The 72,089-nt window shown below is 41.5% G+C and overlaps 2 protein-coding genes across 2 annotated transcripts; both read right to left on the minus strand.

Annotated features, from left to right (window-relative positions):
- Positions 1-11,063: 11,063 nt before the first annotated feature.
- CPZ (carboxypeptidase Z) lies at positions 11,064-45,748 on the minus strand. Its single transcript, XM_062638747.1, has 11 exons — positions 45,422-45,748; positions 33,365-33,388; positions 32,112-32,486; positions 30,546-30,758; positions 28,225-28,421; positions 27,114-27,275; positions 22,444-22,602; positions 18,769-18,904; positions 17,556-17,695; positions 14,779-14,878; positions 11,064-13,016 (listed from the first exon to the last, which is right to left on the minus strand). Exons 1-11 carry the CDS (start codon positions 45,507-45,509, stop codon positions 12,661-12,663), a joined length of 1,950 nt encoding a protein of 649 aa, XP_062494731.1. The 5' UTR covers positions 45,510-45,748; the 3' UTR covers positions 11,064-12,660.
- Positions 45,749-62,569: 16,821 nt separating this feature from the next.
- GPR78 (G protein-coupled receptor 78) lies at positions 62,570-69,484 on the minus strand. Its single transcript, XM_062638748.1, has 3 exons — positions 68,520-69,484; positions 67,970-68,083; positions 62,570-64,068 (listed from the first exon to the last, which is right to left on the minus strand). The coding sequence occupies exons 1-3, from the start codon at positions 69,185-69,187 to the stop codon at positions 63,831-63,833; spliced, it is 1,020 nt and encodes a 339-aa protein (XP_062494732.1). The 5' UTR covers positions 69,188-69,484; the 3' UTR covers positions 62,570-63,830.
- Positions 69,485-72,089: the final 2,605 nt, after the last annotated feature.

Consider the following 72,089-nt stretch of genomic DNA (forward strand, 5'->3'; position numbering starts at 1 on the left):
TCACAGTCATAACAAGATGTCCTGCTTCAGACCATATAGTCTTTAAAGGTTCTTGCCCTAAATTCAGTGAGTAGGAAACTCAGTATCAGGCCTTGCAAAGCTGCCTAATATCCAGTAGAAACAAAAAAAAATCCAAGTAGAAAAAAAAAGTTGTTTCCAGTAGAAAAAAATATTTATATTTATATATATGTATGTATGCATTTTTTTTTTTTTTGTTTTACTTCCATCTGCTTAGATTTCAGGTGCAGAATGTGAACCTTCCACTCATTTGAAATACTTCCTCATTTTATGATTCCAGCTTTGTGGGGCTATTTATGTATAACCAGCATTCAGTGGCATGGCAGAAAAAACCCTTGGTACTTGAATTGTTTTGTGATACCAGTAAATTTCAAAAGAACAATAGGATCACCTTATCTATTTTTAAATCAAACTGATCATATAGAAACAGGGCTACTCCTGGTCTTTCCAGTCTATCCCAAAGCTCACCTGGGCGGTAACTTCTTGTCCCGGTAAACCAGTCTTCAAGACTGCATTTCATTCTAGACTTTACTATTTCATTTCACTGCCTCAGCATTTCAAATAAAGATGCCACCTGGAAAGAGATGCAGTGGTAAGCTACTCTTTTCCCCAAAGATGAAACTGAATGCAGTGTTTGATGAAATACATCCACATAACTTCTCTTTTTTAAAGGCAGGTTTTCTAAGAAGTGAGCCCTATGGTGTTATTCTAAGCAAATATTAAAGTCAACCATTAAAGATTGACCATTTTTCTTTATAATTTAGTGGAAAAATTTAGTAAAGTTCATCAACTTGCAGTACTGATACAAACTTGCCAGGGGTAGGTTGGAAGAAATTCAGATTTTCTGAATTGTGGAAATAGGCGCTCATTATTAGAAAAAAGTTGTAAATTTACCTCTGCTGAGGAAACAGCTGTAATAAAAACTCTTCTACTTTTTAGACACCATAAAACCTACATGAAAGAAAAGCCTTAAGAAAGTTCTAAATGCATAAAATGAAGCATGGACTAGGGTAGAGCTTCCTCCTTCTTAGGTGTCAAAGCCAACAAACCTTTACACAAACAGCAGCAAGAAACCAGACTTCCTCAGTTCCAATGTTCATCAACCACCTCAAGATTCTTACCAGACATGAAAGAAAAAGAGAGGCCAAGAAGTCAGTGAAAGGAGTTACAAAACACTTGGTAGCATACAACCTAAATTCTTTAATGACATTTTTAGTAAATGCTCTTGCTGCCAAATGTGGTTTGCTTCACCATCAGATCTGTCTCCATTAATAATGTGCAACTCCATTTCAAAATTATTCCTGTAAAGCACTTTCTTAAAAGCAGACATCAGCTTTGTGCATTGCTACAGAAACCAGTAGAACCTGGGCTTTCTGAATGTAAGGAGTCCTTTCTCTGAACATTTGCAATTTAAAACATTGCTAAGAACGACAAGAATTCCCGACAGAAATCCATCCTGAGAGAGGCTGAAGTCAAATCGCCGGAGACACATTTCTATGATCCTGACCTGGGGAGAATGTTTCCCAGTTTAGTCTATGACGAAAATATTTGAAACAGGGACAAATTTCTCTTTGACCTTCTCTTCCCTCACTAAGCTCACATTCTTCACCTCCACTTCATAACTTTTCATGGAAGCAGAAGAACAACACGTATTTTCTGCATATGTTTCTGCTCAAACTCTACTTGCATTTGCAGAGAGGTTAATCTTCCAAATAAGAAGGGGCAAAAGTATAAGCGTAGCATTTGTATAAGAAACAAGAAGGGGCAAGAAAATAAGCATTCATGTGCCTGCAGGAGTAGAAGGTCTAAAAAAATGGAAAGATTTCCAAGAAAACAGTTTTCATGAGATTTGCAGGAGACACTTTAACTGCTCCCTGAATAAAGGGAAATATTTTTGTCTATCTTAAGCATGTGTCACTTGATATCTACTTTCTGCTGAAATTTTGTGAAGTTCTGGAAATTAGTATCTGGGAGACAAAAAAAAAATAGTGTGAGTTAAAAATAGACAAAAGGATTTGCTTCATCCCCTCATTAACATTCCAGGAATGGTCTCTAAACCACCTATATGTAATCTAATATTAAATATTATATATAGATTATTATATATTATATTTAAAGTAGGAGCCTGCCTTAGGTATTATAATTATAGATTAAATGTCATAGAATAAAACTTGGCTCCTACTGGGGATTTTAGAATTTCTATTTAAACATCAGATATTTTTCTCTCTCTCTTTTTGCATCTTATTTATCTGCTAAACACTAAAAACATTAATTATGTGGTTATCATAACATCATTATGTAAAAGGAATCAAGCCAAGCACTAAACTCAATCATGTATAAACAAACCACAACCAGGCAGATGGCACATTTGGGACCTGACTCTGCCCTGTGAAGTCATTTACTGTTTTAAAACTGAAAGAGCAAGGTCTGCATGGTCTTAGCCACTGGTTTAGCAAAATCATTTTAAAACCTCCTTTTTGGCTCAAAGTGGTGCAACTCTGCTTTCACTGGCCATGCTTCACAGACTCTGTACATAAATTTATGAAGTACAGCTTTCAGATATACACTGATTTAACATTCAGGTAACTCCTTTACCTTTAATATGCTTCCTCCTAATTCCCACCTGCAACTCCGAGGGATAAGGAAGCCTATTGCACTCATTTAATATCTCATTAATTGCATTTTAAGTCCATGGTATAACCACACACTGCTACTGGGAGGATGAAAGGAAACACTGCATTAAGATAATATTGATTCATTTAACCAGCATAAAATGAAGAAAAGGTCAAACTGGGGCAAAGATGGTACAAGCAAATACAGTTAACTGTTGTGATTCAGATACCAGCAACTGCAAGAAAGGCACGGGAAGAGACTCTCCAGTGTTCACTAACATGTGCTGTTAGTTTGCTCTTCAGTCATCAGACTGCCTTGAGTTGGGTTTTGCCCCCTAGGCAATCATCACAATTAATTGGGCACGCAATTTATCATAGACTAATTAAGTGGATTCTACTGCATTTATCACTGCTTCTAAAGTGAAGGAGCTTTTTATTTGTATCACTGGAAGGCAGTTTAAAGTACATGGATTTGTCACTTCTAGATGGGTATTATATTCCCAGCAACTGAGCACCCTTGCATCCAGGAGGGAACAGTAGTGCACCCCAGTGGTCTGGGGCAGATGTGTTTATATTTGCAAGAGTGTTACAGTAGTTTCTACAGGAAAATTTCCTTTGAACCAGACTCCATATGTACAGTTATGTCACATTTAAAGACAAGGCAGATTAGTGGTACCTGCATAGAATTCTACCATGGTAGAATACAGTTGCTTCTGAAAGATGTTGTTTTTCATTAGAAAGGTTTGAGCAGAAGCTCTGCTGGTTTATTTGTACTGACGTTGCTAGTTAAGCGAGGATCATCCACATTTGGCTGCCTTTGCTGGTGCAACACATCCTACAACACTGAGCCAGTATAGACATCCCAGTCATGCCGACACTGTCTAAAGAAATCAGACCTGAGCCAATTCCTTGGCCCACCACTCCAAGATCAATGTTGATGTAGTCAGTCAGAGACTTGAAAGGCTCAAGGGAAGTGTGTACAATTATTATTCCAGAGTTTAGCTGTGTCTACAGGGGAATGAACTACATAAGATGACGAAGGATGGAAGAATTTGAATGTAAATTGTAAGAGGAAACAAGAAAATGTTCAGCATTATTTCTGTAATTGGCAAAAGAAAGCAATCTATTCTCCAGCGAGATAATTCAGCTGAGCTACTTTATTTGATTATTAGGGCATATTAGAAAATACTTCCAAGCCCTCATGACAACTTCCATATGTCCCAAAGGTTGTGTGGTTTCTTCTCCTAGTCTGTGCCCTGCAAAGTTGACTTTACATACAGAAAATCAAGAATGCAAAACATTTCTCAACAAGGAGACATTTCCCATTTGGTCCTCACTTCTCATTGTATTTCCTGCCCTCTTAACCACAACATTTATTTTTATTAATCAAACTGCCAGGAGCAGGCCTGCACCACCCTTTTGCATTTTTAACATGGACTAAAAAGAAAGAAACTGTCTTGTGTTATATCAGCTTCAAATCTCAGCATTTACTTCTGTGTTCAAACAGGTATTCAGTCATCTCTAAGGGTGGAGGATGCATTTAATGATACAGAAATACTGCACAGTACTGCATTGAGTGGTGATAAGTTACCCAAGTTATCTTTAAGCAAGTACACGTGGGCACTGGAAATTGTCTAACCATAACCACATTGAACTCTTTAAAGATGATCAGGGGACTGGAGCACCTCCCTTATGAAGACAGGCTGAGAAAGTTGGGGTTGTTCAGCCTGGAGAAGAGAAGGCTGCGTGGAGACCTCGTAGCAGCCTTTCAGTATCTGAAGGGGGCCTATAGGGATGCTGGAGAGGGACTCTTCATTAGGGACTGTAGTGATAGAACAAGGGGTAACGGGTTAAACCTTAAACAGGAAAAGTTTAGATTGGATATAAGGAAGAAGCTCTTTACTGTAGGGGTGGTGAGGCACTGGAATGTGTTGCCCAGGGAGGTTGTGAATGCTCCATCCCTGTAGGTATTCAAGTCCAGGATGGACAGAGCCTTGGGTGACATGGTTTAGTGTGAGGTGTCCATGCTCATGGCAGGGGGGTTGGAACTAGATGATCTTTAGGTTCTTTCCAACTGTTACTATTCTATGATCCCCCCCCCCCCCCTTTTTTGACATGCTACAAATTTCTCCCATTTGCAGGAGAACAGGAGTGGAAAGGATGCTAGCACCAACAGGAGGAAAGCAGAAGAGTCCATGACCTTTACTCCACCCCAAGATGTGTCCTTAATGAAATATAAGACAAAGTTATCACACAGGCTGGTGTAGCCTGAAAAAAATTCTCATAGTCTAGAGGGTCAATATACCGTATCTGTTCCTTGTCCACCGTTTGTCTAAATCCAATAGCCCATTCCTACTCAAGAAAGCATTCAAACTTATATTTAATGAGGGACAAATGGCCAGCTCCCACCAAAGGGCTTTTTACATCACAGTTTCTGAAAGTTGCTCCTAGTCTCAGCAACAGGGTGTAGCTTTATTTAGGTAGTAGGCTACAACATAACCTCAATGAAAGTAAGCATTAAAATGTCTGCAACCTGTAGAAATCACTGCCTCAGAGTAGACACGAAGTACTTGACAAGAGTTTAACAGAAGAGTTGACATTAAATAGCTCATGAAGACACACACTACTATATGTTAAGTGGCTATTTTAAAGGAGATACTATTTTTTTATATATCAGATCTATATGCCTTTATTTAAGCTCACAACTTAAGATTTCCACCACTATCCATTACCACGTTTCTTCCCATAAAGGAGAATTTCTAAAAAATCCCTGAGCAGACAGGTCTTTCAAATGAACTATTGCTGTGTATCATGTTGCTGTTGTTTGCCAGCAATGGATAGGCAGAGGTTGAATGAGAGGAGGGTGGAGGGAGAAGTGTGGACCTGCCTGGAAGCAAGCATATGTAATGCATGGGTGGTGTTATGAGACTGCAACCTATCCTACCTTATTGAAGCAGTAGCAAGGTAGACTTGATACTGGAATTCTCGTCTGGTTTATGTAGAAAATTACATAACTGTTAGTGACCATACCCACAGACTTAAAGGCTAAGAGTTGTGAAAAAGCAGACATTTTAGGCCCGATGATTGCCCCCGTCTCTAACAGATTTATTTATCTATCTGATGAATAAAATGAAATGGCCTTCTGGTCAGAAATGAATTTTCATATGTCTTTTACACAAGTAGGACAAATGTTTTCTTAGTGATTTCAACTGAATGTGGTGATTTATTTGCTAGAGACAGCATCCATTTTTTCGAGCAAGTTTCTCCTTTCTCCCTCTCTTAACATTAGTGAAAAAATAGAGTTTTTGTGAAAATAAACTGATTTCCAAATTACCTACTGGAGGGCAGAAGCATTGCCTTGAGCATTGCAATAGCCACACAAGAATGTCTGTTTTGCTGGCATGTCTCTCTGTTTTGTTTGCTTCCTAGTAGCCCTAACCACTAAGCATTACTGCTGCTTTAACCAGTTCAGATATCACTTTTAATTAGTTAATAATTCTGTTATTGAAGGCTTGCACCTTGTGAACTGCCTAAGTTTGGTGTTTTACATTAATAAAAGCAGCAGAACTAGCAAAATCACTTACACAGTGCTCATTTTTGGCAGAAAACTCACATATTCATATTCTGGCCACATCAGTTTCATTCAATTTAGGTGATAAAAAATTAATAAGCTAAAATACCCTACATTTCACGACCTACCTGCTTTTAAAGTGTTTATTATTTAAATTGAAACAAAACATATTTATCAAGTCTTCAAAAATCAGAACCAATTTAAACAAATAAAATATTATGTTTTTATTCCTATTGGCTCAAATATATTTTTGACAGCAGTACAGAATAATAAGTAATAGATTATGCAATTTATAATCTATTGCTGTTAATATATTCATTGTATAAAAATGAACCCCCATGTATGTGTGCGTGCATGTGTACTGTCAGCTTCAGGGAACACCATACAGAGGTGACCACTGGTCTGATGCAGACCAGTGTTTCCTATGTTCCTCTCTATTAATCTGGCTGTGTCAGGAGTAGGTTTGACTTCCAGTTAGTCCAGCAAGATTTTTCCTGTGGATGTTGGTCAAAATGAGCCAGCCCGGATAACAAGTCTGTGCCAGCTTGGTTCGTGTGGGACTCAGCTAGTGTTTCAGAGTGTGTTTCAAACTCAGAAACCAGCCTTACCCATGTCTGATAATCCTTACCATTAGATGGATTTAATCCACAGTAACTCCATGCAGTCCATTTTTTTTAATTTCTCCTTTAAGTCTGTAGTATGCTTATGAGTAGACTGGGTATTGCTTTCTCTGGACTACACGAAAGATAAAGTATTCTCCAAAGTTGAGTAGCAGTCATACCATCCTGTCCTCCAATACACAAACTATGTTTCTTAGAAGTCACCTTCTCCCTGGATTATTTTCATGTATAAAAATATGTTGCCTATATTCCTTTCTTCATACACATAGGTTATCTATCTTTGTGTATGCATGTTATCTATCTCACACATATTTACTCTTTCTACAGGGTAACAGCAGTTTGATTTTTTTGGTAGATTTATGGACTATTTTATAACTACATTTGTGACTGGCATTAAGGTTGACTGAGACATCCACGGTATGATTTAATGCTCTTTTGAATACTGGATTATATGGTTCAAACATATATTTAGCTGAAATATTATTAGAGACATAAAATGCTACTTAATGTCAATGTAAGAGCTATGCTGCTTTATTTTGGTTTAGTTAGCAGTACATTGCTTTCTACAAATATTGTTTCATACTTGTCTGTGATTTTTATCTATGAAACTTTATTTATACTATCTTTATTCCTATTAAAGATGAATAAAGCAGTGAATTCTGAAGTAATTTTTTATTAATCTAACTTACATGGGTTTCACTGGTCTACTCATCATTAATCATGTATTATTGCTATTATCTGCATTAGCTCTTATATGTGTAACTTTAATAGACACTCTTATTTTAAAATGGATCACTGCTGTTACACCCAAACTAATACCACTGTGCAGCTGGGGAAAGCAGGCTATAGTAAGCTGCTGTGATGTTGTGCTGCTCCCCTTCCAACCTTACCTTTATTTTCTGTAACCCTGCTCAAGTGATAACCACCAGTGATGGCTGTAATGAATGCATCTTGTTGTGATGGTTGCATCAAACTCAAAGATAGGGACACCAATTACTGTCATAGGCAAAACCAAACTAAAAACACCTTCCCCACAGCCTCCTTCCCAGGCTCAGCTTCACTCCTGACTCTTCTACACCCTTCCCCCTTGAGCAGTGCAGGGCAATGGGGAATGGGGGTTATGGTCAGTCCATAACACTTATCTCTGGTGGTCCTTCTCCTCACGCTGTTCCTTTGCTCTGGCATGGGGTCCCTCTCATGGGATACAGTCCTTCAGGAACACCTGAACTCATTTAAGCTGACCTGGACCCAGAAACAACGTGGTCACCAAAAAGTGCCTACAAAGAATCCCTTCTTCTGGTGTCCACTTATGTGTGATGGGTGGCAGGAAGCAGCACACGTCCTTGCAGAGGTCTGGCTGCTCCATCAAAGAAGCCAACGTGAAGCCATTTGCAGCTCAACTTGAGACTACACAACATCAGAAAAGATAAATGTCAAATGGGATCTCTCCTCTGACATGCTGTGAAGACAAAGACAGCAAGGGAAGTATACTACAACCTTCCCATCCACTCTTTTTACATTGTGGTAGCTTCAAAAGACAGATCTTGTACAGCAAAGGAAGACAGCAAAGAGTACCTCTGACATGAGCTTTGTAAGGAGGTGTATCAGCTTCAGCTCACATTTCCATCCAAGCCACATGGACAGCTCCATTATCTGTTGTACCTCATCTCCTGAAGGCTGAATCTTCAGTGTTTCGTTGCTGCAGGGGGGATGTCCAGCCATCACAGAGATCTCCCAGTCTGTCTGCAGGCATCACCACAGAGACAGAGACTTGTCTCACTTTGACAGCTGCTTTCATAATGGCTAAAGACATCTTGTCTTCCAATTGCACTGCAATACTAGAGTGATGCACAAAAAGAAATGGCACTGGCTTGGCAAACTCTGCTCGACAGCTGGTTCACAGGACTTCAAAACAGATTGCAATATTGTTTTAGGGTGTTTCCCTTTAGATGTTAAACTGAGGCATGAAAAGGAGAACAACTGTGTAAACACAATGGAAAATGATAGCAGGAGGAGCTGCTGCTAGCAACTGATTTTGACACATTAAAGTTTTATTTTCAGGCACTTAGCTTAAGATGCCTTTCTTTTCTACCTTTAGGGAAATAAGGATGCTCCTTCCTATATGTGGGTGGCCCAAGACTGGGGCATCATTTTGTTACAGGAGCTGAAGTTGTCAACAGCTGCAAACTTTTCTGCCTTGATTTATTATAGTTATTTTTGATCTGAAAAGTTTTTATAAACAAACAGACCCAAATCTTCTTTGGTATAATTCGTGCACACCAATTGTGACTGATCTCCTGATATTTGTTGTATGTGTTATTGACTTTTTTCTGCCATACGAATGAAAGGTGAATTGCATGCATGACATAAGCAGACCTTTCTCTTTGCTCTTTATGGTTGTAATGTTGTTAGATTTGCATGCTTTGACTGCTTGGTAAGATTCATTGCTGGCAGAGCGATGAGGTCTGGCCAGTTGGCAGGTCAGAACAGTTATTAATGAGATTGCTTTGTGCAGATGAAGTTTGGCTCCATGGTAGAGAAGCTCCCCTCTGAAACAAATGTGGAGACTAGGAAATCAATTATTAAGGAGGATGTTACAAAAACGTATATCAATATTGTTCAATATGTGGGTGGAAGGTAATTGAAAAAAATTATGTAGGCTCTGACTTAAAAGGAGAGGGAGTCTCATGAACATGCGCTATAATTCCTGACAGCACCGTCTGGCTGCTGAACCTGTCATGCTCCAAAGCAGCACTGGAAAAAGGCCAAACCCATTCTGTAAAGCATGGTTTGAGCATGATGGAGACTGCCAGGGAACTTTGGCAGTTGGTTTTCACTTCTTCCCTATGCTCCTATGATTCTATGATTCCTTCTATTTCAGCTGTAGGATTGCATGTTTCACTAAAGCATTTCAGCCCCTCTTCAGAAAGTATTTAATATGCTTCTAACTTTATGTTCTATTAAACTTTGCACACAATCGTCTTCCAGAGGGGTGCATGAGAGAGCTGATCGCTGTACTTATTTTCATGTAGTAATTACAGAGCTGCCTACAGCTGCTTAAATTTCCACCAGTTACAACCGTTTTAACCTTATTACAGTTATGGGGTGGGTTGTTTTAGGGGTTTGGGGTATTATTTTTTAAACAAAATTATATGATCTCAAACACATATTCCTTGATTGAAATAAATATTGAAGATGATTTATGTAATCCAGTCCAGTAAAAAAATTCAAGCCAATGTTTCCTTTCCTAGATAAATGTAGAACTGAATCTTTGTTAATCTCAAATTACAATGGAAGGGTGACACTAATTTTGATTATGTTGATATTTTACTGGTTACTACCAATCCTTCCTTCCTTCTTTTCATTTCTTTCTTTCTTGCTTGTTTTCTTTCCTTACAGCACCAATAAAGGTGTCCTGAAATCTAATGTTAACGCAGATTTTTGAGAGCTACCCAAGAAATTCTGTCACTTTTCCATCTTCAAGGAACTGAAAATTGGAGATTTTATCTTACAAAAAAAGGAGTAGTACCAGAAGACTGAAGCATACTTTTTCTCAAGAGCCTTATCATTGTTTCAATGCACTTTAATATGTCCCATTTCTACAGGCTGTGGCATGTGAACCAGTGGAAGTCTGATCTTAACTTTCTCTCTGCTGGACACCTGCTTTTGTGTATGAGATGGAGAGACACAGGGAAGCTACTGTTGCACTATCATACAGGTTTAACATTAATGGTATAGGAGCACAGAATACTAGCTTTTCACACCTTTATGAACTTCCCAGAGAATAATCTCTCCCAAATCTTGCTTGCCATAGGCTATTCCAATGTGAGAATCCAGGAAAGAAGTGGATTTTCTGCATTGTCATTCTGTTTTGCGTTTTAGCAGGCTTGGGTTTACTATGATTGCTTGAAAAAGAAGTCTAAATAACCCTATGAGAACCTAGGAAATACTTATGGAAAACATCTTTCTAAGTGTGTAAGGCATTATGTGCATAAAAAGAGCAGCTAAAAGCCAGCAATTTGGCATATTGTTCTGCTTTTCTTAGCTTTACCACTGGTTGGTGGCTTTGAAAAAATAATCACAGAAAGTAGTAATACCTATTACTGGAAATAGAGTCTGGAGGGGTATCACTTGTTCACTTATCTTTGGTATATTTAGGATTCAGAGTTTCTTTAACTTTGCAGGCCTGGCCAAGGAACACTTATCCATGTGCATGCAGTACATTCACTCCCACATAATTACTTTGTTAATGCTATGAAATCGTTCTTTAATTTTTACATAGTCTCCAGTCCTGGAGACAATCAAGCACATGAATAACAGACCCCTAACTTCAAATCAGATTACAACTGGGAATAAGGTATTTAGGCATATGCAGCATCTGGTCGTAGAATTAAGATCATTCATCTCTTGGGGCTTCTTAGGCAATTATAGTACGAGATATGGGCACATGGACTATGGGATTCATGCAGTTTGGGATTCTTTACCTAATATAAACAAAAAAGCTTTTAGAAATCAAAAGGCAATCCAGACAGCTAATCCAGCAGCTCCTGCAGTAAATACATCACTCCCAACAATCACATTCATATGCTGCATCATTTAGATCAGGAAATACTGTCAGTATATAGAGTTCATTAACAACTTCAGGCCAAAAGGAAGTCTAGGCCTTTTTTTTCATCAAAAATATGGATATTTTTTTGAATCACCCTAAAACCACGTTACATCTGATGTCTGAGAGAGGACAGCATCTTGTAAAACCACTATTCAGCTAGCTTTACCCAACTATCTTGAAGGAAGTTTATGATTTCCTTGGTGTCTACAAGTTTCACTAACAAGTATGTAGATTCAAAAAAGTGCATGATTTTAACAAATTTAATGTAATATGTCAGATTTTAACCTCAATTCATCACAAATACTGTCCTGTATTCTTCTACATCATAGGATATGAGTATTACCAGTAGTAAAAGTATTTGTCAGTACTGTGCTGAAATACATTTAAAATCTATTTGCTTAACAGATTAAAACCTGTTATTAACACTTAAACATCATAAAGACTGGATACTCTGACTCCCTGGAACAGAGTTTACTTCCCAAGCGTTTTTCTTGATTGAATGGGCCTACTCATGATTCAAGTTTCAAAGGAGGAAGCTTGTGAAGATTTAACACTTTTAATACATGACTCCAAATGATAATTTCTGAAAATTACCTGCAAAAATGCTGTTCTTAATACTGACCTGCCTATAAGCAGCCCATCCTACTGAACATATTACTTATTCAGATGCAGATTTATTTTCAAATTCCTAATTCCTAGTGTCTGAATCCACATAATGGATTAAAAAAGAAAATCAAAAAATCACAATGAGCTGTATTAGAAGAGTTAATGAACTGAATTAGAAGAGTTAATGAACTGAATATACCAAAATAAAGTAAAAAGAGGAAAGAAAAGAGTTTTCTGCATGTTTCTGAAAGTTGCTTTTAGTATATAGTCATTACTGTGTTAAGACATGTACAAAAATCCCAGGAAGAGTTTCCTACAGGTACTTAGAACCTAATAAATAATGAATGTGATGATTAACTATATAGGCAGAAGTACAGAGCATTACCAAGGAAAAAATTGCATAAAACCTGTCCTTTGAACGGATGTGCACCATTGTTTTTAATATATAAAACCACTTGAATATATCCAGTTGTGTGTAAAGAGAAAATGAAAGAAGTAAGCAACACTTGAGTTAGCAATGTATTTTCAAGTTAAACAGATTTAAATATTGCCAAGAGCAGTGAGGGCATCTGGAGTTGGGTGGAAGGGCAGCAGAGCTAGGTGAGCAGAGCACCATGATGCCCCTCAGCGTTGCTTGAGAAGCCACAGAGGTTTGTGTAGGTCTAGGGAGCTGAAGTAAGACCACCACCAGGGCTTCTCCCTGCCCAGCGATGACCCACCTCGAGCTTCAGGCTGCCCATGTTGGGCATGAGGGTCATATAGTTCCAGTGGGTCATATGGGTCGTATATGTCTTCCATTGAGCGGCGGAGGAGTTTGTTGGGCCAAGTATCAATAGGTCGCAACACAAAATCTACTCGTCCAGCCTGTTTCATCTTGGTAGGCAGGGTGACCCTCTTCATCACCCGGCTGTATCCTGGTGCTTGGGCGCTGATTACATATGTCCCCGGAGGCAGGAGTCTCCAGTAGTCCCCATCAGCAGCTTAGGAAAGCGGAAGGCACAACAAAACTGAGTTTAGCTTTCAGTCTTGCATCCCTTATAGTTACATACTCACATACGCCTGTATGCACAGAGAGCACAAGCATTTAGGGGGCAGGTTTTGAAAAGATTTCAGATTTTGATTTTGATTTTGAAAGAAGTTCAGATGAAAGCTCTTGAATAACAACAAGAGACTCAACCTGTGAAAATCTGGCCTTTGGGAGCTAACAGAGTAAAATTCACACACGAAATGTCAGTAACTGCTGTGCCTGTATCATAGAGAAGGGAAGCTTTTCTTTGTCTGCTTTCCCAGGGGTACAAGGAATAACTCCAAAGAGATCAAAGGAATTTAGAATTATGTGAAACTGAAGAAAGTGAAAGCAGAATCCAGGCTGCAAATGTATATATCACATGTAAAGGAGCTAAGAAATCTCTGCTTTTATTATATTACATTCAATTACTTTGCAGACATTATAGCACATAAGACTATGGAGTCAGAGCTGCAGCTGGTATAAATTGCCATTAGTGTAAAATGGGTGTAAATTTCCTCCAGATGAAGGTTAGAGCCTATAGCAAAAAACAAGGAGTCTTAAAATGGAATATTTACTCTTCATTTTATATTTCCTTTATTTTGAATGTTAAGTTTCTTAAATCAGTTAATGTTGCAATAATGTTATTTTCTCATGGAACTTCTCAGTCTTTTTTAACACTGAAATTAAAAGACATTTTGGTCATATGACATTCTTAACCCCATCTAACTCAAGACCAAATACTCCTTTTTCCTTCAATGTAAACACATTTTGTATTTACTTCTTAATTCTTTAAAGGTCCACTGCCAATGGAAAGCCATTGTCTGGGAAGAAGTTTGAAAAAGACCCTAATTCATGCCAGAGTCTCCCACCAGCCTCAAGAATCTGCATCATCTCCACTATTGTATCCCCTCTAATATTAGTTTTTTTGAAAGCTGGAAAGCATCCACTACATTATAAACCATTCTGCCTTTCCGAATTGATTCAGCAACTATCATTAGAGCTAAATGTTACCATTCATGTATTCTATTTTACATTCCTATGGCCTACCCTGTTCTCACTGAAATCAATAATAAAATGAGAGCATTGATTTCACTGACAGCCTAAAAGCTCAGAACTTTATGACTGTGAAAATTAACAGTTGCATATGTCTCAGTACATGTTTTCCAGCTGGCGACAGGTATAAAGTGAACATAATTCAACATTCTAGTTTTTTGCATTTGATATAACTGTTGTCCAAAATCTGCATATACTTATATTTTTCCTTATGAAAAAAAAGATTGCAGGCCTTCAATCACTGTGGTTATTCTTACTGTTAAAGTCCATGTGGGTCCTACTCTAATGACTCTATGTCATGCTTACAATATTTCAACTAACTTATTCTATCAGGGCTGTGCACCTCCGTATGCAGAGTTGCAGCCCCTGAGCAGGGTTATTGCCATATTTGCCCAAACATGAAACATAAATGTGGATTTCTGACTCTCAATGAAGACACATTGGCTTTGATGGACAACAGACAGTTCTAGGTGGAAGTTTTAATACAAGTACTATGTCATCACAGAGACACACCAGACTCAACAGCCAGTTTAACATGTCTTCTCTCTTGTTATTGTAGAAACAAACTCAAGTGAGCCTTCAGTTCTGCAGTAAGGTGCCACTTCTATCAGATATGACAAGGCTTTTGCTGGTTAAGCTCTCACCCTGTCCCATGATAAAGCTCAAACTAAAAATATTACCTGTTGTGACATCATGCTGGATGCCCCTGACTGAAATACGAGCATTTTTTATAGGGTTGCCAAACTTATCAGACACAATTCCTTTTATTCCCCGGTGAACCTGGCAAAACAAAGTGAAGTTAGATGGGAGTCATTTATGAAAGTACAACCTCCTCCACTTCTACAAGGAAATCCCTGCAGAAAGGAAACAACTTTCAAGAGGTTCAACTCATTATAGAGGCTGTCAGGTGCTAATGCCCCTTCAGATTGCATCTTCTATTTTGGGAGCCCAAGGGGGTGGAGGGAAAGGGATAATTGAACAAGTGCTTTTTGGGGCTAAGTGTGTGGCTCTGCATTGAGAGATCCTTCTCTGCACAGATCACTGGCACCTCATGATCTGCCCACAGTATTTAAAGACAGTTTAGGAATGTCCGCTCTAGACTCAGAACAACAAAGAAATTAAAAGTTAAGGCTTTAAAAAAATAATCCGATGCTCTATACACAATGAGAAGGCATCATGTTAGCTACTTGAGCTTGCGACTCATCACTCTGCTGCCTACACTTCACTACATGTCAGAATGTCATGATAGCAGTGTGTATAATATCCTTTTTCCCTTCTCTACAAGCACAGAACCGAGCTGCTTGAGCTGATGAGAAATGTGGTTGGTGACAAACAAAAGAGTGATGTGAATTCTGACATACAAGGAGGTGCACAAGCAGCTCACTATATTTGAAATTCAGTAAACCAAAACAAAACTGGAGAAAATCACAGTATTTAAACACTAAACCACTTAAGGTTTTTTTTTTTCAATCTTCTGAAATGAAAATGTTTTCTACTGGAAACTCTATATGACTTTTTTAAATGAAAAGTAATTTCATTCTAATTTTCCCCTGAACTGCTATGAACAACTTGAGTTGTTCTTCAATTTGTCCCTCTTTCGTTCTTTCTCTTCCTTTCATCTTTCCCTCCTTATTATCCTTTGACATAAAAGTAGAATAGAAAAAAGAACAAAGCATCAAAACAATGGAAAAATATATTTTCTTTTCTTGTAGGACTCTAGAGATGTTTAAAAATACACATTAAAATATCCAGCTTTACAGTCATTCTTCTTCTAGTGACAGCAGGTTTTTATTTAAGATGAGGTTGTGTTTACACTGGTCTTGTTGAACAGCCATACTGTGTGGCACTATTCACTAGAGGGTTTAGGAAGAAAGGTGTAAGGTGTAAGGTGGAAGGACTTGAAAACTGTCCCTTAAGAACTATTATGATGAAGCACTGTAATTTGCTTTTCAGCATGGACTTGAGGATTTATCATATGGATAGTGGATAAATCTGGTCATAAGAGTCATCTCAGACCCAAATTTAATTTACAGTGTAGACATACTCAAAGCAGTATGACCTCATCCAAGTTCAATAATAATTTTGCAATTACAACATGACGGGATGAAAATGACAAAATTGAAATTTCTTTAACAATATTGATCTGTTTTGTTGCAGTAAATACACTATTTTTCATTTTGTCTCAAGTCTGTGCCACATAAGTTTGGGAGAGTGCCCTGATATCACTTCTGACGGGGAGAAGACATCAGCGTTTATGAAAATGAATTCCACTTCTGTGTGTTAAGCCAAGTAGATTTGTACACACACCAAACAGCCTGGCATATATCAGAATAAGAAAAGTTTGAATTGGTTATGGCAGACTTAATCCTTATCAGGAGTAATTCAGTCATCCTTATCTACAAAGTCATTTTGCTTACTGTCCTGTGTTTACTCAAAAAGCTTTTCTGACATAGACTTCTACAGTATCTCACACTATAAAAATCTTTGCATCTTGAAGACTTCAATTGCAATATATATGGATTTAACCCAGCTCTATTTGGGTTCACTAAAACTCATTTTCATCAGACAGCTGTAAAACAAAATGAGTTTGGTGGTCTGTACTATAGACTTTATTGAATGATAATACTTACCACAAGTAGCAAGAGGTTGCTTAGAAAGGCCATAAAAACACTCCTAACAATTTTAGATTACTGAATACTCTATCAAAATAAGGCATGACAGAAACCTAATTTACTAATGGCTGAGAGAAAGATGAGCAACTTCTGTTTTTGAATTCACTTACTTATTGTCAATGAGGTATTCGTTTTCTGCTGAGCTTAAACTTATTATTAAAAATTACTTTTAAATGGCATGTTTTAATGCTCACGGAGAGTTGTTCCTTTAGAAGATCAGGCTTTAGATCTTTTTTAACTGCTTTCATACAGAAATCAAGCTGAAGAGTGTGGAAATGGAATTTATAACAACATACTTAGAATCTTCCCATTTTAGTCTTCCCATTTTAGCTAAATCTAAATCTGCTGCCATGCAGTAGGGTTTGGGCCATAAACATGGAATACGGAACAGAAAAAAAGCCAGGAAACTCTCTGGACAGCAGATCTTGCTGGTTTATTCTTCAAAAGAAAGGTTGGTTCATATTTTTCTGAATATGTGGGGTTTTCCCTAGCAATAAATTTTGGACAGTTGATTTATAATGTTGCACAAAGCATTTACAGACAGTTCCTCTTTACTCTTTTTTTCAAGGCTTTTACAGTCTTTGGTCTCCATCCTTACTGCAATATAGACAAAATATTATTCCTGTGTCCTGCTAGACAAACCAAGGCACTGGGGCCCCTGGTATAGTGTGATGATTGATTTGGTGCTAACTTATAACTAACTGGGGAAATAGGAAAGAAACCAGTATTGATGAAGAATGAAGAAGAAAAACTAAGCACAAAGGCCTATAAAAGCAGAGCCATACCATTTCCATGTAATTCAGAAGAGCATCTCTGTTTTCATGCCAGATTGTAAACAGTTCTTCCTCCAAAGGAAACTTTTCACATCCTACCTCCACAGTAACTTCAAAGCAATTTGTGTGAAGGTAATTAAAATCTGCCATACCTATATGTTTAAAAAGAAAAAGGAGAGATCATGAAAAAGCCCTGTCACCCTTAACTGGAGCTTTGCTGTTGCAGCCAGCTGAATGCGGTCCCTGTGGGTGTGGATTAATATATTGTAAAGAGTGTTTGCCAATATATGAAAACTATTCAACAAATTCAGAATCCTACAACGCATTTCAACTTGAAGTTAACTAATGACAATGATGCTTCTTTCAGGGCAAAACCCATAATTTTAAATTATTATTCACCTGACCACGAATCAGAGATAGAGAGATAAGGATTGGTTAATCATGGTAATTGGATAATCGGCTGTATCAGAGGTGATTGCCAAGGGTCATCAGCAGAGAGATGACCTTTTGTCATTATGATGTTCAAAACTGTTTCTGTACAAAAGACATTGGATATAATTTTCAGAAGAATGTAAGCCAAAGATATTTAAACCCAATTCTCACTCATGCCCTAAAGCTTTCTAAATGCCTGGTTTCAACATAATTATTTAGGGATCCAGCTGAGTCCTATTTGAAAATGGAACTGCTGGAAATTTATGAACACTGATATTTCATCCATGCCAGTATTTCAGAAATTCTGAAGAAAATGAATACTTTTATTGGGAAAATCAAATTAGCAACTTAAGCACAAATGAATGGGATGTTTGTCTCTGTTAGAGTTTTTCCTGAAAAAGAGTTATTTTAAACTGACTGGAAAAGCAGCACTTGCATAGTGTGTGAGATGGATTCAAATTCATGCCACTAAGGAATGAGAGCATAGCATTAAGCATTTATTTCTACATTTTGGATTTGAAAACTAGAATGGTATTATATGCATTAAATTTCACCCTTGTATAACTTGTTAGCTTTACTCAGGTTATATCAGAGCTGAACGCGCCCCATGATATTTGAATAAAAATGTTACCAACATACATTTTGCTACTTAAATGAATTGCAAGTTACATTTTGCATGGGTCTGACCTAAAGCAAGCTGAAATTAATGAGATTATTTCTTTCAAACCCTTGTGTCTCATAAAGGTCACATAGAGGTTTTACCTCACTCGATATGACGGTAAAGTGATTTTACCTCCAGTGAAGCTGTACCACTCAGCACCATTTATAATACCTCCGCGTCTGACAAAATTTCCACCGCAACGGAGTTCGGATCGGTCCGAGATGACTGGATGTGCATCTGCATAGGCTTTTGCCAGCATTTTAAATGTCTGTAACAAAAGGGATTGAAATACATTTGTTTTTACAAACTCTAAACACTGTCGTTGCTGTTGGTAACTAACTATTGCTGTTGCAAGCCCAGGCAATGAGCCACCCTGGGTCCTTGAGGTTGATGGAGGGGGTGAACCTCCATTGTAAGTATATGCTGCAAGGAAGTTTTCACTTGTCTTCTTCAAGGTCCTCCTCTGCAATTCAATACATTTAGCCAGAGACCACATTAAATACCAGTGGATTTTGTGGTATTTGGCTTTAACCTGTCATCTGGGGCAGGAGTAGAGGGCTTGTTTGGTTGTACTTGAAGTCCCAGGTTTTAAAGCAGAAATTGGCTCTCCCAATTACATTTAAGCTCTTGCTATTTTTACCTCTTCAAAAATACTTCCATCAGCCTCAACCCAATCAGATCTTCACATTGGCTGCTGCTGTTTTAAATAGACAGTGTCAATTTGCTTTGCACTTGTCACTCACACAGAACAACCTGCCAGTTTGATTTCAATGACAGTTGCTTCTTTGTGGGGGCAGGAACCACTCCTAAAAAGTGAAGGATAGGATGTGCTGATGGAGGATGTCACCATTGGTTTCCTAAGAGTGTTGATACTGATGAAGTGCAGAGGAGTCACCACCCAGAAAGGAAAAGTGACAGGTACATGTAGTGAAGACAGAAGAAGCAGCAGTGATCTGCAGAAAACATTTTTTTGAATCAGGCTCCTGCCAGTTTCCTCCAATGCTTATTCTAACCTTGTATGGAAATCCCCTCGTTTCCTTTTCGTTTATTTGAACCTCATCTACAAAAGCTATAATTTCAGGTTTCAATATTGAAATGACACCAATTATCAGATTCTACTACAGCCTGTTATTCAGCATCATGCGTTTCATTGCATATTGCTTAGGACAATGTGCACAAGAAATTGGGTGGCTACAAACCTAGTTTTAGGAGAGACCCTAAAACTTCATCCTTGATGTTGTTATCAAAGATGAGGGCCAAAATGACCAAGGACACAAATTTGATCTAATATTTAGAGCATGTTCCTCACTTTTCCTGAAGACATCTGCAGATGTTATATTTCCAGTAACCGAGTCTTCTTGTGTTTCACACCAAGAGGCATAAGACTTTTTCCTGGCTGCTAGTGCAAGTGAACAAAGATGGGTGGTAGTGAGAAGAGAAAGTGAGAGGTACAAAATCAAGTAAACTTGATTAAAAAAAGGAAATTAAAATGTCCTTGGATCGCAATACATTTATTATCACATAGCAACTAATGTATGACTACTCATGGATTTCAAAAAAATTAAACATTTAGGTGTCATACAGCAGACAAAAAGGGCAAAACCTCAGAGGAATTCTTGTGACTTTGGAAGCATGATGCTTCATTTGGTACAATGTGCTCAGTGGTGTTATTACCTTGGCCAGCACGTTCACCCCACTGACTGTCACAAGTTGGGTTCTTCAGGGGAGGGAAGGGAGTGTTTCTGTTCACCAGAGGGAGAGATCTTGAGTAGGTGTGCACCTTCCTGCTCGAGTGAGTGCAAGCACCAGTGCAGATTCTTGTGTAACACAAATCAACAAAAGTCTGCTAAAAGGCCCATCTCCACAAAAGCAAAAAACCTGGAAAGTTCTGGATCATGTGGGCTGAACCAGATGCAAGAATGTGAGCGTAAGAACATGGTCCAGGGTTGAGATTCATTGGCCTCAGCAGGCACCAGACCATACTAAAAATGCAGGCTAAAGAAGCTTGAAATCCGCAGTGTCATCGAGAAGGTGCCAAGAGGATCCTTGTGCTACACCATGAGGAACACAGGGACTTGGTAGCACCCAGGTGCATTTTCAAACAGGGCAACCTGGTTTGAATATACTTGCAGAACTTGACTCTTTAATTCCAAGCCATTATCTGCACTGCAGCATTTCACACTGCACTGCAGCCAAGGGTGCAAAAGGGTTATGGCTAATGTATGGCAGCTAAAATAAGCTGCTGTATTTCAGGATGCAGGTTCCCTGGCAGCAGCAGCTGCAGAGGACATTACTTAAGTGTGGGTCACTTCACAGGTACAAGTTTTATAACTTTCTGGGTAAAATCTAAAGTGGCTCTGATAACATTGCTAAGGTTCTTGTGATGACTCATTTGAAAAATTGGCTGTTATTGAGGACATCCCCAACCCTTCCCCATTGAATTAAACTTCCAGATTTGCACCTAACTTTCCAGGCTTTGCAGCCACTGACTACGCAGCAGTCACTGATATGAGGTCTTACACTGTCTTACACTGTCACAAACCAGGGATGTCATTAGGGCTTCCTCAGCTGTTGGCTGCACTGGGACAGAGTGCTTTGTCTGTGTAACTTCATCATTTCACCCAAAACACATGTGTTGTCCCTGGATGGAGACAATGGAGGGACTGCTGTCTCTCCATCCCACATGTGAACTGCTTGATAAGGCACATGTGGTTATATTCCTCCACCATCTACACATAAATCAGGATACCCTTAGCCCAGCCATGGGATATAGGTGCACAGGTTTATGATTTCCCCTAGTCCTCACCAGGAGCTTCTGTAGCATTCATTACCATTCACCAGGTATTTCTTACATGGGCTTTTTACTCTGCAGTGCCTGGTTTATTTCACTGCTAAGTCATTGTCATACATATGTAGTCAGTACCTTTTGCACAGCTCAGAAGAAATGGATTGATACAGAAAACATTTAACAGTCATAAATATTTAAATATTTAATATGTGCTGGTGAGAACTGTCACTCTGGGAGAAGTCAGCCCAGAGATGTGCTTAAAGATAACACACGCTTCAAGTGAAAGATCAACTTCAGGCTATTTTCAACTGCTGTTTGTTATATAAAGAACCACTTTTTCTTAAGAGGCCAGGGATACCTTTAACGTATGCTAGAAGGCTGAAAAACTAGCTGTTCTCCTAGTGGGCATGTCGGCAATGAATACTAGATTGAGGAAACCAAAGGGAAACAGGAAAGATGGCAAAAAATTTCACAGAAGATTTACAGTGAGTCCCAAATGGGGAACTTTCCAGGGACAAGAGGAGAAAACCATTCCTGTTATCTGACCTGGAATAAATGTTACAAGGCTGCCACCATATGGCAGCCAGACTTTTTTTCTCATACAGATTTCAACAGAAAGTAACTGCTGGTCAGGATTGTTCCGTTTTGTCTGGAAATCAGTGGTAAAAATATCACAGACTGCACCATTTAAATGATAAAAGGCTGGCTTTTTCTAACCTGTACCTTGTGAAATTATGTTTGGCCTCACAAAACATGGGTTGATCTTTACAAATCAAGCTGGTAGTATGTAAACGATCCTACATTTTAAAGCATGTTGATTAACTGTATAGATCATATTATATATGTGTATATATACGTGTATTATATATATGATTTATTACATATTTAATACATACATGCATGCATATACACACATATGTGCAATCTAAATAAGTAAAAATTTGTTACTTGTTAAAATTTTCCACATTTCCACATGTGGAAACCCCATTGATAAGGTCACCCTGCAAAACCAATATTACCTTCTCGTCAGGTGTAGGGGAGAACATTTTTTCTTCCATAGGATGCCTGGAATAGTCATAAGGATAGGTCACAACCAGCTCACCCCCATGGAGGCTGGCAGAAAGCACAAATGGGATAGACCTCAACCACTTCATCACTGCTTTTGTCTCAGGGGCCACCTGAAATCCAGAAGAAAACAAAACAGCTATGAGTAGTCATGCAGCTCCAACAGGATTTGATCCTGGGCAGGATGACACCCGGTGGAGAACGGGGTGTGTCAGAGAAGAGAGTGCTCTTTGGCTCTTCCATAGAGTCACAGAATGGTTTGAGTTGGAAGGGACCTTAAGGATCATCCAGTTCCACACCCCATGCCAAGGGCAGGGACACCTTCCACTAGACCAGGTTGCTCAAATCCCATCCCAAAGGTTAATGGAGGGAGAGCATCAGTTTGCTCCAGGGAACAGATGAGACACACTGCTCACTGTGGAAAAACCTGGGTGGGGGGAGAGAAACGGAGGGAAAGTGGAGGGATAAAGGAAGAGGAAATTTGACAGAGGAATAACTTTTCAGTACAGTGGCATTTTCAGCAGTTCAAAGTGACGATGGCAGCATTTTAGGCTTGAAAAATCGTGGTGTTGTACCACTACTTGCAAACCAGCTCCTTATCTAATTTCATTTCTGAATCAGCAGAACTGACTTTGGATAGATAGAGTGGAATATGAGGATCAGTTTGTAACTCTCGCACTCACTGGAATTGTCTCATTTGTTACCCTCTGGTCTGGGTTCATCTGCAGATAAATGAAAACTAATGTATGCAATGCACAGCAATGGCTGCAGTTTACCTGCAGAGAACTGCTGCAGATAAGACACAACATTTGTTTTTCCAACAGTCGATGCTCAGTAAGAGTAGCCAATGGAGTGGGCACCGGACTCCCAGAGATATCCGGGCACCCATGCTCCGCATGGCGTGCGGGAGGCTCCTCCATCCCCTTTTCCTGAGGAGTTATTTCACGGACCTGCTCTGGAGTTAGTTAATTCTTAAGGGTAACACTGTCATCTGGTGGCCAGTCCCTGCAAGCCAGGCCTGACGCACTCCACTCCCTCGGAGGCGGTGAGGTCCCGTTCCTTGCAGCTTGTGAAACTAACAGGGGAAACACTGCATACCGCCCCTTGCTTTGATTCTATCAGCTGTTAGAAAATCAGCCAGCCAGGATCACGGAGTGACTTATGACCAGTAACAGTGAATCAAGTGAGCAATGTGCAGGAAATAGTCACAAAGCAAACAAAAAACTCTCAACCAACAAACAAGAAAACCTAAACCCCTATACAACCCATATACATTAGGTTACAATAATATCTCTTGTACTGAAGGGCCCAGAACCGAATACAATATTCAAAGTGTGGCCTCACCAGTGCCAAGTACATAATAGTAATGCTTGTTTTCTTTGGAACAGTCCCTATTCTGCTATGGGTAAATCGCAGCAGGTAGGTAGCACAAACTTGGTTGTGGAGCAGAGGAAAATGCTGTGAAGTAGAGGTGCACCATGGATGTATTACAGCTCCCAGCAGTGAGGAAAAAGCCACCTCAAAATACAGTTTTGCCTGGATTTTTTTAAGAAGATATTACCCTACCTATTCCTGACCTAGGCAGGAGGCTACCTCCCTTCAGGTGCCATAGTTATTAAATGAATCTCCTAGTTTCCAGGTTTCCTTAAAATGCATTTCTTCAACTGAGCTGAACTAGTACCTCCAACCACTGCAGCTGTGCTATTTGGAAAGGCTGTATCTTGCACTTGGGAAAAAATAGGAACCTGAGGGTTCCCACTGCTGTTAAGGTAAATCATTAAATCAGTAGTCTGTGGTTAGCATATGGACATGTCAGATTGTGCTGCTTGTCCTCAGGAGAAACAGGTCAGGCCAATTTTGTCTATCAACCCTAATGGAAGCCTCTGAATCTCTGTGTCACAGCCCTTTCAACCTTGGCATTTTAAAGAAGCAACTAAAATGTAAGTTGAGATGTAACAGGTAAAGTCTGAGCAGCTCAGGAGCACACAAAATGCACTTTGTAAACCAGAGTTTTTAGCTCAGTGGGGAAGATTAGACACAGAGTTTCCATGAAGAGCATGACCCAAACATCTTTATAAAGGTAGGTAAAGGGCACTGAAAGGAAAGGACAAATGCTCTGCACTTTCTGCAGTCTCACACACCCTGTCACACAAGGGGTAGGAGAAGACAACAGCCCATCAGGCTCCATAATAAGAAACCTGGCAGTGTTTGAAGAATGCTACCTACAGCAGTCAAAGTATTTGCTTTTCTGGTTTTTGTACAGTGCCCTAGGATGGGCTGATAATGACCTTTATCCCAAAGTAATTTGGGACTGAATCAGCCACTCTCACCTGAACTCCTTTGAATCCATCTATTCGAAGAGCAGAAAACCTTACAAGGTGGCTTGTAAGGGGCTGTGAGCAGCACTGCCTGCCCCATGGATCCCTGTTAGGTGGTGAACAGGGTGGCTGAAGACCTGGCACCAAGCTCGCACTCTCTAAACCCCATAATACCAGCATTCCACAGGATGCTGCTGCCCTAGAGTCTCAGCAGCTCTCTGCCCTGCCTGTGCTTCCCCAGCTCCCACTGCCTGGTGCCAGAATCAGCTCTGCTTTCAAACAGTAGTCTCAGGCTGCAATTCAGAGGGCAAGGGAGATATACACAGTTTTACTTGAAGAGCTCCTAAATTCAGCCCCTCCTCCTGACTAGATACCTGCACAAGCCATGAAACTGCTGTGTCACAGAGGCAACATCCTACTGAAGTGGATGTCGTGGAAAATCAGGAGTTTCAACATCACTATTTTTATCCTAATAACACTTCAGTGACATCATGGATGGAGATTAAAGGTTTGCAATGTGCACATCCTGGTTCAGCTCCACTGGATGAGAGCAGATGCTATCTGTGTCACTCTGGCCTTTGACTATTCACAGGCTTTTCCTTTAATGTGGGGATGATTCGCTATTTTTTTCACCAGGGCTGTTGTTTTTTCAGTCAGAAGAGATCAATTCTAAAGTGTTCATTGCACAAGAACACTGGGACACAATTAGAAAACAGCTAAAATATTTCTGCATAAGCACAAGGAATGGTCAATATACTTTTAAACCTGAATCTCATTTCTGTCGATTATACTACAATTAGTCACTGTCTCCTTGGCTTTCAAAGATTTCTTTTTTCCCTTTTAGAAGCAACCAGACTCATTTTCCTCAAGACTATGCCAGCTGCCACTGGCACAGACTTCCAGATTCTGGTTGAATCAAGCCAGTCTAACACAATTTCAAATAAAGCCTGAAGTCTCTCAGTCTGAGCCCTCAGACCACTTATTACAATAATTCATAACTGTGGGGAGCAAAATGTGCTGTACAGCAAGGGTTACGGGCAAGCAAGAGGTCTCCTGAGTTTAAGGGATTGGCTGGGAGCTCGCTTTCATTTTCTGATCTTTATACAGTCCCCTGCAATACTTGGATAATTACTTTAATAAGGCAGATAATAAACACTATTAAGTAAATGAAAGCTCAGAGGCTGGTGCTGAAACATCTAATCTAATGTTTTTGCATGTGCAAAGATGACTACAGTAGGAGCCATGGGTTCATCTGCCTCACAAAGCTGAAGCTCATTAAGGGAGAGCTGATTTGGCTTTCTCATGGTATCACTGGCAGAGAAGAGAGATGTGGGGCTGTGAGACCATATACTGCCAAGTTTCTGATCCATGTGAAGTTGCAGTTAAGACTTTGTGGTGCCATTCAGGTCACAGGCAAATTGCTTCCTCGTCCAAGCATAAGGATTTGGAGACGCTTTGGGCTACATGCATAAAATAGAATAAACTTCTTGAATTAGTTATGTTGAAAAATAATGGTCTAATACAGTGAATGTTACCGAGTTTTCACAATCTTGCTTCTTCATGTGTACATTATCCTGAGGAAGTGAGGTGATTTTATCCAGATTTCACTACTGTAAAATGGAGTACCAAAACACTGGGGCAGCATCAGAGATGCCTGTGGGATTTAGACCTGGCCTCAGGTAGGATGGAGCTTTGCATTCCTGGACACCACATAACGTGAAGCTTAGTGATGATGCAAACAAGGCTCTGCAGAGCTGCCTGCATCCTGCTCCCTAGGACTGGAGGCAGCAGCAACTCTCCCTTCCAGCACCACTGCAGCTTCACAGGCTGTTGCATTTCTCCAACTGGTTACAGTCACTTTACAACCATCCTTTTTGTGGAAGGTGATGCCACACAACTTCGCATGAAACCTGTTTACATTTTCCAAGGCAGAAATCACTGTTGCATCAAACCTGTGCAGAGCTCAGTGCAAAGACAGCCAAAGCGATAAAGTCTTTAACATGCTCCCAGAGCTTATATCACTAATGATGAATCATTACACACTTGTGACCCTCTTCTAAAATTCATGATTCTTAATCTAAAATAGCAAAATCCAAATTATCCACAAATTTTCCGAATTATTTGTGACACCTGCCTCTTTGGCCTGACCTACACCATGATTTTTCATGCCAATTCTGAGCCTGTCCAGTTTAGTCCTACTTATAGAATCTGATTACCGGAGAATAATTTCAGACCAACCAATCTCAGGTTCTCAATTCATGAGTTGCTCTCTAGTATATGTGATTCATAAAATGTGTAATTCATACCTTACCCCACCAGTAGGACTGTGGAATGGGGATGTGATCTAGGCGGGCCCCACGAATCCCAGCTCTTCTGTAAGCCTCAGATGTCAAATCAGGGAAGTTTCTGTTCAGATCCAAGTTCTGAGCTGTCTGCCGTCCGACGACCCATCCATTGTAACCAGCTCCCTAATTTATAACGTAGAAACCAACCTCAGAATAACTTCTTGTCTCAAAATATCACTTTCTGGCAATTATGTAAAATGCCATTTTAATTAAGGGGAAGTTTTAAAAGAAGTAAACTGAAAATGTCCATACTGTTACAAAAACACACTTATTAATCTTTATTTTTTTATCCCCAAAGCAGTAACTAGAATGCAGGAAGCATTTCACTCACCAGTGATGTGACTCATGAGAGGAACACAGCAACTTCTTACTAAGCAGAGAGCAGCATGCGGAGCGGGTTAGAGGAGGAGAAAAATGGAAATACAGATGATAGTCCAAGACAGGATCATGCAGAATGCAATAACCCCAGTCTCATACAACAAACAGAACTCATCATATGAGCAGTGAAGAAAAAGAAAGGTCCTATTTTTCATGTTAATGGTGCTAGCCATAAAAGTGAGGTGAAAAGAAGAATGTCAGGTAACACATAATAAAACTTTTGCTTTTGCAGGTCTCCTTCAGACACCAGCTAATCTCTGAAAACTGCTATTCATTATGGAGGTGTGACAGTACAGAAAGTATTCGCATCTTATTATTAGACCGGCTCTCCTAAATGAGGAAGAACATCTATTCCACAGCGTTAAACTACATTTCCTTATAAAATAATTAACAGCGATTACAGTGAGTCAGTGGGCATTCTGTTATAGAACTGATAGCAGAGCATGCTAAATGCGTGAAAGAATAACAGTCATTCCCACGTCATTGCATGCAGGCAGCAAAAATGAAAAACATGGTTCTTAGGTCTATTCACATCATCTTTGGAAAGAAACCTACCAACAAACAAGCCTTGGATTCTGGCTGCTGATTATTAACACTCCCTCCCATACGTGTTACTCCCTTCCCACTTTGTCCTTTCCTATGGGGAATTTTAGAAACATGAAGCCCTAAACATTGCTTATAAAAAATCTGTTACCTCTTCTGCAGCCAGTTCATACCCATCAGGGTTCAGGGAAGGTAGGAGATGAATTCTTGTGTTATTAATCAAGGTCTGGATGCGAGGGTTCCCGAGAAGATACTCCGAACACAGATACTGTGCAAGGTATATTAGTAGTTCTTTCCCCACAACTTCATTTCCATGCATATTGCCAATGTACTTAAATTCTGGCTTGACTGTGGAATATGAAGTAATGAGATATACTTTAATTTGATTATATCTGGATGACTTCCAGAAGCAGAGTAACCCAGATAGCTTACTGATGAGTCAGAAAGCTTTATTTACACTAATTCAATGCATACGTTCCTGTAAATAGCACACCAGTTCCAGTCAGTTCAACAATTGAAATAGTGTGAAATAAAGTAAGTCCATACTTTCAGGATCCCAAACTGTATGAGGCATTCATTGCTCCGAGCGTCTGCTGAACTCATCATTAATTGTGAGCAAAGAATGCTGCAAACAAAAATACCAAGACATGGCTGGAAAGGAACAAAACACACTCCTGGCACACTTATTTTCCTTGGGTAATTGAATGCCTTATATTGTCACAGATCCTAGAAATGACCTGCAGGTGCATAATATATTACCCCTTTATTTGGAAAAGAAATTGGATCGTGCATAAAAAGTGGCTTTTAGGTTAAATAGCCTTGAAATAAGACTATTAGAAATATACAACTTCACTATTCCCCACAGCTATTCCCTCAATCACCATCCTTCCTTAAAGACTAATGGAAAGTGTAAAATAGATGCACTTTGGAGACACCTTCTCCTGCCTATCCCTTTATCTTCATCTTTGACCCTGGTCAGCCTCAAGCAATAGACACTGGACAAGGGCTGGCACAAAGCTATTATGGCAGCTTGCTCAGGCTGGCAAAACCTCCAGCTCTAAAGCTATTTCCAGCCTCTTTTATGCTGTCTTGAGCTGCATGAAGCAATAGATTTAGAAGGAAATGCTAGATAATGTGTTAAACTACCACTTTTTATCATGCTATATCACAGCTTTAATTTAAAAGTCTGATTCATAGGCTTTTTGTTTTGCTGGCAAATGGAGTATCAGCTTAAAAAGACACCTATAGCTTCTTTTCTTTACACAAGAGAGGAAGGATGATCAGACAGGAAATAGTTAATGTAGATTTTTGCTCTGTGTAAGATGTGTAAGACTGGGACCTTGATGAAGTTTAAAGGCACCTCAAAATACTTCTGCACCATGTAAGGCAACATGGACAAGAGTAAACAAAGCTAACACCAGTCTTCTCTGCCTCCCCTGCAGCATAGCACGCAGAGGACACAGTCACTTGACCTGAGATGATAATCATAGAATCATAGAACAGTTAGGGTTGGAAAGAACCTTAAGATCAGCTCTCAATAAAGTATTAAGTCAGATGTGGTTCCATTCTGCTACACTGCTGAGGTTGCTTTGGTGCTGGAGCTAGCCTGATGAGAAGCAGCCTGAGGCTTCTGGTATGCTGCAATAGCCATAGCAGTCACCAGATTCAGTTGGGTACTATTTTTTAGCTGGGAGCTCTTAACTGGAAAATACTATCTAACACTTCCTAAGAAAATGATTGGCATTTAAGGATTTAAAATATTTAAAAATCTGTCCCTTCCTGTCTCAATGATGAATATACAAAACAGAGATCAGCACTGGTCCCCACTGAAAAAAAGCTGTGAGGACTCGTATACCAAAGGTATTCAACTGCTATGAGAACATAAATTCCTGGTATCATTTACCCACTACACTGACAAGTATTGCACTGACCTGAATCTCTGTTCAGGAGGACTGTTTTCTGTGCTGCTCTTGCTCTTTTTTGACGTCAGTGTCCTCCTGTGTCTGAGGGCTTCTCACAAGTTTTACATATTTTAGGATGTGAAGGACTAGAGAAGAACAATACTTGTAGGAAGTGTGTAGGGTTTGATGGTACAGTGATAAATAAAAGGAGACTGAGGAAGTAGTAGATGATGGAGAGGGCAGGCGGGTCAGTAACAGAAACCAATTCCAGCTTCTTTGAATGCTGGTCACAAATAAATAATAGCCATATCACTGCAACCAAGTGCAGGGTCATACATCTAGAAACGAGGAATGTCATCCACAGCCATAAACGGAGGTCATAAAGATATGAAATTGCACCAGGACTGTAACTGCTACAATAAATCATCAGCTATCACTTCAATTCAAGAACGTAAATGAGGAGAAAAGTTTTTGAATCAATGTTTTTCAGAGTTTAAGTGATATCCCATTAAAAAGACCTGTTTTCACTCAGGACTCCCCTCAAGCAACGATCAACACTGATATAACTCACGCAGTTCATGGTGTCCAGGCTTGGTTGAAAACTCAATCACAAAAAGGTCCTTCCCTTCAAAACTGCGACCTATGCTGTAGGTTGTTGCAATATGGGAGCACTTAGAAGCAGTCTTCTTCAACATGCTCACCATTTGGGAATACGAATGGTGTTCAAACTGGATAAAAGTTCCTGGCAAGTCTGAAGGCAGATCTTCCTCAACAACTACTTCTCCTGTAAAGAAGAATTGTAACACAGTGGTTAAAACCATGATGCACAGAGGACTCTATGAATGTCTGCACTTTTCTGCAAAACACCTTTTTCATCACTAAAAGTATAAAAAAAACAGCTGCAATCAAAACCTTCAATCTATGCAGCACATCCCACACTGTTTATTGTGGCATACTTTGTTTGCAAAATCATACTAATGCATATGCATACTGACAAATAATTTGTGCAACCTCCAGTTATAATTTGGACTTCAGCATGCTTAGCACATTTTAGTAACAAAATGTACAGATTTCTCCCTTTGAATCTAGTGGATCAAATAAATTTTTTATGAGATTCAGCTGTCTTCAGTTATTTGGAACTTCATCGAAGAAAAATCTGTGACAATCATTAATGAGATGATTTTAATGAGCTTGTCAAGTAGTCGTGTATTCATGAGTGCATTAAAGTTCCAGTTTTTAAATAATATATTTCAAATATATAGATAGCTATCACACAGAGCAGGGCTTATTTAAATGCACATTGGCAGTCCAAATATCTAGCTCTTACCTGCCTGTCTTGATGTTCTTTTTATATGAGGGTCAGAAACAGCTGCTTCTTAAGCACAGTTTTAGTGTTTAAAATATATGGAGCAAAATGAATCACACCTTACAGCTGAGATGACAAGCGTAAAAGTTTTGTGACATAGTGTTACAGTTTAACCCCAGCCAGCAAATAAGTACCACACAGAAGCTTGCTCACCAACCCCAGCTCGCCACTGGGATGGAGAGGAGAATCAGAAAAAGGTGAAACCCATGGGCTGAGATATGAACAGTTTAATATTTGAAATAAAGTAAAATATACTACTAATAGTAATAATAACTTTAATGATAAGGTAGACAACAAAAAGAGAAAAGGGAATAAAACCCAGTAAACAACAGTGATGCACAATACAATTGCTCATCACCAATACTGACTGATACCCAGCCCATTCCTGAGCAATGGTCAGCCCCTTCCAGCCAGCTCCCACCACTTCATATACTGTGCATGACATGCTGTGGTATGGAATACCCCTTTGGCTAGTTTGGGTCAGGTGTCTTGTTTCTGCTCCCTCCTGGCTTCTTGTTCTTCTCGCTGGCAGAGCATGAGACTGAAAAGTCCTTGATCAGGGTAAGCACTGCTGAACAACAACTAAAACATTGGTGTGTTATCAGTGTTGTTCTCAGACTAAAGCTGAAGACACAGCACTGCACCAGATACTAGGAAGGGGATTAACTCTATCCCAGCCAAAACCAGGACACATAGACACATCAAGCTGAGTGAGATGAGACCCTTCCCATCTAGATGAGTAAGATGCATCAGCAGAGCTTCCTTCCTTACCTCTCAGCTTTGCCAATGGGTCAAAACAACCCTCTTCTTCTCCAGCAAAAAAACGATCACAGTCTAAGAAGTAGGGCCAAGCCATGTCTATTGCATCAAAGGCATGGAGGCAATTCTTTTTCAGTTTTTCACAGACATGCCTGCAAGGCTTTATTACTTTGTCCTTTTCGCACTGTGGGGCCAGCACCGAGCAGCCCAGGAGCCTCAGGTCTGGATTGCATTCTCCCTGCAGCAAGTTTTGCAGCACGCTGATGAGGATGTACTCAGAGCTGTACTCAATCACTTCTCGAGATTTCTGATCCAGAAAATTAGGATATGACATTTGAGTATAGGTAACATCAGTGCAAGAACTTAAGGCAATGTCCACACATTTGGCTATGAAAAGGAGACGAACATAAGAAAAGTCACTTCACTGATACTCTGCACAATTCAAAGGCAGCATAACAAATAACATTGCAGTGAACTTATTTTTTTTTTGTTCACAGATAAACTGGAGGCAGTTTGCAATACTCTCAAATGAATCTGTTGTCTAAAACCATTTATGGAAAGATGATGGAAAGTATGCTTGGTCTGGAGATTGATTGTGAACAGTCTGATGCAAGTAGATTTCATTCAGAATTCAGATGGTCTCTGATAATTTGATAGGGCATCAAAGTTTATCTGATTGATAAAGATGATTGTTTCTAAAATAAGATTTATGTTGTTAATTCAATGCCTGAACAGCAATGAAAGAATAAATACCTGACCAGAAAACACCGGAGTACCGGGCAACATGAGAGTTCATTTAACAAATATCTTGGAAAACATCAAAATCAATAAAGCGTGTTTTCTGGAAACAAAGGCTGTCTCATACGCATAGAATTATAGAACAGTTTGTGTTAGAAAGGACCTTAAAGCTCATCTAGTTCCAACCCCCCTGCCATGGGCAAGGGACAACGTCTTAAGAAGGATAAATGTTAGTAATATCTTCAACCCACTTGGAAGTGAAAAGGGAGTAGTAAGAGAGATGTCTCTTTGTAAAATGACTGGCTATTATGGTAATAGGCCTACATTTGAGACTCCTCTTGCTAATGTCTCTGGCTGGTAAAAAATGCCATTGTCACAGCAGCAAAATCCTGCTTTATGTGAAAGAGATCATCTCTCTAGGAACAAGACCTACTATAGCACCGACATTAGAACACTTGTCAGAAATAATTAAGAAATACTTAAGGTTTTGAGATTCTCCAAGGACAGCAGGTGAAGTCACATCATACCTTTCTGTACAGTTTGGCATTGACCTGCAAATAAAGAGTTAAAAAAAAAAACAAAACATTATGGGGCATGTGTCCATTGTGCTTCCTTATGTTAAGAATTGTCCAATCTGGTAGCCCCAAAAGGGTTGCTGCAGCAATATGCCCTGAGGTCCAGGCATATCAGGGACAAACATGTATTGCCAACAGGGACATATCACATAGATACACAAAGAGAAAACACAGTACAGGCAAGTACACCAGCTAGTCACGATGAAAGACCATTAATAGGAACGAAGTACAGGCGGATCCCTCCAGTAGTTCATCCTGGACACACTGAGACCCCAGTTGCTGTCCCCTCAGGCCATTGATCTCCCAGTTGCCTCATGCACTGACACGTATGCTGGTCTCTCTGACAGCTGGCCCAGATCCAGGGGTTTCACTGGTAGCCAAGCCCCAGGACTTGACAATATATCTAAAGTGTGGTTGTATAAGAAATCAGGCCTATATTTGAAAAAGACACTGAGCTGCCCAGCCCTGACAACTTGTTAATATTTCTAGGTGTGCTTAAAAACTGTAACTTGAGTGCCTAGGAAATGTCAGTAATGTAAATGTAGGTCTTTAGTAATCTGTTTTAATCTAACAGTGCATATGAGTCCTTCCATACATACTAAGATGCCTTATGGATCTTCCCCCCATAACACTGTGCATACCTTTTTTGTAAAGCAATTAAGCCTTTGGTGGATATGAGGGGATGTATTTCTTCCCCATCCCACTTCATCCTATCTCTAGCAACTGCATTTTTAATCCTTTTAATAACATCTTAAAACTAATTATTTTCCTGCCCAACTGCTCTCAAGGGAAAGCTTTTCCAAAAGCTCGCTCCTCTAATGGCTAGAAATTGCCTTTTAATTTCCTGCCTAAAAGTATTTGTGGCCAGTTTATAACCATCTGTTGTTGTGCCAGCATTGTCCTTTAGCTTAAATAGTTCTCTGCACTCCCTGGTGCATGCTTTCATTATGTGATTGCAGAGAGCAACCAGATCCCCTTCCTTAGCTTTCTATTTGCTAAGTCAAATAAATGATGCTCTCTGATTTTGACGGAACATGGTTTGATGGCCAAGGAGAGGTCTCTTTTGCTCATCTGGCCAATAATCCTATATTGCCCTTCTCTTATAACAGCAACTAAAGAAAAATATTGCTACCAAGGTATCAGAGCTCGTTTTCACCATTGCCTCACAGGAGCTAAGCCACTATGCACAAGTTTTTTAAACACCAACAGGTCTGCTTTTCTTGTGATGTACTGGGGATCTAGCTATGTTGCTCTTTCTTGTAGCTCTCACTGGGGGACAGGGACATAGCGTCTTGCTCAGTGAATTGAGCATTTGCCCTCGTAAGACCAAATTCATTATATATTTTTTTCTACCAAGTTTAAACTTCTATTCCTGGCATGTTTGTTTAAATATAATCATCTGCATATGTGTTGCTAACGAGCTGATCCTTCTTTAGCCAAAATAAAATCATTATAATGAGAACAAAATTAAACCTGGAATTTTATCTTGGAGGGAGACATTTAATTGGAAATTAGTCTGGTTCTATATTATGAATTGTCACTGATCCACATTACCTCATAAAACAAATGAGAGGTCAGACCTAGCAGAAACAGCCCATCTCTAACACCAGCAAGTTCTGGTAAGCAGCAAGCTGGAAAAAATTACATCGATTCAAAGTTCTTTCCTGACTTGGTACATTATGTTAACAGCAATAAACAATACCTGGTTCATCAACAGTGCCTTCTGTTATAGATTTCAGTGTTTCCCTTAGTTAGGCACAATCCCCTCAGTGAGTTAGTTATTAAGGTTAAGACATTTCTAAAAAAGCTTCATCTCAAATGGATACTGCAAGTACATATGGGGACAATCAAGGAATAGCCTTTTGTACAGTGCTAGCTGAGAAAGAGGAAGGAGTGATCTCTTGTTAGTAAGAGCTCCAGCAATTATCCTGCTGATAGAATTGTATGCCGCTACCTTTCTGAATTTGGGTAGTCTTATATCTTAATGCCATCATACCCACAACAGCTTGTGAAGCCTTGGACGCAAGTGTGGAGCCAGCCAAACATTCCATCAGAGGGGAAAACTTGGTGTGGATGGGATTGCCTTGAGTTCAGCCACGTCCCAACGAGATGAGTGACACTCTGGTTATCAGCAGGGTTGTCAGCAATGAATCGCCTTCCTTACATTGAAGGGTGGCTTAAGGAACAAAGGAACACTTGCTATTTTTTTTCTCCTCAGCAGAAAATGACTGTATTGTAGCTATTATTTTAGACTAAAGGCTCATGTATGCCAAGTATAGCTTTTCATGGGATTATTTGGGGAGTATGAATGGTCTTTCCACAGTTGCTCAGGTTTCCTCAAAGGTAAGAGTCATTTCCCTTCTGCTGGCTCCATGACCAAGCTACAAATGTCCTTTTTGTTTATCCCTCCAGCATGCACTGATCAAATCACAAAAGCAAAGCACACACCATATCCCAGACCACTGCTACTGTGGAGGAGTGCTATAGCCATCAGTCAGTCTGACACGTGGCACAAACCTGCTTTCAATGGTGTCTCAGTATTCTGCTAATTCAGCTGGAGCAAAAAAGGTATTTTAGCAACAAGCTGGAACAAGCAGAGGAAACCAAAGGGAAAATGCAGCAGGCAGGGTCTGGGCATGGTGTTGCTGCTTCGCCCTGCTCTGGCTCTCTGAGAAGCAGCAGCAACCTTACTGTGTTTAGCAGATGCCTATTTCTGCTCAGCTGGCCAGGAGAGGTTCCGGGAAGCAATGGATAGCCATTAGAAGAGATACATAAAATTTATCCAAGTCATACGCTGTAGCTGGGTTCATAAGAGGACTGGATCATTTTGTGAGCAGATGTTAGCACAGGAGAGGTAAAGGCAGCTCTGGTTTCAGACTGTCTGCTACCTGGCTTCTACACTTCATTATTTTGATCAAATTAGGGAGAGAGGCAATCTATAAAGCAACATGGCTATTATTAACAAAGATGCTGACTGAAGAGGACAGATTAATTTTTTCTGGATGAGGAACCCAAATCTGTATAAACCTTTCCCATGGCAACTAAAGTTGTTCATCTCAGTGTATGATAATCAGGGGTGGTTCTACTGCACAAGATAAAGCTTTTCATTACTTTTGGCCAAGGATGTCCCTCACAAACTCAGAGCTACGAAGACTCATTCATTAATTAGCATCAAAATTGACTCCTTCTTTCTGGGTCCTAAGCCTAGATCTAAGTTTAGGCTTAAATCTAAGCCTCATGGGTTTTTTTTTATCGCACTGTGCTGTTTTCCCTCTGTATTTCTCTGCTAGAGACTTCTTCACAGCTTCTTCTGCATTCAGAGGTCAGTTCTGCCCTAACTATAACACTTCTCCCCACCACAGTACAAGCTGCCATATGACCTATTTGTCAGCCACAGCTCTGTCTGTGAACACCCATGATTGAAAATGCTTATCAACAGATAATATGCATAAAAGCAAGAGAGAAAAGTTCTGTGTTTTCCAGACCTTGTTTTATAGCAAGTCTTAAATGTTGTGTGCTGATGTGGTGCTTGGACTTCTCCTATGTGTCCTATTGCCAATGCTTGCATATGTTTTGGAGGGTGCGGCTCTGTGAGGGCCAAAGATAACTGTCCAGTATGTGCACTTATGTAAATAAGTGTGGATGCACGTAGCTGGGCCAGAGCCTGGAGAGCAGGCAGCAGGAAACCCTCCGAGGCCAGCTCCAGAGCCACAGCTGCGTGCTCTATTCCTGAAGCTCTGCAACCATGGCTTTGTGTCTCTGCACATAGAAAGAACCAACAAATCCCTGTCCCTACCCATTATAGCTCATTTTGTAAGAGGTCTGGCAATGCCAGAAGAGTTCAGCCGCTCACTGTCTCTTTAAAATGGTATACAGAAGGTTTCTCAGGTCTCCAGATTAGCTTGGCAGGCTTCAGTTGCTGCTGCTTCTGTGTTTGAAGGAGCTTACATCTCCTCTTTTGAGCAGAGGCTTCCCTGGGCTTAGAAAGAGACAACACTGCCTCCTCTCACAGTCCCATCCACAGACAGGTTGGTACAAAGAGACCTTTTTCTTCCTGACCCAGAACAGCCTTTTCCATTTTTTTGTGTTTATTTCTGTACTCTGTCTATTCCACCAGGGCTACAGAAGTGCTTTCAGTAGTACAGCTTCTATTTAATATTATGGATAAAACACCTTATTGAAGGGGAGAAAAGCCATTTCAAGCTTTCTGAGCCCTCCCTTTAATATATGCTCCTGGTTTTAATTTGCAAAGGCAAGCTTGAAAATCTACAGTGCAGCACATACATATTTTACTGCCAAGCTTACATTTTTTCCCCTTGATGATTCAGCATTGAAAGAAGCAAGCCACTGTGATTAACCCTAACCCAGACAATAGAGCTGAACAGCTAATTCTACTGCACATGGCTTGGCCACTTGCCTTTTCAAGAGCAAAGCCAACAAGAGACTTATGTGCTTGAGCATATGGAACAAGCCCAAGGGCCAGTCTTAAACTCAAATATATAAATCATTCAGTGAGGCTACACAATTGCATTGTTATGACTGACAGATCTAACAAGATTAGATAATATATCTTGTACAGACCAGCACACCCCCTACCAGCTTTCTGGGTTTTTGTACAATACTGTTTTAAACTGGAAGACATTTGTAGTCATTTTAGAGTATTCGTAGCCAAACCTTCTACTTTTCTAAGCTAAGCATTTTGGTTTCTGATCATATTAGTGTTACTCTCCTTGTGGGTTCTACATGCTTCATTGAGTCAGCCTTTGCAACTACAAGCTGCCTTGTAACACTAAAAGGACAAAACTCAGTATCAGCAATAATATGCAAACACTGCTGGGCTGTACCATTTTGCACAACATCGCACATGACAAACCAAAGCCTGCCTTCGGAGCCAGCTCCCAACCACAGCATGAGGACAAGAGGAGATCCATTACAGAATACTGTAATAGAACTGGTAATGGAACTGGTGGCAGGGGAATGAGCCAGCCGAGTAGCTTGGCTAGGGGGAAAATGGTTAAGCAGAAAAAGCAGCAAAGATGACAGCTACGTATCTACATACATGCAGGGGCAGAAGTGGAGAAGGTCACAAGCCACAGAGAAGAATTCCAGGAAAACTGGAGGAGAAGAGGAATGATTGCAAAATGCAGACCATGTGGTTTCTTCTGTTTCTGGATACATCAAAGCTTTTGTGAGCAGAGGACTGAATTCCTGTTACTAATCACTCACTCCAGCAATTGCTGAAACTGTCCCAGGGGAGTGATGTGGTTGCAAAGGGGCAGAAGCAGTAGGCAGGGCCTCGATGTGCAGGAAGTGAGACAAGCCCTGCTTTAGCCCTGCTCCTTCACATGAAGAAGCCTGAAAGCACCTGAAAGAGATTAATGCCTAATCTGCCTTCACTTTGCAGCTCAAGATCACAGCAGGAAGACACAAACCAGTGTTTGCTATTAATCATCCTTCTTTCTGACCTTCCTTCTGCCTGGCATTTAGTCAAACACCCATTTTTACTGAATTACTGAAGGTGTTCCAGGAGCAATGACACTGCAGTTGGCTCTCCTGGACTGCTCCTTTCACGAGGCTGTCTGGAGACTGCAAGAAGATGTTGTAACTTTCGCATGGGTGATGGGAGTTCATGCAACCACAGGTCAAAATACCTGCAGATGCACACCAAGACATTGCCACTCAGCAATGGCTTAAAGCCTTCCTCAGTGGTGGCAAGTTATTCTCTCTTGTTTCTAATTGTCCAGATGCAATCCAAACAGGACTGCAATTGTAGGAGCCTAAAAGAACTGATGCAGAGCGTTTTTGTCTACCCATCTGTCATAGAATCACCAAATAGTTAGGGTTGGAAAGGACCTTAAGATCATCCGTTCTACCCCCATGACATGGGCAGGGACACCTCACACTAAACCATGTCATCCAAGGCTCTGTCCAACCTGGCCTTGAACACTGCCAGGGATGGAGCATTCACAACTTCCCTGGGCAACCCATTCCAGTGCCTCACCACCCTCACAGTCAAGAACTTCTTCCTTATATCCAATCTAAACTTCCCCTGTTTAAATTTGAACCCATTACCCCTTGTCCTATCACTACAGTCCCTAGTGAAGAGTCCCTCTCCAGCATCCTTGTAGGCCCCCTTCAGATACTGGAAGGCTGCTATGAGGTATCCATGCAGTCTGTCCCTACTGCATGTCTTGGTACCTCTAATGACAAGATCCCTGCTGTCACCACATAGAATACATCTGTGTCTCTGGCCAGTAAGTGCTGCTCCAGGGAGTCCTGTGTGCTGAAAATCTTGAGCAGAAACATGATTCCCCAAACAAAAACCACTAAATGCCCTTTTTTGGCCTCAGCTGAGATATTTTCCAAGTTGTGAGGGAAAAATCACAGATTAGGCAAATAAAACATGATGAAGACAATGACAACAAAATGGCCCAACAGTTTCCAAGTTGGCTGAAGGCTTGCTGGGCTGCACATGCAGCTGCTGCTGAACGTGCATTTGCTGTGTGACCTGGAGACATATTGAGACCATCTCCCAGTGTCTGGTCAGTGAAGGAAAGAGAAAGCTGCTCAGACCTGGACGATGTTGCTGTTAAACCAACAGCTGGGGAGAGAAGGTGGAATAGGTTGGGAAATCTCTACAACTGCCATCTAAGGGATCAATTTTTTATCAGGGTGACTAAAGAAGGGTGAAAACACTTATTAGGCCTGGAGCTGTGATGCCTTCATAGCTTACTTTGTGACTATATACTCTGTATAGACCAGTTCCTACTGCCTAAGGACACTGTACTCTCTGCTAAGTGCTGTGCTTTAGTCAGCAGTTTACCACAGAGTCAAAAGCTTACCTTTGAGTAATGTTGAATGCCATGGCACAGGGGATCATATCTGAAAAATTGTGGCTTTTATCTTGCATGCTACAATCCTTACAAAACGTTTGCCAAAACGTCATTCCGTCCTTTATAAACGCAGTCTGTGCAGCCCCCTAGCATAACAGTCTTTTCATTAGTTCAGATGTATGAGAACTATTGGAGTTAACATTGCATCTGATTCTTCTGCAGCTGGTTGAGTTTTAGCCAAATGTGGTATTTTTATGTTATGAAAGATTGACAGTTAATTCAACAGCCTTGACTTAAAAATGCGTGCTTCAGTCTCGTACTGTCTCCTGGATAAGGGTGTCCTGTTATAACCCTGTAAAACTGGGGTGACAAGTAAATCAATGGAATCACAACAGGATAAACAAAGGGATTGAAATTCCAGTTTTATTTCTGAAATAGGTTGAGCAACCCCAAGTCCTTGAACTCCATTCACCTATGACAGCTGTATCCAGCTAAGGGGGTGACTTTGTCCAAACAAGATTCAGTACTCATGAAAGCCCTGGGTCATAAAAGCCCAGCAAACAGACCAGGATGTGGCCCACCAGTTTCAAACACCATGTTCACAACATGATAGGCAACTTCTTCATGCTACCTCTGTGCTTACACCTCCTCAGACAATGGCATCTGTGACATTTATCCAACATTTGGTCCATTCTTGAGAAGGGGATGGCTCTTGTATGGCCTAGGCTACTCAAAAGGGACCACAGTAGCCATCAGCCAGCCAGCACCCCCAAACACCTCTTGACTGTGTGAAGGGAAAGGCAATGTCTACAAATGTTAAAGGGGAACAACCATCGGTGTTACTAGGTTTTGCTAAAAGTCTATGTGCCCCTTAGGGGTTTTGCTCAAGTTTTGACTTCTATGTATTTACATCTTAAAAATGTCTGAACAAGTACTCTGAAGAAAACTTTGCCTTCAGATTAAAATCATGCATAAACTGCTTCAGCAATAAAAGGATATACCTGTGTATTGTATTTTCAATATAAACTTCCCCACGTAAGTGGCTGTTTCTGATCCCATTTCCCATGTTAAATGTAGCAGAAGATCATTGCTAAAATAATAACCGTGTAGAAATACTAGAGTTAGTGGCAGGAATCCAGAGCAGCTCACATGACTGGGTGATGACAGCTGCGTTTACAAGAGCTGGAATTTCTCATCTTGTGATGATGTAGATGCTAGTTCTGCATGTTTTGCTTTGTTTTGAAGAGACTGGGAAAAACCCATCTTGGGTGCAGCAGCAGATATTCCTACAGCTTGGGCTTTCCCACATGTGGTGGCACAGCACTGTGGCCGTACTCGACATCTGTGCCTGCCCATGCTAGCCATAGCAGGATGAAGGACCCAGCTGGCAGTGATAGTCCTGGGGCAGAGGAGCACACCGCTGCCTGGGCACTCAGTGCAGTCACACACGTGAGAGCAGCAGTAGCTCTGTGCGCACACAGCCATGGCTTTCACCAGGAAACAAGCATTAGAAATGCCCGCAGCAGGTGAATTAACATGCTCAGGTCCCATCAAGTTGGGGCCAGTGTGAAGCTTGTAGAAGAAAATGACTCATTTAGCAAAAACCATGGCATGCTATTGAGTTAGGAATAGCAGAGAAGGGGGGGGGGGGAATGCATAGCATCTACAAGCAAAAGGCTTCACAGTTATATGTGAAGCCATTTTTCTGTCAGTGTCACAGCTTAGAGAGGAGCCAGTGCCACAAAATTTGGGCATTTTCTCTGGCATTATTTCTGGCAATCCAGAAGAAATACAGCACCTGTCCCCTGCTTCCACCCTGGTGGATTTTCCCTCCCCGTCTCTCTCCCTTATCACAGAATCAACTAGGTTGAAAAAGACCTTTAAGAGATCGAGTCCAGCTGTTACCCTAGATCTGCCAAGACCACCACTAAACCATGTCACTAAGGGCCTCATCTACATCCTTGAACACTTCCAGGGATGGTGAGTCCACCACTGCCCTGGGCAGCCTGTTCCAGTGCCTCACCACCCCCTCAGTGAAGATTTTCCTCATAGCCAATCTAAACCTTTCCCTAGCACAGCTTGAGGCGGTTTCCTCTTGTCCTATCACTTGTTACATCACTTGTTACTTGGGCAAAGTAACACCACCCCATTTCCTCCCATCTCCTCCCGGTTAAACTCAGGGACGGGCAAGCTCAGTAGCAGGGCGAGCCAAGAAGATGGGGAACACCAAGGTGCTTGGGTGAGGAGTAGACCCACAGGTGACAAGCGTGCTAGCCTGTGCTACCTCCCACCTCCACAGCCTCAGCTCCGACAGCTCCGCTCCTCACCAGCAGCATCCGACTGTCCACGTACCCGAAACACGCTTTAACTGCCCGCGCAGGGAGGACGAGAGGCTGGGGCACACCCTCGCTGCTCAGAGCCGGCCCAGCTCCGGTGGTCCCCCGCCGCCTGCTCGAGCCGAGGAGCCCACACGGTGGCACTACAGACGGTGGCCGCGCCGCGGCAGGGACCGTCGGGAGCGGCTTGTGCGGCGTCACCTCCCCGCTCACCCTGCGAGTCCCGGGGGCTCGCACACCAGCCTGAGCACAGCCCACCCCTGCGCCAGTGGTCGCCAGGAAAGCATTCTCTGCTCATGAGTGTGCAGGAGGGGTTTCATTGCTGTTACATTACAGCCTCAGACTGACCCCCGATAGCATCTCAGTGCTACAGCTGGCCCCGGCTGCAAGGGAGTCACCTGCTTTCAGCATTCTGAGGTGTGCGACTTCAGCCTGCTTCTACTTTATTTTTTGTTGTCAGTGCTGCATTTAACTCATTGCCGCTGGAATACATCAGTCTGCGGCAGAGACCAGCACCGCTCAGAACAAGAACCTGTGCTATTACCTCCCTCCACCAAAGGCTGCCCATCTCTCAGGAAAAAAGTGCTAAGCTGTACTTTTCTCTCCCAAACTAGAGGCTGAGAGGCCAGTAAAACTCATCAGGGTCTGGAAGTGCTGCCTCACAATGGGGCAATGTAGCATCTTATCTTGGGAAGGCAGTGGCTTACTGGCTCCCTGGGGATACAGGACACAGCTGGGGAGAAGGATTTGCCCTCTCTCAGTGGCATGGTTCCCAACCGCTGCTGTAAAAGCTCCCTGCAGCATGTGATGCCTGTGTCATATTGTGGACCTGGATGACAGTAATAATTTCCTTATTTTTCTAAACAGAAGAGCACAAAGCATTTTGTAAGGATGTTGATATTTCATTTTAGTTTCTTATTGAAAAAAAAGCAAAATGAGTCACAGCAGAATGAATATCACTGATAAGTCCAGGCAGCCTGCAGAAACCCGCTCCAGCCCTGCTGGGAGTCAGGCAGTGGCACTGGCTCCTGCCGCCCTTCTCTCTGGAGTGAGCAGCTCCAGGCTGGTCTCCTGCAGAGCACCACAGGTCTGCCCACTGAGATCTGCACAGGGGATCCCAAAACAGCAGAAAATCCCACTGCTACAGCTGAAGACATAACCTACTGCTCTGGATGCTGAGAGGAATTCTCTTCAAGATCTGTTTCTGAACACATGCAGCACCACAGTCCCCTTTCTTTTCATGTGGCCTGACATGACCTTATCTCCCCTTTAGAAAAGGAAGACCCTTAAGAAATCTTGCAAGTCTCTCAATGTCCAAGTTGCTAGTTAATCGCATGGTCCAACATCCCTCCAAGTGTAACGTGTGCCCCATCCTCATGCTACACACCGTGTAGTGACATTAACAGCTCACTTTCCCTACCACTAGACATCCCTTTAGGGACTATTCACTACAGATCCCTCTATTCAGCAGTCCAGTCCCATCACTTGCAAGGCGTTTCCATTGCCCGCCCTTCCTCAAGCTCTTCCCCAAAAACAGCACAGTTCCAAACACAAAACATTCTGCTACAGCAGTTACCACTCAATAATCCATATATTTGCGGTTGCTAGGTTTAATACCCCATGGTAAAACTTTGATCAGCTGGAACTGGAGCAGAATCATGCCTCACAGAGAAAGGGCATGTTGCAAACCACAACCTGTAATTGGCTGTAAATAGTCTACAACACTTCTTTTTGTACAGCTTTATCCAAAAATAAAATCCCTTTAGGCTGCGGTAGACCTCACTTTGATGTTCATGGGAACAGCACTCTCAAATTATATGCAGTATAAGGCACATGGACTGCACTGTGTAGCAGTTCAATGCCAGTACAGTCTACAGCTTATATTTAAGCACTGAAATAAAGCTAAATTTCCTGGAGTAACATTAAGGTCAGTTTCAGGTTAACTTATCCCTTCCTGTATTCCCATAAAATAAAGATTTTCTGAATCATTTTGAGTTTGAACTCTCTGAAAATAGTTTTCCTGGAATAGACCTTGTCACTACACAGGAATTCACCTCTCCAATATCCCCATATAAACGAAATGTGAATTAAGCCCATCCACTTGATAAAAAACACCATGTATTTTTAAAATATACTGTTAGTGTTTTTTATTAGTCAACTGGTTACTGAATCAAAAAAATTTCAATTCATTTGGCAGCATGTTCCTATCTAACCTTTATTTGAATGGGTAAATCTGCCTTTCCAGCCAATCAACTCATACAAATTCCATATTGCTTATAGCAAGCTAAAACACACCCTACTGCTGTCGGAGCCTAATAAATCTTCTCATACTTTGGACTTGAAATAAGTGACCTAAAGCTAAATGTAAGGAGAAGATGCTTTTCTTCAGCAGAAAAGCACATAGAAGGTCAAAAGTTCACCTTCCTGCAATCTGACTACCACATTCCTAGAAGGCAAGGCCAGAGATGGGAGAATCCTTTGCATTCCCCAAAACAGTGAGAGGGATCCTACCTACTAAGAACTCAATAAATTGACAGAAAGACACTTCTACACATGGCCTTAAGGGATAGTGATGGGGAAGCATTACATTCCCTTCCATCACAGACTTGCTTTTTTGTTGCAAGGCCATGTCACCTCTTATCTTCCCATCCACACTTCCCAAGCACAACCCTAGTTTCATCACAGGCACTCTGCAGAGTTCAAAAGAACTGATCCCCTTGTCTCCAGGGGAGAGTGACAATTCCCACCTCCCTCATCTTGGAGCTGGAGCCCTTTGCTCTGCTCACCTCCAAGAGAAGGAAGGAGAGAAGAACGGGTACTTTTGGGGTGGTTAGCCTTACCTAAGGTCTCCTGGCCGGTTTCACAGTGGGGCGCCGGCTTGGTGGCCCTAAGCAGCCCGCCGAGGAGGAGCAGGAGCTTCAGGACCATGCTGGAGCTGCTTTGCGCAGGCAGCACAGTGATGTGGCACCCGCTGCCTGATGGAGCGGCTCCTCGCTGGGAGCCTCAGCTCTGGCTATCCAAGCTGCAGAGGAAATCAGTGCACTGCAAGGGCATGCCCACGTCTCACAGTATAAGCAGTCCAGGCGTCAGATTTCAAATAACATTTGAGCTTGGAAAGCAAAAAGCTTTGAGGCAGAGAGGGAGGAGGAATGAGCTCCCCCTCCCCTCTGCCTCCCGACCTTCCCTCTCTTCCAGCCTGGTTTACAGTTTCATAAACAGTTTGAGCTAAGGGAGGTCCCGCAAGGATGCGCCTGCTCCTCCCCGGCGGGTCTGATGCCTCTGCTCTTCATGCAGTTTTCCTATGGGACACGGGAGCTTCTTTAAACTGTGTCTTGAGCAAGAGCAACTGTCAGGAAAGAGCAGGGGGGAAAGAGACAGAGAAAGCAAACAATCGAAAGCAGCTTTCCTCCCAAAGAATGGTATTTCATAACCTACTTAACTGCAAGTTTAAGAGACGACAGCAAAGGGGCTTTAAGCTGCATCCTCTCCAGCACAGACAGGATGGCAACCCACAAAATACTCACCAGGATCCCCCTTCCAAATGCTCCTCTTGTTCATATTACTTAAGACCCAGTTTACAGAACCAAACTTGGAGGCACACCAGTATTTTCATAAAAAAATCCCTTCACAAAAAAATAGATAAGATTCCAGAACATCGATGCAGGCTTTAACTGGATGGTAAACCTACATTAAGTTCATTTTAAATTGATATTTTTTTAGTTTTTTTATTTTTTTTCAGAGAAATGTGTGTTTTATGTTTTTATCACTATGCAACAGGTATGGTGAAGTTAGTCTTAGACTGGATGTGAACTCCTCGTTTCTTACCTACACATAAAAAAAATATCCTGTATGACAGAAAAATAGATTTTTCTTCAAAAATCTAGACCAAAACAGACTAAAGCATCCTATCTTTCCAGCCAGTGCATATTCCTTTGAGGACAGATACCTGCTTAGACAAGAGGGCAGAGAATCTGTCCTTGCAGTTGGAGCACATTGGCTCCTTCTGATCACTATCAGAGAGATAAGTAAAGAGTTATGTTCCTATATGATAACGTAAATAACCCCCCCTATTGGGAAACACACTGAAGAGGCTGACAGGACAGGATGTCTGAAAGCAGCAGGATGTCTAAAAGCGTGGCCTCCAAGGGCAGGGGTACTTCATCTTCTGCCTAGCCCCGTGCAGCCTGCAGTCAGATGTTCTGAATACCAGTCTGCCACATTCGTACCTGATGTGCTCAGGTACAGCTGAGGGCACATCTAAGACCAGTTCCTGCTGTGTGCCTGGGCTGTGCATTTTGTGTTAAAGGAAAAGAATGAGGCTGTCCAGATCTAACCAAGTGATGTGGCTGAATTCCTTACAGCAAAAAAGGCTGCAGAGGTTATACAAACAGAAGCTGACTCTGTCCTTGCAAAAGCTGATGTTTTACTGTAAGTTTCTGCAGCCTTTAAGAGTATGGAGTGACATTTTTCCCATACATCCCAATGCTTTTGAGGTGAGCTCTGCTGCAGAACAAATCCTTCACTAGTTGTAATCCCATCATTTTTCCCCTTTTCTGTCTTTTGGTTGTTGACTTTTTTTGTTTGTGCATGTGGTTTCTCACTTGATTTCCCACCCTTCAGCCTGTCCTATCCTCATGCATATCTCCTCCCTTCCTCCACATTTCAAGCCTCCATCCCCAGTTTAGGTTCTGCATCCTTTAAGGCCACACATTTTAAAATACCAGCAATCATAAGTTTTCTTTACCAGGATCCCACAAAACATTGCAAACCACTGACATGTGCTTTCAACAGTGCTATTTAGCATCACTGTAATACTCCAGATTCATATTGGGCTCTATACTTTGTCTCAAGAACTTAATTAATTAAATGATTGTGGTTCATATTCTATAATTTCTTGTTCTCAAGATTATTGTATCCATCTAATATTATTTGTAGCTTGTGTATGCATTGATTTCCATACACACACACACCCCCCCCCAGTTCAACCATCCTTTGGGCCGTTATATCTTACTCATCAGAATCAAATGGGGACAGTATTTTCTCTGCCTTGCACAAGGCAGTACAAACTAGTGATTAACTTGGATAAGCTGTGGAACAAAAAGAGTCTTGTGTCTCATCATCATAGCAATACGCTCAGCATAATTAGCCTTGCCAAGAGTCAGGACTCCTTGGACTCAGTTCAGGCCTTCCAGGACCAGAGCTACTGCCTTTACACATAGCTGCAGTGTGCTATACTTGCTCCTGTGAGTCACCCTGGGTTTCCTTACAACATTGTCTAGAGCTACAGCAGGGCTTTAAGGGGCCACCACCTCAAATGACAGGAGCAGAGCTGTACCCATTCTTTGTGCTTCCAAGGTTATATCCTGCCCCACCGGCATCGTTGTCAGAGATTACCAGTACCCGAGTGTCCTGGGTTCAGCAGTAGCAGTCATTTCTCTCCTTCTTGGTAGCTGGTGCAGTGCAGTGTTTTGACTTTTGGCTTGGGAACAGAGCTGATAACAAGGATGTTTTGGTTTGGCCAAGGACTTTGTGAGCCTCATGGTCTGCCAGGGAGGAGGGGAAGCCGGGAGGAAGCAGAGACAGGACACCTGACCCAAGCTAGCCAAAGAGGTATTCCATACCACAGCACGTCATGCCCAGGATGTAACTGGGAGTTAGCCGGAAGGGCTGGGAGTCTGTCGGGTTGGAGGAGGTATCGGTCAGAGCTTGGTTGGGCTGGGGGGGCGAGTTATCGGTCGACTGGTGCTGAGGTGATGTATTCTCTTCTCTTGTTATTTCCTTTATCATTATTATTATTGGTGGTAGCAGCAGTGATTTGTGTTATACCTTAGTTACTAAACTGTTCTTATCTCAACCTGGGGCGTTGCATTCTTTTCGATTCTCCTCTCTGTCCCTCCGGGAGTAGGGGGAGGGCAAGAAGGGGGTGGAGAGTGAGTGAACAAGCTGCCTAACTGGTTTTAAACCATGACACCAAGTTTGCACATACAGGTTTGTTCCAAACAGGAGAATGGAAGAACTGGCCTGGCTCAGCTTTAGCTCTTCCCCTGCAGCACCTGGGGTATGGTGGGCTGTATGGCTCCTATACACACCAGCCGAGTAAGCTCTTCACATGTATGTACAACGAAGAAGCACTCAGTTCCTTAAGTTGTCTGGTTAAGGATTATTCAGTATAACAGAATAAACAAGTACCAAGGAAAGATAAATTAAAGATAAGGAAAGATAAGGAAAATTAAAGACAAGGAAAGGTAAATAGACGGTCAGGAATTAATAAGCAAGTGATGAACTTTAACAGGAGTCAGTACATGTTGGTCTCTGAGGGGCCATTAAAGCAATGATTTGGGCAGTGTTGAAGAGGTTAGCCTTAATATTGTTCCTTATATGAAACATGGAATGTGATTATCATTAATATTATAGGATACTAGAAGTGACTCCTGGGACCTGAAGACACGCAGGGAAACTTATGCAAAACTTATTACGGCCTGCTTGGGGGAAGGAGCAAAGGGGAGGACCGGGGTGGATCAGGGAGGCACAAGAGTGGGAAAGTCAGAAAGGATGGGTATAAAGGGAATGGCTACATGCAGACAGGCTGCTGGGCAGCATGCTTATCTGACTGAGTCCTGTGCCTGGCCCCTGAAACCTAGTCTGTTTTCATATTAAATCTTTCCTTATCCTTTTTTTCTCCCTATGTATTTACCGCCGCTGACCTAAGTGTGAGTGCTGAAAGGTCAAAGTGCCAGCAACTGGAGAGAGCTGGATGTGTTCATAGTTCCCAAGTGAATATAATCCTAAATCTATCATGTGTGGTTTACTGGCTAACTCCAGTCTGGATTAACAGGCAATTATAAAATGACTTGCATCTGAGAAGACTCAAAGTCCGAGTCAGTGGCTGGGTAAGGAGCTAAGGGTTCAGAGGTGTCCTGAGAGCCTGTGCTGATATTGGAGGGCTCTGTGAATATGAGCATATATGTGAACCCAGGGAGTGGGGGCAGGTGTGTGCTTTCACTAGTGAACCTCAGTCCTGAGCAACCAGAGGGGGGCAACAGGACTGGGCTCTCTGTGCTTACCTTTACATGAGCACTGTTGGTAAAGCTAGGGCTTTTCAGGCATCATGCATGTGTTCACGTGTGTGTGTATGCCACCGTGGGACTCATCCTCACTGCTGGCTGAACCTGAAGTTTGGAACTGCAGTAGTTGTACCAAAAGGTCTGGGACAGGGAGCCCTCTGGGTGTCAGAGCACACCCAGAAAAGGGGAATTCCAGGTACCCATTGCCTGGATCTGGCACTCAGAGACATCACAACCTTAACAAGCTTCACTGCATCAACTAGATGAAACCCTTAATAGCTGACATCCAAAAAGCTCCATACTTCTTTGTTTCTCAGCTTCCACAGAACTTCTACTTTCAAGCAGGATATAGCATAAGCAGGGTAGATGGGTGGCCTACGAATGACATTATGGTAAATAGCAGCAAAGATAAATTATCAGTTTGTCACCACCATCTATGAATGTTTCAGTTCGTCATGGAGAACAGAAGGCATGGAAGGGTTATTTCATTTACTCTTACGTTAGATTGCCTGTTCTATTCCTCCCTTCCAAGGTATTTGATCCCAGGCTTTACTGTGTGTCTTTCTGTGAAGCTTTGTCCATTTGCCTCTACATGGTTGCCACCTCTGGGTTCTCCTGTAGACCCCCACCTTTCCGAGGGGATAGTTGATCATCTATTGCTTCTCCCACCCATAAAATATTTGAATCCATCCAATCTTGCTTGGCTATTTCTCAGCCTATTATCAGTACTCTGTATATATTGTTTACCTTTCTTAGATGTGTGTTAATGCTGACTGTATCAAATAGGACTATTAGTAGGTTCTGCACAGGGCAGTTCCACCAAAACCTAAAAGCATTAAAAGCAGCTAGGAAAGGGATGATTTGGAATAGAGGGATTTCACCTCCTTTGTCTTTTTATTTCTGTGTTTTAGTAAATCTTGTATCCTTTCCAGGGGGTTAGTGTTAAGTTCTGACTTAGGCTTAAATATGATATATTCACCCCAATTCTAAAAGAATCTTAAAAATTAACAAATCCCAGAGTGATGAGCAGATGTAGCAGCATCAGCTGGGTTTAATCATCCGCACTTGAATCACTGCAATAAAACTAATTTTACTAGACCTTATTGCTGGCTGCCTCTTTCCTGATCAGACCTTTTTGTCAGCCTACAGTTCACAGCACAGCAGCAGTCCAGAAATCCTCAGACAAGACTAAATACCAAAAGGAGTTTGTGTCTTTGGCAAGCACTCAAAGCAGAATTAAATACAGTACATTTAACTTGCTAGCTTCTTGTGATTCTTACTATTGTCAGAGAAATTTAGCAGAAGGATATATCAGACTCGGGCTGCTTTTCATTACTTGGTTCTTTTTATTCTGACTCTGCTGATAGGAGGTTGAACAATAAACAGAAGCAGTGCTGTCTAGATAACTTTTCTGAAGGACAAACAAACAGAGAGCAATTCAAAATGCTACCTCATGGGCCGTTATTCTCTCCTCCACTTGGTGCTGGTGAAGGTGGCACAACAGTGTATGGCAGCACATCACACTGCTCCAGTACAAAGTCAGCAGGCACAGTTTCAGGATTTTACAGTCATTTATGTTAATTCAGGAGATATTTTCATTTGCACAGCAGAAACTGTTTTTTAGCTCTTTTCAGTTTCTTCACAGGGCAGAAAAGAGGAGCTGCTCTCAGGACAGACAGGGAGTGAATTAGCAACTGCCTGAAAAGCAATAGCAACTTTTGTCTCCAGAAAAACCCCTTATTCTACCTATCTTTGAAAAAACTTTTCCTCCTATGCTCTGATTGTTCTTCACGCAACAGCAGAGATCTGAGGAAGACCCACGAGGGGTTTCTCTTCCAGATTCTAAGTGCTAAGTTAAAAGAGAGAAACATCTGTTCTCTAAACAAATATTTTTAGTTCAAATTAACATACATGTAGATAAGAGAAACTGATGTCTCATATAGATACACAGACTATCTAAAGGTACACAAGCTATGCCAAGATTTGCATTTGTGAAGGGGAACAGATATTTTGGGATGTTTCCCGGTGCCTTTTGGGACCATCTACTTTATGCTTGGGGAGCTTTTAACTTTCTCACAGAGAATTTTCTCAGCAGTGCCTTTTATCTCAGCTTTCAATTTGTTCCCCTTATGACCCGCAAGATTAAACCAGCTTTAGAAACTACCACACAAACACTGAGTACCAGAAATTTGATGGGGACAGTAAGAATAGAAAGTAAAGACCACACAAACAAGACTTTTCCTGTTTTCCTACACTGTACCCAATGAGTTTAACCTAAAATGGATCATGGACTGCAACTTTCTACACATCTCAAATACTTCACAAATTCCTTGTAGTCTGTAGCAGTTATTATGTACTTGCACCAGCTCAGTAGGGGAGGAGAAGTAATGTTCTGGTAGATCTCCCCAGAGCAAACCAGTCCAGCCATACTTCAAAATTAATTTTCCTGTATTGGCTCCAATATTTAATTTAATTTAATTTTTTTTTTTTTTTTGTCATTTTGGCATGTTTTACCAATTTCTTTTCTGTTCTTTCCTCGTACACTGGAAACAAAAGAAGCAATGAGGGGGTAGAATATTTTCCCACTATTAGCATTAGAGTCATAGATATATCTTTCCTTTCTGGTTAAATATAATAAATGTAAAAAGAAAAAAAAATAAATTGCAGATCTTGAAAATATTTAAATTATTGAAATTCAATACAAGTACTGCCAGTGATAATTAAATTCTGTTTTCATCTTCTGACTTGTCATAGATTAACTAAGTCAGCGACCCACAAAATTAGTTCCTTATACCACTTCCAGGTGATCCACCGAACTGATCCTATCATAATGCAGAGGAATGCAGAGAAGGCCTTACCATCTCAGAAAAATTCAACTGAATACATGTCTTTCTTTTAGCATTCATGTTTTCTCTGTGCTTGCTTGGACTAATCAGTAAGAAATGAAGCCACTCAGAATACTTTTCATTACAGGAGAAAATGATATCTATTTAAAATTCAGCCATGATCAAAAGAACAAGTGATACATAGAATTGGATGGCAACCTGGCACCAGATGATAGAACAGGAGCACAAAGAGACAACGGTGATAAATATGATTCCACATCCAGAAGAATTTTTGCAAAGTAACATACACCAATCATAAGCACACAGTATTATTTAAACTTCATCTTTAAAAGATAGAACTGACATGAGAACCTTGTTATCCTCTTAAAGGCTGCCTCATATTACTCCCACATGTAAAGCAGCAAAGCAGGATTACTGCTAAAGGGTTACCGGTAATGCATTTTGAGGTTTTTACTTCAAGACGAGGCCTAAAGGTGAATCTTCCTGACTCCCATAAAACAAGAAAAATAATAAATAAGTCTGTGAATCATAGAACTGAATGTATAACAGCTACAAGGGAAAATAAATGTGCTCAAAAAAGATCTGTGCGGAAAACTAAAGGTCTTTCTTTTCTTCTGATCACAGATGGAGTATTAAAAATTAATGTAAGCTCTACCAGAAAAGAACTTGACAGTCCTATTTTAAGACTCATTTTGCTTCATCTCTTCTCTCTGTCTCATAGAACGTTAATGCCAAAACATTCAGAAGTCCTCCTCTAGGGCCTGCTTTGCACATTCACAGAGGTGCTGGGAAGCATTTTGAAAAAGTGACTTAGAATGCCTTAGTTTGTAGACACCCAACGGGGGAAACGCTTTGGGCCTCCATTCCTTGGAAGCAGATCCTTGGCACTTCCCAAAAAATAAAAAATCAGTCCTTCCAAGGTTGAAGCTTTCCAGAAAACTGGGTTAAAGTCAGACAGCAAGGACCGGTAGTTATTTTGGAGGATATTGGAGGATTTCAACTTCAGAAATAAACTTCCAAGTCAAATCAAGACCCAAGCCTCACTGCAAAAGCCATGAGAAACAGGTGGTTCAACTGCTTAGTTAAAACTGAATGCGTTTAAAGGTATTTAGGCACTTTAAAATTGCATATCAGTGTACTGACAGTCTATGTCCAACTAAATCTGATCTGTGATAACTTTCAAGTGTCTTAAGATTTGTTTTGAAGGTTCCAAGTCTTTAGAATGTCACAACCTAATTTCCCCCTAAATAAGGAGTCTTTTAACAGATGAGGAATTTTAGTTGTTTTTATTTTCTTCTTTCATTCAAAGAATTTACAAACCATGAGTGGAAACTGCAGAGACTGAACAGAAAACAATTGTTGTAAGGTCCATTTTTTCCAGACAATCTTTGGAAGACATTATCTCTAGCCTGTGGTATTCAGGCAAGCTCCACTTGTCATGCTTGGATTGACATGCTGAATTGCCCACAAAGGACAAACACCAAAGGTGCTGGATAGGGTTAGCAAAGGTGGAGAGACCAGGTTGGAGGCCATCCTTGGGATCATGCAGGATTCGAGCAGCCAGTATATTCAGCAGCATGATGCCTGGCTCCTCCAAGCTATTGCAAACACCCTGTCTGCTCGAAAGCAAGCTGACCTCAAGGCTGTTCTCTCAGTTTTGACAAAGTCTATATATATATGCATGACCCATATACAACATCTCAGCTTCCTAAGTTATTGTACAGTCACTAGTTCCTAGATATGGATATATATTTCAAATGTAGTTAGTAACAATATCTGGGGGGGGTTGTCACTGGTTCATGGGATTTGTTCCAGGGTTCATCTAGAGACTTACAGTCCCACACAGCACTACTACATGCCACCCTTCTGTCACATTATTGTACATCTAATGACATAGCAGAATTCCAGCATATGAAGGAAGCCTACAAGGATGCTGGAGAGAGACTCTTCATTAAGGACTGTAGTGACAGAACAAGGGGTAATGGGTTCAAATTTAAACAGGGGAAATTCAGGTTACACATAAGGAAGAAGTTCTTTACTGTGAGGGCATTAGAACAGGTTGCCCAAAGAAGCTGTGAATGCTCCATCCCTGGCGGTGTTAAAGGCCAGGTTGGACAGAGCCTTGGGTAGGATGGTTTAGTGTGAGGTGTCCCTGCCCATGGCAGGGGGGTTGGAACTAGATGATCTTAAGGTCCTTGCCAACCCTAATTATTCTATGATTCCATGAGTGTCTTCCCCTCAGGAAAAACATTAACAAGTTGGAAGGGATTTGAAGCGAGGAAACAAATAGGATGGAGGCTTCATCATTGACTCATCATGACAAATTATTTGAGCTGCCTTTTTCTTCGACAAATAATGACTAATTGGATATTTAGGATTCTTAAAAAAAAAAAAATAGGGCAAGTTGTACGGGACAGTCCAAGGCACAGTTATGAGGGATCAGGAGAACAAGAACAGGGCATTCAAGAAGAGTAAAAAAATAGGCTGTAGGGTCTTAATTATCAGCCACAGGCTAAACCCAGGGAAAAGGCCCATCAATTAGTCAAATCTTTGTCCCCTCTTTACAAAAAAAGCCATAATTTTGGATTAAATTTGGATTATAAGATCATCTCATGCTACTGATAACATGACATTGCTCTGCTTAAAAAGTTGACCCAGAGCTGCTAAATTTTGTACAGATATGAGAAACACCTTATCATTCACATATCAAACTAATCTCTATGGGAGAGGTTTCATCAGCACATAAGGTTTCAGCACAAGGCCCTTAGCAGCTCAAAAGCTGTCATTGGTTGTCCTAGCTATTAGCTCCCTGAGCTACTACGACAGTGAGCTCCTTACAACAACAGGGGATTTGTATTTTTCTAATTTCCCTGAATTGTTCATTTCCCCAAATTATCCTCTACTCTTCTACTACAATTAAGGAACAAAAAAGACACAGTGGCTCATTGAAAAGGTTAACTTTACTTATCAAAATTCTGATTAGTCAGGGCCTTCCTTTAAACCACTGCTAAGCAGGACACCTTAGGAGCACAGCTATGGAGAGAAATACCTGCAGGAGCTGAATGTTTTCTATTTTCCTACAGATTTTCATGCTCAATAGCTCTCAATAGCTCCTTCTGTCTCCTTGAAGTAAGCTACATTGCACCAGGAGGCAAGTCCAACCTCCAGTTTTCCTTTATAAGGAAGTCAGGACGTTGAGAAGCCTTGATAGCTCAGAGCAAGCCATTTACATACTCCATCTTATGTTGGACCTGTTTAGCTTCAAGTTGCCAAGCAACGGCTACCCTCAAGACTCAATCAGTGCAGCAGCGGTATGGGAAATTACAAGGCAAAAGGTCCTGTGGCACATTTATCTGTTCATATCATGTACAATTGAAAGTCAAAAGGTGACTGACACTCTAAGGGCTGAGCCTGAGAGCATCAGCATTGGAGGTAGAGGCTATGAGCTGTCAGGGCAATAACAGACATCCAGCCACTGCAGAACAAGCCTAGAGAAACCCACTATGCATCCACATTGGAGAAGTTACATTTTCATCAAATCTTCCCTTCATAAAGCTTATTGAGACAATAGGTAGGAAGAATTTTATGAGGAATTCATGCTCAACACCTTGATTTAGCCATAAATGGATATCTGGTAATTTTACCTGAAAGTGAAAATCTGATAGTTCTCATATTATTACTGTGTGCCACCAACTACAGGAATTGGTAGTCTGTAATCCCAAGGGACAAAATAGATTCAGTAATATTCTTGGTTTGATTCCTTTTCCTGCTTCCTTTGTCAAGCACAAAAGAGTGAGTGGCACGGCTTGCTTTCTGCATGTTACAATCCTGCTCAGCTGCACAGAATTGAAAACTGAAAAGGCTGTCACTGGAAAACTAATGAAAACCAATTAAAAAAAAGCCCACAGAAAACCAAAAACACAGAAAAAAAAACAGTGAGAATACAACAACAACAGCCTGAGGGAAAGCATCGGGAAAGAAGGGGTCTGAATAGTCAAGCTTTCAGGAGACACGAGAAACCAGGGTAGGTAGAGACTTCAAGAGGTGATAAAAGTGGAGGATATATGGGGATTGACCGAGCTTTCAGCAGTTGCAAAAGGAGGGCAGGGTAGCAGAGTTGGAAGAGAAAATGCTACTGTTCCTGTGTCTGTTCAGCTCTAAGTTACTGAAAGACATGAGAAAGCTTAGGAAAAAACAAGGTTCAGAGGTGCAAGTGAGTGTCAGAGGATTGCAGTGTGGCTTTGTCTATAGCCATACCATCTGCCTTTTCAGTATGTTTAATATCTTTATGTTACTATTTGAAGAAAAACCCCTCTTACATTACATTTCCATTCAGTGCCATTAACATGCTTTGTTAGCATATACAAGAATCCAAGGACTGGTTTGCTTTTATTCTTATTCTTATTTAATTCAGTGTTTAGACCTCTTAACTGAGCTGGTCTTAAAAGGTCTTTTGGAAAGATTTCTGCAAATTCAGACTTGGACTCTACTGATGAAAACCTTCAAGTAAAATCTTGGCTTATTTTCACCTGAAGTCAGTGAAGTCGGGATCTTACCCTTAAGATATTTTCCCCTTCAGTTATGGCTCTGCCCACTAACAAAATGAGTGTGATGTAATACATAGATCAGGTGTAAGCAGCCCTCAGAAGAGAAGCAAGAGTATCATCTCTCTGTAGTAAGTGCCCTACCCACCGAACTTCACCATCACATACATGGAGTCTATGTTCTCTCATTCATACACAGCATCTCAAATTCTTGATTGTACAGAGGAAGAGCAGGAGGCTTTTCTACCTAACTTCCAGCCTTGCCAAAGTGACTTTCTTCAAGGAGAAGTGAGACATTAAACTGAGCTTTCACACCCAGAGAAGACCATTGAAGCTCTGCCTAGAAAAGCATGAAAGGGAGCTGTGGCTTCAACACGTGCAACTCTGTTTTATGAGTAGAGGGTGTTGCTTTTTACATGGTACTGGTAAGCTCCTCAGGATGGGCAGAAGAAAATCTTGTTCTTGTGTCCTGAATAACTTTCTCCCAGAAATTTAGCTGCACTGTCAACTCTGAGGTATCCCAAGCCATGATGAGGTGCACATTTTGAAATGCCTGAGAAACTCATCAAAAGACAAATTCAGGATGAAAGTGTTTGTCTTCCGTTCCTGGGTACCTTCTATAAACTGCATTTCACACAATTTGATCCTTTCTTGGCTGTGTGGTCTTTCATCTGCCTTTGGCTCAGGTCTCCTGAGAAAAACAGTTCTAGTGCTTCCTTGGCTTCCAGCAAGGTAGTGAGAATAAAAAGATAATGAAGTATTCAGACGACTGGTGGGGAGCCAAAAAGGTATTTTAAATGCCTAAAGTAGGCTTCATCCCAAACAACAACAATAAGAGTCTGATTAACTGCAAAGCCAGATTTCAAGCTGAAAGACAGTCTAAGCACCCATAAGGAGTTATCAGCAGTCATTTGTAGAACAAAGGTCCTGCATCACCAATCTACATTTTGTTTTCCCACGCATAAGGACATATTGAAACAGAAAACCTGAAAGATGTTTAAATATTCTCATGAAGATGCATACACAAACTCAATATCCAGACCCATGCCATGGAGCAAGGGCACTGAGCTATGTACTGGATTTCAATAAAACATCCTGAAAACATGCACTATTGTTGATGTCTGCAAGCAAAGAGAACAGAGTGATTGGATATGTAATGGTAGGAATTATAAAATTGAGAAGACAGTGGTAATGAGTCTGCCACTTAAGGTCAGGCTTCACTGAAGTGCAGTTAGAATGCCAAGCCTTCAGTTACAAAAGATCAAATTGAGAAAGTGAATTAAGTACAGCTGCTCTAGGGTTAGGAGCATGAGGAGCAGGAGCCTTCTTGGAAAGCATCTCAAGGTTTCAATCTGTTTGGTTTAGGAAAGGAAACTTGGAAGATCAAACAGATGCTGGATAATTTACTCCAAGTTTGCTGGATAATTTACTCCAAGTTTGCTGGATAACTTACTCCAGGTTTGCTGGATACAAACCTGTATTTGCCATGTGCAAAGAGAAGGATGCAGTGAAATGGATGAAATGCACAACAACTTGGGTAATGTCACAAAAGGGATGTTCTTGAGTTTTGTTTGGAGAACCTCTATTGCCTACAGTGGACTGTCACACTTGTGATAGTGGATTGGGCTGAGAAATGAATATTCTTTAGTTATGATTTGCAACATTTCTGAAGGCATCTGCTTAAAAAAGTGGTGTGAGTACACTAGAACTATCTGTAGTTCCCAACACTCAAAAATACTTTTAACCATATGTACCCTATGACATCTAACATACATGTTTTGCAATATGTTTCACTGGCGTACAGAATGTATGAGAAGCCTGGCTGGGAGCAACTTATGGTTCATGCATTGCTCACTTATGGAAAAGAGCAGAAGCACCTAGTTTGCACCACAAACCCTCATGTCCTAGGAAGGAAAACATGTTGATAAAAGGAAAGGGCATTATATGCAGAAACGGGACCAGCCATTTGGCCTGTATCACACTCATAAGCCACAGGGAAAAGCAGCTCCAGCTCAGAGAAGGAGCTGGTTGCATATACTGTGCCAGGTGACATTTTGTTCTCCCAAGATTCTGGCACTGAAAGATATTCCTGTATTTACAACCTTTCTTAAGGTCATCTCTGCTGTGTCTCCAGCTGAGCCATTAAATATTAATTGAACCTGCTTACCAAAAATAAAAAGCAAAACCTCTAATTTACTTGTGTAATTAACACCTCCCACAAACCAGGTGTCCCCCTGAAGCATACTGAACAAGCAGTTGCTCTTCACAATCCTGAAATATGCTATGTGCTTTTGAGACAGACACACAGAGTTACTAGTTCATTCTGCATGCACAAGCACATGTAATTATTTGTGGGGGAAAAAAAGCTGTAAATACAACAGAAAATATGCATTCCAGGTGATGTAGTCAAACCTTCCCACTCACACAAGACAGTTCTCTTCTTGGGGTTTTTTCTCTTCTTTTTCCGTTTTTTTTAAGCACTATGCCTAGATGAGTTTGAACATCTTGTCACTGGTCATTTTATTCACCAAGATTCAATACTGCTAAATTTCTCAAAGAGCTCAAATTTTAACCCATAGTTATAAAAATCACAATCCTGCTCTGGTTGTACAAGAGCACAGGCATTAAAGAACTTTGGTTCCCACATGCTTAACCATGGAATACAACTGACATTACAATTAGCTCTGAAATTGAAGTACCAGCATTACTCATGTGAAGACAAGGTAAATATGTATTCAGTAATCACTCAGCTGCATAGATTATTTGCATAAGTTTATTAGGTGCTGATTTTCTCAGATGAATAATATGCCTGCTCTTCAGCATGGCTAAAGAATTTGTGAAGTGAAACTTCACAGAACACAAGGTTCTCATTGCTCAGCTGCCATCTAAGCTCAGAGACACATAAGTTTCCAGTATTGCACAACCCAAGAAAGCAACTTTTGGTTTTGCACTTGGATGGAAGCACATCCATCTTGTCAGAATTCAGCAGGCTGGGATACAGCTCATATCTAAACCTTTTGGGAATATCTAGTCTAGGTGCTGCTTCACCTTTATTGCCTCAGAAACTCAGTCTGTCAGTCTCAGAGTTTATCTGCAATATAGGTGCTAGGAAAAAAAAAAGGTTTTATTTCCTTTGAAGAGGTGCCACTCTTTGTGATAAAAACAATCATCAGAGCACTCACCTAGGAAATAGGGCACGCAGACTTCTTTCCTCTGAAAAAGCAGATTCAGAACTCCATCCTGGATCTCACCAGAAAGTATCCAAGTCATCAGGTTTGGAAATACTTTGGTAGAGGTGTGTTAAAGAGTTGAATACCACCTCAGCTGCAGCATGGACTAATTAAAGTTTTGTTGTGTTGCAGAGCTTATAACACTGCAGTTAGGAGAAGGTTGTCACCCAGGTATAGCGCAGCTCTCAATTCCAGCCTACTGCCAAAATACAATTTTGGAGAAGGGAAGAAGAAATGATGTTTCTCTCACACGCTGTTTTAACAACTCACAATCATTTTCCCTAAGCAGTCACTAGGTGGGTGGCAGCTCCTACTCCTAGAAATGTGGTGGTATTGGGTAGTCCTGCTGGTCCCCATGGAATTTCCAACTCCACAACTCACCTGCCAGGTATTTGCCAGTCTCTTGTCTCCCAGGAAAAGCCATTCCAGGCTATTTGGCAGGAAATCCAGTTTCCTGGAGCACTACCTTTGTGTTGTCAAGAGACCATGTCAACAGCAAGATACCATTTTGGATATCACACTTTAGCTTTGTTGGAAACCTTCTGATCCAAACCAAACTACAGACAGGATTGCGTATCCAATGTTTGTTTTATCTAAAATGTTGATAAGAGGGAATCCACAACCTTGCCACCTCTGGTGAATGCTCCCTTCATGTAAGATATATGTTCTCACTGCCAGTATAGCACTAAATCATTTGATCCTTTTTGCAGCATCCCCAAAAATGGGGCAAAGTGTGTTTTCCGCCTACCTCCTCCTATCCCCGAATAAAACAGAGCATGGTGAATGAAGCAGCAAGCTAACAAGTTTTGCCTACATCAGGAACCTGGGGGAATGAAACAGAGACTTCTCACTAAATGCTTCCTGCTTGGTTAGAAAAGTAGAGCAAGCCCTTCTCTGGTGGGGAGTGAGAAAATGAGAGAAAGAAAAATTTACCTGCAGACCTGGCTGTGCATATCGAGCAGAGGAAGATGTCTTTCGGTAGGCTAAGCAAGGCAGTTAATAGCAAATCGATACAGATAGGACTACAGCTCTCCTTGCCCTTCCTTAGCTTCTGGTCTACAGCATACTGCAGGTCTTAGCTTCCTAATTCTCTATGAAATCAAATCTAAAGGATGTTCTGCTACACCCAGCATAGGCTTAAAATATTTTCTTTTCTTTTGGTTGTTTGTTCCCATCTAGACCTGAGCACCTCCAGAAATATTCAATGTTTTGTGAGGTTGAGCAGTATTGTAAAGTGTGTGCATGAAAACCATTTTAACTGGCATGAATAAGATTTGTTAATTAATAGCAGATGTAGCAGTTTAGCTATGTTCTATACCTTTATATTATGTTTTATACCTTTAAAATTTGACTTACAGTTTAATAGCTATAAAGTTGTTTTTTTTTTTCTTTACTATTTTCTTGATTCTAGAATAGAAAAAAAATCAAAGTAAAGCTTTATTTCATTTGTATATTTTGGAGGTGACAATTTTATACACTTAACTACGTGTAACATATTCTATTTGTACAGTGAGCACCATTTGTTTAGGCAACCAAAGGTAAGCTAACAATTGTAGGTATCATTAAACTCATTCACAGATAAATGCTCTAGTCTATCAAAACCTTTTGGCACAAAAATGACTAAAAAATGACTGAAAATTTAACATCCACCCCCCACAGATATATGTGTTTCTTGTATTGCAGCTGCAATGAAAGACTGAAGCACTGGGGTTTTGTAGCGGGAGGCATGTGGAGGCAGACAGGAGGGCAGTAAAACTGGAAAGATTCCATAGACGACTTTTTTTTTTTTTTCTGAAATACTGTATTTACACAAAATTAGAGAGAGTACAAATACTGTTACTAAGAAGACAAAACCATTCTAGTACATTCAATTTAAACGCAGGCAGAACTATAGATGCAAAACACAGAGGCCTAAGGTACTTGCAAGGAGGGCAAAAAAGTGCCAGAAGGGCCTCAGAGATTAAAAGCAGGACATAAGAGAACATAGTATTTGTCACACAGCATCACCTTTCCTTGATTTCACTGGGCTTGCAATAAGATGCTCTCCTTCCTCATTGTGGGTAGTGAGGAAAACCCTCTTGATGTGCGGACTGCTCAACACTGATTTTAAAACACAGTTAAGTGTGTGCTTAATTTTTAGCATGGGAATAGAGCTGTTAACTTCAAATAAAATTAGATTTGTGCCTAATCACATACTTACATGCTTAGTTTGACCAGGAATAGCCTTCTCAATGCTTCAAAAGGTCAAGTCCATTGTTACATAAAAAATAAGTGTTCTTTACCATCTTCTTTTTTTTTTTTCCCCTTAAAATATACTTTAGAATTTCTTTAATTTTACCCTTATGTAATCAATTAGAAAATAGTAGCTTACTGAATGCCATAGAATATTTTGGTTCATGTCATATAATCAAAGGAATATAGTTAAAAAATAATTCCCACATTTTTCCAAAGCCTGTTTAGATTTCAAAAGAAATAAAAGAGAAAAATACATGTAATAATAAAGCAGCTTTGTATTTCTGGGCATTTGGCAGCAGGTCTGTTATAACATTTCTCAGACATCTCTTGGTATCAGTTAAAATCAACAGATTAATTGATCATTACAAAAGAAAAGATTGTACAATATTATTACAATCCACCAAATATAGCCAATGCATGAAATATTTTACATATTAAGTACCCCTTAAAAAGAATTAACATATTTCAGCCTGTTCTTTGAAAACACATAGCTTCTGAAGTAAGATATCTTAAACACAGTGGTATCTGTCACTTCTACTGTCTAACTGCTTTTTTTTTTTCCTGAATAAAAGCTTGTTTGAATAGGACTACTAGCTCAGTGATGGAACTACAGTGCTATTTAACTAAATTCCTTATACATCTTTGTTACTGTTGCTGTTATTGTAATCACATACCACTGAAGTGCTAAATATTAGTAACTCAGATATGTGGACTTTGGTTATGCTTGATAGAATACCAGCATATCAAATGTATGTACCACTTCCTAAAGGCTATGTTACAATCATGATGCTTAGTAATAAATAATAGTAACAACAATCTCAGATTCAAAGTGCTGACTCACTTGAGGCACCAATACAATAAACCAATCAATTAAAAGACTTATTTGTAATGTTCAAAGCTAACAGAGCAGATCCTGGGCTGCTGAGTTATACGCGCAACAAGTCCGACTCTGAACCTCTCCTTCCACCCTGGGGATTCCTGTGGTCCCAGAAGACACTGGAATGTCATGTCTGATGTGGAGTGCTCCAAAACATACAAGTCTTCAGACATGAAACATTAAAAGCTCTCTAAGCTTCTCTAAAGCCTCCAAAGGCTCTCTTTAAACCCCTCAAGCCTACTCCATTCACAAAGGGACATGACTTTGCCAGCTATTGTACTTGGCTGCAGACCAGGGCAGAGCCTCTCATGAAAGTCCACAATTAAATGCATTGCACTAATGCAGCTTTCATACCCTGGAGACACTGTCACCACTGTTGGTTTTAGAGGGAAAGGCAGCTTCCCAGCAGCAGCAAACACCTGTCTCCCTTGAGGGGGAATGCTTTTCATGTCGTTAGTTTGTTCTGTGCAAGCAGTAATCGTTTTCGGTGTCAAGAGAGCTGTTGTACCCCGAGGACGGATACAGGTCCCTCTTTAGTATCCTATTGACGATGTTGATCAGAACTTTTTTGTACTGTTGACGTAAAAGTGAGTAAACAAATGGATCTGATGCAGCCTTACTGTAGGTGAGGCACTTGCTTATAATTCCCCAGTAGTAATTTATGGTAACAAAAGGAAGGAGCTCTATCAACCTGTTAAACATTAAAGAGAGATGGAAACACTTGAGTGTTATATTCACACTGAGACCAGTGCTCAACTCATGCCTCATGAAACATTAAGGTAGCACTTATTTTCTTACAGTACACAGTCCCTGAAGAAGAAGGGCCCTGTACTTACTCCTTGTATTCAATAAAGTCAAAGGAAACTTTCCTAGCAAGGCCACTTGGAGACAAGGATTATTCCCTCTATGGAAAGAGAGAAAAAGCGTGTTTTCAATGTTAATGCTCCTATGCATCAGAGATAAGAAAGTGCTGCAGTTTATTGCTCACTTTCTGAATTTTGAGAGTTGTGCTGACAAGTGGTGAAAATCTCAGTGACATAATTAATTAATTAAATAGTTAAGTGACTTTCCCATGGCAAGCCTGAGATAGGCAAATATGACTTGTGGCATTCAGGCTCACTCAACTCAGTTGCATAAGTATAGCTGTCTATTGACACTTAAGACAGTTGGGCATAACACCCTTGGCATCAGGCTGCTGCTCCTGGAAGTTGTGGGTCTCCTTTGGGTCCTGTGTCATATCTGTCAACCTACATAGAGGTTTTGGATACTATGCAGCATCTCAAATGACACCAGGAACCTTGTCTAGGTCATAGAATCCACCCCCTCAGGTACAGAACAGTGAATCTGCATTACACCACTGCTGTGAATTATCACATATGCAAAGAGAATTCCTGGTAGACCACTGTATTATGAAGAACACGACACCTGCAATCCCATAGTATGCGTAGGAGCACAACTACATATACTTACCTATGAAAGTTTCTGTGTGCACTTGTCTGACTGCTAGTTTGGCCAAAGAAAACAAGGAGACAACAGTTTTATCATCATTATATGAACAGCCAGATGTCTCCAGACCTGTGTCTCCTACTCTGTGCTTCACGGTTGATTTAGTGTCTTCAGCACCTCGGTTGAGATGGGTGTATTAATCAAGGGGGAAGAAACTGCAACTAAGTTAAACAATTTTTACACAGAAATGAGAGCAAACCTTCAGACTGTTTCAGCAAACATCTGGCACACAGCTTATCTGCAGCAGGCAAACTCTCCAAGAGGGTGGAAAGAACAGGGTGAGAAGCTTTTATTATCTGTACATCTTTGGTGATGTACAGTGAAGCCTTTTGCAGGAGCAAGAATATATTGTATTGCTACATTCATTCCAGAAGTGAAAAAAAGTACTATGAGATAAAATAAGCCTTTTCTGTAGCCTAAAAACATCACTGTTTGAAGATGTTAGATCAGAAGCTTTCTCAAGGCTTGAAGAACCTTCTGGCCTCTTTCCAAAGTGCAGAGCTTCCAATGTGCAGGGTGTTGACTTTTGAAGCTGTTCCAATCCTTCTGCATGGAAAAACTGACTTACCACCTCTAGGACTGAACATTGCAACAAGGGGTTGAACTCTGACAGAAAAAATTCTCATTTTTATGTGTAAAAGTGAAATCATTCTTATGGCAAGTGCATTTAAAACCCGATGACTTTTGTTTAAAGCTGCTTGGAAAAAATTCCAGTCAATTCAAAACAGAGATAACAGGAAGACACAAAATGTGAGAAATAAATAATTGTATAATAAGTGACACTTGGTTGTTTAAGTTTATCCAATTCTGCATATTGTTCCAATACAAGAAATACACATTTGATATTTACACAATTGATGTTTTTATAAAGGCAGTAAACAAGAAGAGTAAGGTATCTTTCAGTCATGGAAATGGATGTATTACTATGTGTTCCCTTTAATGTGTTATGGGCCCAAACATAATTGCACTGAAGCCAAGAGAAGAAAAATTACACAGATTTTAATAAGATAAAGGGCCCGGCCAAATCAAGTCAGCCTGAGAAATATCCATCTGAATACACCTTAGTATCATTTTCTTGTTTTCAGTGCCATTACAAAAAAGATGAAATTCATCTGTCAGCTTTTAGTGAACAGATGAATATATTGCTAATGATCCTAATCTCATTCAAGTTTCTGAAATGAGGAGCAAATACTGAGCACAAAACGCAACCTGAGTCACGGGGCCAAAGAGCAAGAAAACAGGGAGGGTGTCTTTCACATTGTCTCCATTGAGATTGCTTCAGTGCCATCCCCCTGGAAACCAGAAGTGGGGAAGAAAGGTGAAACAGGCATGGGAGCAAGTCCTCCAGCCTCACTTCCACCACCTTTTATCTACTGCTGCCTGGAAAATCTCTTGCCATTGGGGCAAAAAGCCTTTAAGGATGTCCTCCCCAGACCCTTGCCCATTTTGCTGTCACTGACCAACTTGGTCCTTGTGGCTGAGATAGAAGCTGTGCCTTGACACACACATTTACGCAAACCAAGTCTCAGTCTTTTCTCTAGTGACACATAAGGAACCAGTTTTTCACACATAGAAAATGCACCATCTCACATTTGCCAAATGCAAGGTCTGAAGAAGGAAGTCTCTTTTATTTTAGAAGTTTATGAAAAGTATCTTCACCCTGAAAAATGTGGCAGTGTTAGAATTTGCTGAGCTTGGTAATGTTCAGATGGAAAGAAGATGGCAAAATCCACTTTGCTCAATATAATTTTATCCTGATTATGGCAAAAGTGAATAGAAAATGACTCAGAATGTACTGAACAGTGATCAATTAACCTTTTTACTCTGTGATGTAATGTTAATATTTGTAACAATCCTTTCAACTGCAGAAAAAAAGAAACAAACCAGTCATCCAGGCAATCAGTCAAGAATCCCTTCAACGTATAAATGGGAACTGAAATACATGTCATCCTAAAGGTTAAAAAATGTAGTAATTTTTGAGCACAGGCCTAAATCTGTGCAAGAAAAGGGCAAAGGCAAAAATCATAAATGGCATGTATGTATGCTGCTGTGTAGGATCAGTGCACTAAAGCTGGCTGATTTCTACAAACCAGGGTGGTTGCAGACCCTGGTAGCTTGGTAGCAACCTTGAGGAGCCTTCATGAGGGTTGGTTTGTGGACTAGTGCACCTTCCTCAACAGAAGGAAGTATTTGAAGGTACCTTGCACACACTGTTAAGTGGGAAATAGTGTAAAAAATCACTTGTGAAAGAAGATGTAGCCCATTTTAGTCCAGAGATGAAAGGCTAAACCCTGAGGTGCTGCAATTCAGTGTAGTAACATTAGCTTCCAGCTCACTGGGGTACGCAAGTTATGAAAATAATAGCCATATGTTCTATAAAGACTATACAAGTATGGAACAAGAACAATTCATGACTACTTAAAAAGGTGCAGACCATCAGGGTGGATTCCAGTAACTCTGGACAGTTGAGGCGCATGGTGTTTCCTATACATTTTAAAAATCTAATGATTGGTTTCCCTGGGAGATAACTCTTACACCTCATCACAAGGCCATGCTGCATCATTGGCAATGCATTTACAGCCATTAATGTTTCCAGACACAAAGTTTATCTGACAAGTTATCAGCCTGGAGAAACGTAAATTATGTCACCTCAGCTGCCAATAACAGCAAGCCTGGCCTTATGCCTTGAAAGAGCAAAAAAGACCTGAGTTGATCAGGAAAGCTGGCTGCTTTCCTCTCTATTGCTCAGGTTGTGCTAATAAGGAAGGGTGGTGAGGCTTTTCAACTGCCTTCATCTCCCACTGGCATGTAATTAATTCCTGGTACTTGTCCTAAAAGCCTCTTGCTCTTGGCAGAGGTGCCCAGACCTGGCTGCAATAGAGAAAGGAAAGCCAGAGACTGGGTGTGCAGGCAGAGTCAGTGTGTGTAAGCTTGTGTGAGTGTATGTGAGTATGCTCTGCCACTCAGAACCAGCCCCGGGTCTCCACTAGGTTCTGGTACCCCAAAATTAGCTGTTGCCTCCTTCCCCCCGGGCACCTGCACATCAGAGGGCATATTAGTTCCCCGCCCCAACAGGCGATACTAACCTGGTGATAATGTAAGGACCAAAACAGATCACAAACGACCCTATAAAAATACTGATTTTCTTGGTAGCCCGCTGCCTCCTCCGTTTCTGCTCATTAAGACAGCGCTGCTTCACACTGCGAAGGGAAAAGAGCAGTTGGTGGGTTAAGGCAAGAAGCGGGGAGGCGAGAGAGGAGCCCAGGGGAGAGGGGAAGGACGCGCTCCCGGACCGAGAGCATGTGCACCCGGAGAGGGAAAGGCAGGGCAGCCCCTGAGGGCAGCCCCTGCCCCGCCGAGGATGGGGACTATCGCACTCACCAAAGCAGCGATTTCCGGTTAAAAGGGAGCGCCCGTCAGAGCGGGATTAGCATTTAAATAAAGCGGGTTACAAATGCACAACCCACCGTTTTCTGGCACTATGAGCAGCGTCTGAAAGTAGAGGCAGAAGCGGTCGCCATGTGGCCGTGGCAGGGGAGGGTAGGACGGGGTGCTGGGGGAGTCAGGGCATTCTCTCCGCTCGGGGTACCTACCGGGGATGCCCCGGGGCTATGCATACGAACACACACGCGTTACCTGGGGTGGATATCCACCAGCAAAACCAGAGTCTGCATGGTGATAATGTCTATCCTCTTGCAGTGGAATCGTGCAACTTTCAGCACCTTTAAATAGGTGAAACACAAGATCACCAGTGATAGCATGAAACTGGTGGAGTGAAAGACGATGGTGAACACTGTAAATCTTCTCCGCTCTGTCTCTTCCTTCAGGTGCAAGGTGCAAGAGGCATAAACGCTGCTGTAGTCTACCCACGAGTAAAACAAGGATACCAAGGGGAACGTGAGGGAGTGGAGCCACGAGTAGCCCATCAGTATCACAGCGTCCTTATACCGCATCTTGCTAGTGTAGCTTAAGGGGAACACCACAGCAATCCATTTGTCGATGCTGAGTGCTGCCATGCTCAGCATTGTGTTGGAAGTCAGGAAAGTTTCCAGGAAACCCACCGCTTTGCAGACGCAGCCCCCGAGGGGTTGCTGGCTCCTCAGGATCCCCAGAAGGGTAAAAGGCATGTTCAGGACGGTGAGGAGCAGGTTGCAAAAGGATAAGTTCACCAGGAAAACCCCGGCGACCTGCTTGCGGATCTCCGTACTGTAGACGAAGCATAGCAGCACCAGGAGGTTGGAGAGCAGGGAGACAACCAGCACCAGCACGAGGAGCAACGCCAGCAGCACGCCTGCCAAGTCCATCTCTCAGCGGGTCGCCGGGAGCGGGCGAGGGCAGGAGGAAGGGGGCACCCGAGCCGGCACCGCAGCCTCGCCTGCCGCCGCCCGCGGCCGCCCGCGCATGTTGCCGGCGGCGCGGACAGGGGGCAGGGGCCGGGGCAGCGGGGTATAGGGAGGGCAGCAGCGGGAGGGAGGCAGAGCTGAAGGTGCAGAGAGAGGGGCGAGAGGAGCGGGGCTGGCAGAGCGGAGAGGACCCGCGGGGGAGAGGGGTTCCCTGACAGCGGTGCCAGGTGGCGGGGGAGCGGGGTCCGGAGGAGCGGCTTCCGGAGGAGCGGCGTCGAGGCACCCGGCTGCAGGAGCCGGAGGTAAGGGGGAGATCGGGGGACCCGGCAATGGGAGCCGGAGCTAGCGGGGACGGGGCACCCGGAAACTGGGGCTAGCGGGGACGGCGTTATGCGGCCCGGAGCCGGGCTGGGTCTGGGGGGAGCCGGGGCGCGGTGCTCGCTGCGCGCTGTCCTCGGTGCTGAAGCGGGCGCCGCTCCGACGGCCGCGCCGCCCTGGCCTCAGGCTGCGGTCCGCCTTGCCCCCCGCCCCGGCGCCCGCTCCATGTCCCACCGCGGCTGCCCCTCCGCCGGGCGCACGGCCTCCTTCAGGCAATGAGCATCTTCCTCCGGTGCCCAGCCCCTGAAATACTCGAGCCTCCGAGCCTCCCGCGGCGACTCATGCGCAGACGAGTGGCTGCGAGGCACAGGCTCAGCCAGGGATCGCGGATCTGTCTGATCCACTCCTGGACCGCAGGAGAGCGCAACAGGAAGCCCAACTTTCCGCTAATGCGCAGACCAGGATCAGACCTTGCTGGCAACGAGTTGCTACTAGTTTAATCCCTGCGTAGGGCTCAGGCACACCCTGAGCGCATCGGCTGCTTCCAGCATTCCTGGACACTGGCGAAAAGCCAGCGCCTGTGCCCCCGCTGCGACTGAGGGATCACTTGCCCTTTCTCCTCCTTTTATCTCTTAGCACCTAGAGGAACTATGGTTACCCACCCCCTGCCTATTAACACTGTTTACCCGCCAGCCAGCAGTGAGAGATGTTGCTTGCTTAGAGACTTTGGCCACTTGGACTCACTGAACAAGTGCCCACATTAGGGTGATGCTGGCACACTTTGTGGAAAACTGAAGTGTCTCTCTTACCATTCTCCATTTACATTGTTAACATGACAGTATAATGGTTAATTTAGTTATCACATTGTGGCAAAGGCTGAAAAGACAGAAAAGAAAGAGTCCAGAAATTCTCCCTCAGCATTTGCAAGGAAAGTGGATTACACAGCCAATTCCAAACCCCACCATAAATCTTTGCCTTTGATTAAAAATAAAAGAAAAAGAAAAAAAGAGGGGGTAAGTTTTGGTGCATCAAAACACTGGTACAGAAGAAAGCTGCCGTGTCTAATCACTATCACATTTTACAGTTGATCGCCAGAACTGACATGAAGAAAAAGGAGAAGAAAAGGTAGCTTTCCCACTGTCCAAAATGATTATTAATATCCTAAGGAAATGTTGTATTGTATGTCTTGTCCCCACAATGTAACCTTGTCACGCAAGTATGACCACTGTGTGAATAACTGCGCACAAAACTACTTGAAAGAGCCTGAAAGCAGCGTATTTTGTTTTTGTTTTCCAATAGCAGTTACAAGTTTTGGATCAGGCCCTAATTGAAAATCTTGTTATGGTAAGTTTTGTCTCTTAAGGAAAGAGCAAAGCAGCAAGACACGAGATGTGTTATTTGCAAGAGAACCAGTACTGTATTATTCCTCAGGATGGAAAGAAAATTAAGGTTTTCTTTGATCAGAAAGCTGTCATTTCCAAAGTTATAAAGGAGCAGATACAGTTGGCACTGCTTATGCGTGATGAACAAAAATCCAATACTTATCTGTGTAAGCATTTAAGAAAAAAAAAGTCTATAACAGCCTGACAATACCGGTTCTTTATGAGTTCAGTTGTTGTATTTATATCATCAGGGAATCAACACTGCAGAGCCAGACACTGCACAGAGGGTTGGGAAGAACTGAATTGTCATGGGAGAAGCTGTCTGTATCTATGTGGAGCAGAGGTTCTGCAATTACTCCTTCTCTCACATCAGCAATTCTTAAGGTTCCTATTAGTCAGAACCCATCTATGGCTTACCTTTCATTTAATAGTACCACAAGGTTATGGAGCTTTTATGCTAGCCATCTGGGATTAGAGACTGTCTGTGTAGTGATGTCAGGTGGGCTAGACACTATTTTATAGCATCATAGAGGCAACCTGTGCTGTTCTCTTACCGTGATAGCTACTTGAGAAGCTATTTCCGGTTGCATGCAGACAGAGGGCACATACACACATAATTTGTCTTGTACAACCTTTTCAGATGAAGAATGCTAACGGAGAAAGAACACATCAAAATAAGACAAGGGGAAAAAAAAATTGACAAGTGGCAGAATGCCATGAAAGGAATTATGCTGCTTTTTCACATGTACAGTGAATTAATTGTATGTTCCTCTTCAACAATATGCAGGGCTCAAAGAACCCAGCAGGGATGACAATGTTAGATTTTCCCATTTGTTTTCAGTGAACCATTGCCAAAGTGATAAACTAAGCATATACATAACCTCCTGTGGGATGTGGGTCTTCTGCTGATCCTTTCCCATTTACAGGCAGCAACCCACAACACTTCATACTGGCCGCCTTTCAGTCTGATGTTCAAATGCCCATTTACAGCTTATGAGGCTGAAAATAGTCACTGATGTGAGACTGGAAGCCTTGAACTTGCTACTGTGGGTTTGCAAAAGTAGGTATCTGCCACCTTATCCCCTGAAAACACAGGTAATCCCGTTATCTTTTGCATGTAAGCAGACATCCATAAATCACTGCAAATAACTCATTAAACGCAC

The sequence above is a fragment of the Pezoporus occidentalis genome, unplaced genomic scaffold, assembly GCF_034315485.1.
Source record: "Pezoporus occidentalis ecotype Australia unplaced genomic scaffold, CSIRO_AGI_Poc_V1 ctg58, whole genome shotgun sequence".
In the NCBI taxonomy this organism is placed as follows: domain Eukaryota; kingdom Metazoa; phylum Chordata; class Aves; order Psittaciformes; family Psittacidae; genus Pezoporus; species Pezoporus occidentalis.

What these genes read in the sequence shown, in the direction of transcription:
- CPZ (XM_062638747.1), bottom strand. Translation starts at nt 45,509, where the DNA reads ATGGTCCTGAAGCTCCTGCTCCTCCTCGGCGGGCTGCTTAGGGCCACC. An exon ending in ATGCCAAACTGTACAGAAAG is followed by an intron (nt 32,487 to 33,364) that starts GTATGATGTGAC and finishes TCCTTTTCATAG; the next exon opens with CCAAATGTGTGGACATTGCC. An exon ending in GCCTGGACACCATGAACTGC is followed by an intron (nt 28,422 to 30,545) that starts GTGAGTTATATC and finishes CATATTCCACAG; the next exon opens with TCAAGCCAGAATTTAAGTAC.
- GPR78 (XM_062638748.1), bottom strand. Translation starts at nt 69,187, where the DNA reads ATGGACTTGGCAGGCGTGCTGCTGGCGTTGCTCCTCGTGCTGGTGCTG. An exon ending in CTGGTGGATATCCACCCCAG is followed by an intron (nt 68,084 to 68,519) that starts GTAACGCGTGTG and finishes TTCCCTTCGCAG; the next exon opens with TGTGAAGCAGCGCTGTCTTA. An exon ending in GGTCCTTACATTATCACCAG is followed by an intron (nt 64,069 to 67,969) that starts GTTAGTATCGCC and finishes AATGTTTAACAG; the next exon opens with GTTGATAGAGCTCCTTCCTT.